Raw genomic sequence first — 72,089 nt, forward strand, 5'->3', positions numbered from 1 at the left:
TTATTAGTGGGGATTATAGTGTGGTCAACGTGATAGGATTTAAGGTCTACTGATAATGTGATTAAAATAAACATATCAAAATATACATTGAATAGAAAAACAAATTTAAGTTTAAAAAGTAAAAAATATATACATAAACAGACGAGAGTAGTTCCCTGTTATTATGTCTTAGTGGTTATACCGCTGACTCCGAGTCGGGTGCCAACACTGGTATGCAAGTTGAATGTACTGGAAATATATAAGCATTATAACAGTAACAAAGCTTGCATTCTTACGTTCAAACTCGTAGGTTCAGAATATGAAATCTGGAACGTTAACGGGTGAATAATAAACAATAATGTATACTATAATACAATGTACCAGTGTGTAACTACTAGGCGTGTTGTCCATCCGTTCTTTACAAAGGTGGCATTCCCCAGACAGGCAACTCAAATCTAATGTTGTACGTGTGTGTATACTCTGATTTGTATATTTCACCCCTTTTTTTTTGCAATCGACACGTAGTTCTGTGAGCCTACTGATACCAGTACAATACTTGTATCTCATATATCGTATGTTTAAATCTCACCTTATCACGTGCGTCACTAAGGTTGGGGAGGTCAAGTGACGCACGTTTGTGACGTTTTGTAAAATTGTGAATTGAGTTGACTTCAGTGTCAAAGTAATTAGATTGATTGCATTGGTATTCAACTTCTCGCGTCTGACGTGTGTGTGTGTGTGTGTGTGTGTGTGTGTGTGTGTGTGTGTGTGTGTATGTATGTATGTATGTATGTATGTATGTATGTATGTGTGTATTTATTTATTTATGTATGTATGTATGTATGTATGTATGTATGTATGTATGTATGTATGTATGTATGTATGTATGTATGTATGTATGTATGCACGTACCTACAACTTCACAGGTGTATGTTTACGTACTAACAAAAGGTAACTGTTCAATTTTTTATTGATTGATTGATTGATTGATTGATTGATTGATTGATTGGTTGATTGATTGATTATTTGTTTGTTTGTTTATCTGTCTGCCTTGTTATTTGTCCGCCCGCCCGTCTGTCTGTCTGTTTGTTTGTCTGTTGATAGGTCCTCGAACTCTAACTTGCATTAATTTGTTTTCGTATTTGGCTAGCAAATGACATGCAGTATATTGTATTTTATGGATGAATAACTTTAGTGGAACATAAGTCTGTCTATCATAGGTATTAGTTAATTTTATTTTAATAATGAGAGACACTTTAATACAGTAAGTCTTGTGAATAACAATTATTTCTAGTTTCTCGGTATATCATGATTTGTTTCTCCAAAGCATACATTATAGATGGACGATTGGCGACTGTGTTTGTCATGGTAAACGGCATATCAAAGATTATTTGAAAACTAAGCCTTGAACCCATCACTAGTACATTAAAAGTGGTTGAAATTGTTAATGTAGATTATAGAAATATATTGTAATTGCGGATATATTCACCGCTATTCAACGCATAATCTTCTCTCAAATTTCTATGGGTACTAAGTAGTCTAGAGACTATTAGTAACATCAAATCTCTCTGGTGAAGAGCGACCTTCAAAGCCACTAGACCATAAGATATACTACTAGTACATCGTGGGGATTTCAGATTCGTTGAAAATTTGGAGGGTACCGTATTTGATACAGGCAATACCACATGGTACCTATGCGCGTTTCCATGGATACACCACTTACATTTGAACAACCTACGTGCTTAATGAAAAACCCCGCTACTGAATGAACTTATTTGTCGGAATAAGTTTTACCCCGCCATGCTTGAATAGTATGTTCACTCAGTCGATAACATCGTACATACTTCTGGACCCGCTGGCGGGTTGCTAGGCTTCCTCTGCCGAGTGACTGTCCACTAAACACATCGCTAGGTTTTATGTCATTTACGAATAACTTTACTGAGTATCTTTATTACCAAAGTCGGTGAGTAATGTAAAGGAATTTAATTTGTTCAGGCAACGATTCTAGTTTTCAGTCATTTTAACGTCTGTAATTGCAATTGACAATTAATCACTTGACATTCTTAAGTCACCTGGGTTAATTTGAAAATCTCATTTTAATGTTGTTTACGTGTTTGATAACAAAAAGTAAAGTGTGAGTGTGTATTTTTTTTTAAAATTGCAACAGTGGTTTTAGGTCGTAAATCAAAGTTTAAAAGTCTACCTGGTCAAGAAACGACTTTGTTGTGTGAGTGATGTTCTCAGCCCGGGGTTCTCAGTGAACGTTAACGTAGATTTTAGATTTTGAAGTTTGGAGAGAACTATTCTTTGATTCAACACCTTGTGATTTGAAACACAGCAAATTAAACCAAATCATTGCGATGGTGAAAACACGTTGTACTTTGTACACGTGAATCTATGCAGCTGGGATACTGGTATTAGAAATGTCATGCACAGTTGAAACAATGTTGATTTTCATATAAGAATTTAAAACAACCATGCAGGTGACTCGAGATTTATATTTTTAATTTTAGAAGTGTTTTCAATCACCGAGTGGACGTGTGTTAAACCAGGAACACATTGGGGGCTCATAAATCAAGTCTAGTACCGTCACAATCAACAGGTGTTTTTAATCGACCGACGGCTATTATTTAATGAAATTGAGACTTTATCCCAAAGTGCGAGGGCTGTAGTGTTTAACAAACGTGGGGGGGGGGGGGGGTAGGGGGGGGGGGTAAAAACTATTCTTCAATATATAGCAAATATGTGGTGACTTGAAGCATACACCTTTTGTCTTGTCATACCCTACCGTGACTCTGGAAAGTTACTTCACACGTAGAGGGATGTACTTCACCCTCCTCAAAATACTATGTCAAGAGGGTACGTCGGGCTGTTACCGGGTTTCATTCGCGACGACCTAGGCCACGATGAATATTCTCAAGGCCGTGTATTGACGTGTTAATGTAAACTTTACGGCACTAAAACAGACAGCTATCAGATAAGTCTGAACGACGGCCGTAGTACCTTCAGTGTGACACCGGGAATATGTACGTTGCTATCGTCGAATTCTTACATCGGTATCTGTGTACTGTAGTATTTATAACAGGGATGTGACACTTTTCTCTGATTTCTCAATTCGGTCGTTTACTTTATTTTCCAGGATAGAAAACATAGAAAAATTACGCTTTTACTATTATTCAACATATCAAACTGCTTTAGAGACGCGGCAATGTACTATATTTAAAAAAATGACAATTAATGTACACTTCCCCTCCGGCACATAGTACATATGTTAACCAATTCCTCCAGGTGAAATGGTTTGGTCCACCTGCCTGCTTCGGTGCTGAGTAATGAGGAGTGTCTAAGGTTTACTGTAAGACTTTAGTTGAGAGTGTACACAGCGTGTTGAAGTGCTGTCTTGTTTTGAACTCGGCTACTACTGTTCCTGAAGACGACAAGTCGAATGGGACTAAGTATGAAGAGCCAAAAATGTGTTTATGGAATCGGATGGCTGAATAACCACTTTACGTTTTGAACTTATTAGTTGCATGAGCTAGGAGTAGCTAGACTGGAACGAATTGACCTAAAACAAACAGGTGGTCGTATATCATCGTGCGTAGTCTTAAAGTCCAAGGGGACGAATCTGACTCTGAGGTCGGCACAATGTTACGTATCAAGGTAGGAAGCAAAATGGTGGGTCTGAAGCAGCTCTCTCCTGACGATATTGCTGCAATGAGGCGAATGAAAAGCTCGGAGATGAGTACGTGGGTTCAGTGTAACAATCACGCTCATGCCATTCACACCAAGAAGAAAGTAGATCTTTGGTACAAGGAACAGAATATTAACGTTGGAAAGTTAGGCCGAAGACAACAGGGCATGTACCAGGCATTACTGAAGGTACATTTAGAGAAAAGACGGATACGAAAAAAGAAATACATCCATCAACAGGAACTTGTACAGCAAGAACTCCGAGAGAAAGCTGCCAAGGAGAAACACGAAACGACTTTGAAAATGAAGGGACTGAAAAAGAGTAAGGCTACTAAGAAAGATCTACCCGAGGTTCTGTCTGATATTGGGGAGGAGGAGGAAGAGGAAGGAAAGGGGGGTGATCCTGAGAGCAAGAAAATAGACGCTAAAGGAAATAATTCTATGGCTGAAAATACAGTCGGTTCTTCGGTAAAACAAGATAGCACCAAACAAGCTCAGAACGACGGAAAAGAACCGGTTTTCCTGGAAGTTTCACAAGAAAAACAAAGTTCTAAGAAACCTCTAAGGAAATTAGGCATCGCTGGACAACGTGATAATGAAACAAAGCCACTAACCGGGGTGAGTAAGGTGGAAAGTACGCCTTCGGACATTGATATATCGGAAAGCATAGACACTACTATCAGCACGTCTGAGAGCTCGAGGCAGAACGGCGAGGATAGCAAACCTGAAAGTAACGAAATACACGACAACATAATTGACGTAGTGTCAGAAGCGAACAAAGACCCAATAAGTCCCGACACAAAAGACACTGACAACAGACGACGAGAAAAGAAGGTGAAAGAACCTGTTGGCATGCTACCAAGAGTTTCTCTTACAACATCGTATCTGACACACGGTGCACCAAGAGAATCCGAAGTTCAGGTTGAAGATGAACCCGACCGTTCCCTAGATTCCCAAGACAAAGGCAGTGGGAAGACAAGGAAGAAATCTAGGAAGACGCTAGATAGTGACAATAAAAGTACTTCAAATACCCCAGACAAGTTACCAGAAATCACATCCAGACGTAGTTCTGAAGTTTCTAAAGGAAAACAATCCAGTATTGATGGCCCAATAACAAGAAAGTTGAAACCTGATACAATGATAGATATTACACGATTTACAAGATTCACACAGACTGTACGCATTCCGTCCAATGTTCACATCCCTCGCATTTCAAATGTGATCCGTTACCATAGAAACAGTCGTGGTAGTCTGGTACCGAGTGAAGTGAGTTTAAGACCAGTGGAAGAGGATTACAAACTCCCCTCGACGAGGCAGTCATACTTGATCAAGAAAGCATTGAAAGAGGAAAAGGAAAAAACTAAGGCAAGCGAAAAGAAATTACAAGACTTCTACACTAAGATGGAGACGGAAGGTGAGTAATGAGTCGCCTGCAAGTCATGGAGGTCGAGTTATGGGAGCCCTTTGGGGACAATTTAAAAATAGAGTATTATTCTTAGTTCAGTGTTTAATACTTTGTCATCCAGCCAACTGTAGCCGCTGAATAGAAAATAATTACATAAGGCTCCATGAGTATTTGTCTTTTTGCTCTACCTCTTTGCAACCTTTCATTTGAAAGGCGCCCACGTTATTTCGACAGTCAAGGAGGTGTCCAGTTTGCTTGCACGATCCACCAACTTACAACCCTGTAATCAATTCCTTACACACTCACAGAATGTTCAGCTGATACGAAAACAAAGTCGGAGCTGAACGCTGATGTACGAACTATATCCATCCACCTAAAAACACACAAAAAGTACCTTTAATATTTGAAGGCCACGTTTGTTTAGTGTCATTCTCAAACAGTTCCCAATTAAGACTTCTTTAAGTGTGTAAATAGTCTGGTGGAAAAACGTAAACGCCAAATGCAAAGACCACAAACAAGAAAGCCGTTGTCAGCTATCTCAAAAGTCAATAAATAACATATAGCAATGGCGGGGTCGGTAGGATATAACGGTACACCGTTAGCAAAGCACTCAACACTGTTATGTTGGTCCAATTTAACTTCAACAAAGACGCATATAGCCTACATGTTCGAGCATAATCAATTTGAACATATATTCATATAATATATATATATAATATGTATCATTGATTTTTTTGCACAGTAAAAACACATAATTATTGTAATTACCCGAACCCAAATTAGTCCAAAGATACATCGTACATACACTAAATTTATGTGTAACGCTGAATACATTGATATGTGAGTAGCAACAGTATAATTGAGTACTCCGTCTACAAGTAACCTAGGACTATACGTTAACGTAACATCTCACCAATGTGGTTTTTAAACTTGAAATAAAAGACAGAAATGTTAGAGTTAACCGTTGATAAGGCAGCATTAACTTCACATTGATGTATCTTTCTATATCATTATAAATGACGATAAAGGTCATTTCTAACTGATTACAACATATTGTATGGGCTAGATTGATTGCAGTCACTCTATCGCCACCGTGACAACCAGACATTTACAGTAGAACCAGTTCATTCAGTACCAGCACCATACCAGTACAACAACAACAACAACAACAACAACAACGACGACAACAACAACAACAACAACAACAACAACAACATACAAATATGTCTGACAAAAACAACGATGATATCAGCGAGATCAAGAACAAATAACAAATTGGCGACATATCACTTGACAATCGCATAGGTCCGATATAAGAGCGTCGACACCTTGGGATCACTGGCTGAATAAAGTGACTCTGACAGCTGCTATTATCGTGGTCCATTTGTTTCCATGGCAATTCCCTTTTTTTCAGGTTTTGTGAAATGTCATGTTGTAGAAACATTTCCATACAAAAAAGCCGATCAATTAGTATGTGTATGTGAAAAAAAGACTAGTGTATGTTACAATCAACATGATTCATTCCAACAACACGACGTAACTGTACACTAGTGAAGATTGACAGCATTGACTGCAGGGCGTCCTGGCCCTAGCAACCGCTTACGTTTACGTATGAGAGTGCGGGGTGACGGTACGAAATGTAGGGAATAGTTGGGTTTGTATCGTTCGAGTGGACGCTATATTATATTATACATGACAAGTATCGGTTTCAAGACAAATTCAAAATACCCAAGTTTACGTTTAGTACGTGTTACCCGACTTACATGTAACACTGTGATAAATACCGACAATTTTGATATCAACATGTGGAAGATATAAAGACATGGAAAATCACGTCGTGGGCTCTATATGTTTGGATATCGTCCGAGCATAAACTTCTTCCATCGTTTTAATTCCTCGAAACATGAAACGATGACATCACGTTTGAATGAGATTAAGATTTGATCTACTAAGCTGGTGGATATCTCTGGTCATTTAGTCTCGCACGTTTACGTTTGAGATATCTTTTCATTACATCACCAGCACAAACTAAATAAATTCCCCCGTCTACAGCTGTATGTACATTCAATAGTCTAGTACATATACAGTATCGTTACCATGTAAACCTTAGTTGGAAACCACGCTGGCATCCAGACTATAAATTGGACTCAATAACGCACCCCATTTATGCTAGCACTTGCAAAACACGTACGAGCTAGAATTGAACAACGACGACTTTTGATGTTATGTTATTTTTTACATCACCCTAATTGCAGTATCGATTTAAAAAACCGCACAATACGAGTTCTACACAAACAAGTCGAGGCTGTTAACGTGTTCTATTTATTGGTGGGAACACAATCGAATGTATTTGTACAAAGAGAAAACGTGTCTATGAGTACGAATATTTGTTATATTTTTTCATGGTCGATTTACCTGTCTAAATACCGCGCTGTATGTACTCACATCGGTCATGCATGTCCAATAGGCAATGTGATCAATGGATATCTCACCAATTAAGAGAAAAGCAAACATTTTATTTTCGATCAATTAAAAAGCTTCGATTTGTATTTCCTTACACATGGTACAATATCATAGAGAGGCTAACGCACGTGAGTGTTTAAACTTACGACATGCGACGCCTTACGAATATTTACCCCCTAGAACGAGGAATGCAATTGCCCGAAAGCATTCACTTTGCTTGCACGTTGAAGTGCGTCATCGAGGGGAGAAGTCATGGAACATGTGTGATCTACCCACAGCTACCTTCGTTATGTAGAAGGTTCTGTATACTGTTGCACACAATAACATATTAAACCTACAACTAAATAATCTTCGTCCCAAACTCGCGATTAATTGAAAAATCCAGACTTACGTCATATCGTCACTATGAACCTTTGTGATAGCAAATATCTACATACAACATGTATGTTATGTAGAGAATGAAGTGTTTACTATGTTTAGACGTACTACTAACTCTCTGTTGATTAAACTAAGTGAGGAATATCGTCACGTACATAACAAGAGACAGACGTTTCCAGTATGAAATGTCGTAGACAGTATTACGTTCTCACTAAGTCACTTCCACAAATGAATCAACAGGTGGTTTTGGTGTTGGCATGGAGATGATGGATTGGGTATTGTCATTTAACCTGAGATTTAAACATATCCCTTTCCGCTTCAACAAGAAAGGATACAGGCGTTAAAACGAACATAAACGTATAACTGAATAACTGCTTCTTCATACTTAGTACCACTAGACAAACTCAGTACCGAGGGCAGGGAGCCCATTACTTATCTAACAAACTCGGTACCAAGTACAGGGAGCCCATTTCTTGAACGTATGTTTTAGTACTGGTCGGTCTATTGGTTGGATCTCTGAATGTGTTACACTTGTCACAATGTTCAACAATTTATAAGACGTGTGTGACCACAGTCTTTCACTTGTCTATGTCGTATTTGAGTCAGTAGGCAGGTTAACTTGACGCACGCCTACGAGTGCACTTTCTCAGTTTGTACACGTTTCACTCGTAACCACAGTAGGGGCCTAATCAAGTCGCGTGTTCAGTGATCTCAGGGATATGTAGGGGTCTGAAGTGAAATATACTCGCCTATATCATAGAAACATATAGTATTTCTTAGATTGTTGTTTTCCTTGTCGACATGTTCAAAATATACTAATTTTGTAACTTGAATATATTTTTCCTACCTGTATCTGAAAAATGCATCTGAAAAAAGGCTCATAGAATAGTGTATTGATACATTTGTAGTGGCAGGATTCGTGTGATATTTTCTATAGGAAAATAACAATCTAAGCAATAATTCGTGTCCCTGTGGTCTATATTACAACTAGTCCTGTTTGCATACGGAGTTAGTCGGGAGTTTATTCTGACAACGTCCATTCCCCTTTCCTTTAGGGACAATGTCAGAATCGAGTCCCGTGAAGCGTTTGTAAGCAGGACTATATTACAACCCGGAATCCCGACTGTTCTGTACAGTTATATTTATTTGTCTTCTTTTCTTCTTTTCAGTACCCAACCGTCTTCCTGTAATGGATCATCCAATCCATTCACCTTCTAAGGAGATGTTCAGTGATGGACATGATGGACAACAGAAAGTGGCATTCTCTGCAAGTCTTCTAGCACAGTTGCGTCATAATACCGTAGAGGGCGATGTTAATGACATGAAAAACTGCAAATATATTCGTTTCTATGATATGATGACACCCGAACAACGTGAAGTCTTTCGTCGTAGGCGGGAGTCAAGTTGGGGTAAACATGGTCTTCCAGATCCTAACAGTTGGAAAGCGCGTACACCTGGTACGACAGGGAACCCCAAACTGCCCCCCGTTGATCTGAAATAGTAAATACATGTAGTTTACATATTCGTAACCATGACAGCATTTACTAGACAATGAAGTACACGTGATGTCAGACTAGTAATCTTTGTAAGACAGCATGTCATTACTGCTAATAATGTAAGGAATCGAAACGAGGCAACAACACACACCTTTTTTCAGTTACATGTATGTTTTTAATGTTATACATCTTAGAATATCAGTGTATTGCCAGGTCTACGATGACCCTTATAGCGAACAATACAAGTATGAACTCTCCGAATTTTCAAATTATAAAGACGTCAAAAAAGTGATTAAACTTACTTTAGAATACCCAGGTATTTCGGGCTTCTGTCAATTTAGAAATCACGCCTACGACGAAAATAAACACGAGTAACTGGTTGTCGACAGTCATGTCAGGAAACAAAGTACCACTATACAGATGGAGTGGTTTGTTCGAAAAAGAAAAACTATGTCACTACACGAGATTGCACGGCTCGTGATCGTAGCTTCAATTTTCTCTATATACAATATTTACACTGTACAGTATTCGAGACTTTTAAAACAGAAAGGACAGTCGAGTATAAGACAATCAATAGCAATTTATGTAAAGGTCATTTTGACTATATAATGGTAGGTCTAAATGTATTTCCATATTCTACAGTGAAATAGTCAATTTGGTTCGCACCAGATAATTTTGCAAAAAACGAAATATACCATAAGTATTGCCTTACTATATCTTGACTTTATTATAACTTTGTCCGTCCATATTTTATTTCCCGGATTTTCCGTCCAAGGTTTTTAACTATAGCAACAGCATCAATACAGGAATGTTATATTTGTGTATGAAATATACATAATTTTTAATACATGTCAATTCAAGGACCCCATGCAAATATCTCCGTGATACTTGATCAGAATGTAACGGGAAGACATGTCATAGTTGTATTGAATACAACTACTGGGTGTTAACTTGTTCTATATGTCACACGAGTTGTATTGCTCTGACTTAATCTGTGAGACGATATAATTTTATTCAATAAAATAAATTTACAAGTTTTCAAATGTCTACCTTTTGTCTTTTCATCATGCTTTCTATTGCAAAGTAACGAGGATTAATTATATGTTACAAAAACATACCATTTAACTAATTAAGAGTCTAATTGCATACCGCAATCGTAATGTTAGACTATTTAAATAATACTAGTAGTCATTAGAGGCGCTTTAATAATTAACTGTCATTACAGAAGAGAAACCAACAATTGCCGTGACACCTTTTTTATGTGTACGGCATCACGTAACTTCTCCTTACCATAAGGGAGCAATCAGAATCTTCTGGGAAGGGGGGGGGGCTAAGAAAATATTCTAGTCAAATTTTTTTCACAGCCCACCCTCTTAAAAAATTATGCCCCCCCCCCGAAATGAAACCAAGAATTTTCGTAGCCCCTCAAACGCTACATATATTTATATGCAAGTATACGGTACCCCTCCACATACCCAACTTACATGTGCTACTGTATGGTAGAGTACCTTAAAATGACACTTTCAATCGACTTCATTGTCCATACATAAGTTATTTCTTTATATATATGTATATTATATTATATTATATTGATGTGGATTCTGCTATACTTGGAGATACTTAGCCAGCACAATTTCATCTTCAATGTTTATTTCGGGCAGAAATAGCATGGCCATGATCGCCAGTGGGAAGAGGTGCGAGGGGTGTCTTTTTTTGAAAATATGGATATCAGAGAGAGGAAGAGAGAGAGAGAGAGAGAGAGAGAGAGAGAGAGAGAGAGAGAGAGAGAGAGAGAGAGAGAGAGAGAGAGAGAGAGAGAGAGAGAGAGAGAGAGAGAGAGAGAGAGAGAGAGAGAGAGAGAGAGAGAGAGAGAGAGAGAGAGAGAGAGAGAGAGAGAGAGAGAGAGAGAGGCTACACATTTTTTGCATGTGTTGCTGATTGCATTGTAGGCATCGTCGAGATTTGATCGTGCAAAAAATACAAAACGATCGATATGATTGATGCTGAAAACAATCAATATGGAAGTCTCACTGAATTCTGCATGCTCTGTAGGATTACAAGACGTTTTCATAGCAGGTCTACACATATTGGGCACATAACTTCTTTGACACTAGAGGGCGCGATTCCTGAGTGATTTTCCACGAGTTAATAAAGCTACGACTTCACTACTGAGCGATTTTCCACCCATTCCCTTCACGGGATGGAATGTCTATTTATCTTAAATATTTAAATCTTGATACTTGTGTTCTCCAATATTAGCTGGTTGGCCATGAAACCAGATCTTTGTAATACTATTTTCATCGTAAATTTGTATGGTTGTTTGTTTCTATGGTTTGATTTTCATAACCAGTAAGATATGTCGTGTTGTTCCGTTCTCACCGTTCTCCTCTCTTCCGACTGTATCAATTTGAACCAGATTTAAACTGAATGCCTTCCATAAGGGTATAGTCTTGCATGGTTTCTCCACGTCAGAGATATACGGGTACATAAAGTGGATGTGCAGTCTTGAAAAGACTTGAAAGTCGTGAAAGCGTAGAAACTCATGTTCGCAAAGTTCTTCCATTGTTAGATTGACAAGATTCGTGAGAAATTGTTATCTGTGCTACCATCTGATCCATTTGTAAACTCGGGTTTTCGTCTGGGCTCTTTTGAACCAGTTTCTATCGAGTTTGTTGAGAAACTTATTAGTTTGTTACCCGCTAAATCTTCGAATCAGGACCCCATACCAACAGTATTGATAAACAGTGTTTACAACAAGTGTCCCCAGCAATTACACATATCATTCTGGTCTTGACAAAAATACTTTGGGAAATTATATAGACCTGTTTCGAATATACCTTTCATCTCTAAGTTGATCGAAAAATCTGCTTTAATTCAAATTAATTTTTACCTCCCGTAAGGGTACGGAAGGTATTAAAAGGGGAAGGTGTGTCTGTGTGTGCGTATGTCTGTGTGTCTGTGTGTGTGTGTGTGTGTGTGTGTGTGTGTGTGTCTGTCTGTCTGTCTGTCTGTCTGTCTGTCTGTCTGTGTCATCATTTTCTAAAAATCGGCTGACTCAATTGTAATGAAATTTGGGATATATAATCTTTAGGGTAATAGCTAGACCTGATTAGGTTTTGAGCCAGATCTGTTAATGTTTAATTAGAGAAATTTGCATATTAATGAAATCAACTAATTACGCAATATCTTAAGACTGCAATTTCAATATAATTTAGTATATTCGTTCAACATAACAACATATATTTGTCCTATAAAATTCGTTGATGTTTCTTACGGCGTTAATGAATAATTTGCATAATTAATTATTTTTGGTAATTAGGATATATCTTAAGAATACATACTTCAAATTCAACATAATTTAGTACATACGTTAACCATAAGAAAACACATATGTCCTATCAAGTTTGTTGATGCACCGTACAGTGTTAATGAATAATTTGCATAATTAATGATTTCGGTAGGCTATATCTTAAGAATACATACTTCAATTCCAATATAATTCAGTACACACGTTAACCATAACAACCACATATGTCCTGTAAAGCTTGTTGGTGTACCTTTCAGTCTTAATGAATAATTTGCATAATTAATGATTCTTGGTAATTAGGCTATATCTTACGACTGCATACTTCAATGTCAATACAATTCAATACATACATTAACCATAACAAATTGTGTATATCCTATAAAGTTAGTTGATGTACCTTACATTGTTAATGAATAATTTTTCTTTTATATAGCTTAGTTTCAATGAAAATTTTGCATAACTAATGATTTTAGGTAACTAGGTTGTATCTTAAAAATGCAAGCTTCAAATTTCGTATAATATGATACGTACATCATAATAATACGCACCTGTCCTATGAAGTTTGTTGCTACAACTTTTTCCTTTAATGAGTATTTTGAATAATGAATGATATTTAGTAATTAAGCAGTATCATAGACTCTTACATACATTAACCTAAGAAAGCACGCTTGTCCAAAAAACAAAGCCTGTTACCACAGTGTTTTAGTTTAATGAGTTATTTACATAATTAGTGATTCCCTTACGGGAGGCATTCAGTTTAAATCTGGTTATATATGTTGTAATGATCTGTACGCTAAATGTCAGTCGGCCTACCGAGAAGACCACAGTACTGAAACTGCGCTCATTCTGAAAGACGCTAGTTAATTTTGAAATCTGTGTGACTGGGGACTGGCAAATAGCAATAACAGAGCCAATCAGTGGCCAGTGGCCAGTCCCCATTCAATGAGGTTACATGTTAAATAGTCAAATGAAAATCATACCTACTTGTAGTGATGATGTTGAATGGGATGAATCACCGACTTTCTATGGTGAGTTAACAACATTCCTTCTAAGAGCATTCTTAAAGGAAAAATAATCTGTGAAACTATGTGCTAAATTTCCTAAAAATAAAATCATGTATAAATAACCCAACTTGGTTGTCACATTGTTCATATATGTTCAAAATATTTAGAAGTTTAAACAGAGGTTCACTTGGTGTCTGAAACAGACTAAAAGTTACAACTCTAACCATTTTTTTCAAAAGCTTGTGAACAGGTAGTAAAGCCGTGGGGTAGGTGCTGCCCCATACTTCTAGACAGTATGAGATTTGGGGAAGAATAAGTGATTTGTACAGTAAAACCAAGATGTGTTTTGGAACAAAGTGGCGAAGTTTAGCAATAAGACCAATTTTTTGGATTATCTAGCACACACGTTTGTTCCATGTTAAGTGACTGTCAATCTTAATTCCTAAATGTGTAACATGATCTACCTCATTTATATTTTTAGTGTTGATTTGAATTGTCCAACACCTCTTGAAAGACTTTTGATGGTTTTAGCTTGACTAATATACTAAACTTATTAGCAGAACATTAGAATTTCCTTCTTCAATGTTCATATTATCTGCACTTGAAAACTGTGGAAAAAGTTAGAAACAGTCAAATTTTCAACATAAACTTTTAATAACACATTCTAAATCTTTCCTAAAATTAGCATATTGGCAATGTCTGCTACATGTGAAACAGAAGACAATATTAACAGTTAACAGAGAAAAATTAAATAAGTTTTTTGCACATACTTTTCAACTTTGCATGAATATACTATTACTTGTAAATATAAAGATAAATAAATAAACTTTGACATAACTCTCAATATAAAGTTACCCGAAAGATATATGGCAGGAATGAGGTAGTGAACTGAAAGAATATAGTCTTAATAAACATTTTCATAAAGTAGTGTTTGCACAAACTGTGGAATTTTTTCGGAATGCTTAAAACATATTTCTGTAAAACATATCTGAATATATAAATATTTGAAGCAGCACATAATAATAATAATAATAATAATAATAATAATAATAATAATAATAATAATAATAATAATAATAATAATAATAATAATAATAATAATAATAATACACAAACATACTCATTAAAAAAATTAACAAATAAATTATTAATTAATAGACAAAGTTGAGACTGTAAGATGCCACTATTATCAATCTAAAGAAAGTGAGAGTGATTTGTCATCTTATGACAGTGACAGTGAGAATGATGATACAGCTAGTTCCAACTCTGATGAAGTTGAAGGAGAAATTGGGTCTGATGATGATGATGATGATGACAATGCCATGTTTATATACACAAGATCTGGAAGGAGAGCTACCACTTGGAACTCAAAAATTTAAATAAACACATTCTGAGACTTTGTTTAAAATCCTGCATTCACCTTTGTAATCTAACATCAAAACCAGTCCAATAATCAGGCTCTTACAAGGTAAATGTATTAACGGGTTCATTAAGATATACAATTACTATGATAATAGGGCCATCTTAATTATCATTACCACTAATATATATCACTTGATTCCTATTCTGTTAGATGAAATGTGGCTGGCATTTTTGAATCATACATTTATTTTCTTTTGACATTATATTGAACTGATTTACATCAAACAAGAACGGGATACATGGCAATGCATTTTATTAAGAGTTTTTTCAGTGTTATTTAGACCAATTTGATTTCTTTTAGCACACATTTAGGAAACTGAACTGGAACAATACAGTATAAAACTCTCTTTAGATAACATGTACATCACAATATTTGCAAATACCACTAAAATGACATTCAACTGTAACACTACTAGTATAATGTACTAATACAATATTGAACAGAACACAAAGACCCAGTTGGTCTGCTTATCATTTTTACAAGAGTTATTCAAAGTGTAATTCATTTACAAGTATATGTTGTTTTTTGGAAAGGCAATGCACTGGTTAACATAATATTTTGTTTTAACTGGTGTTTGTGTATATGATATATATATATACACACACAATATACTAATTGATTATATATATAATGGACAAAGTTGGTATTAAGTGTATTATGTACAGTTTTGTACTTAGTATGGAATGTTAACGCACAGGAAGAGTATTCCAAAAAAAATTTAATCGGGTGGGGGGTACTTGAAAATTTATTCGGGTGGGGGGGGGGGTACTTGAAATATTTGGGCCTTTGGCAGGGGGTACTTGAAAAATTTTGGAATATGGCAGGGGGTACGGTACTTGAAAATAAATTAGGGTTTTACAAAAAATCTCCCCTCCCCCAACAAGTTTTTGTGAAAGCAGCCTTGGTTAAATAACTTTTGAACCGTTTGAGAGGGGTACCCCTAAGGCCATATTGACTAAGATTTTCTAAAAGGATGGTGTGATCGATTTTATCAAAAGCCTTAGATGTCAAGATAAATGCCTAACACCACATTACCTTCATCAACTCTTTGTAATATTTCTAGTTTTGTGCTATAATTTTTCCCTGAAACCATATCGGTGAGAATAAATCAGTGAATTTTGTCTAAAAAAGAAATAAGCTGTCTGTAAACCACTTTTTCGAAAATCTTATTAAGTATGAAAATAGGCCGATAATTACCTGCATCATAAGGAGAACCATTTAAAAAAACAACAACAAAAAAAACCCCGGGAATTACTCTAGCTATAGTGAATGGGTCTGGAAAAATACCTTCTTGAAACTGCATAGCATTGCTCTGGTTCAAGAGCTCATTGATAACTTTCCAGGATTTGGTAGTATCGTTATGACAATCTCTAATTTTCTAACGATAATATAATTTTTTTTGACTCTCTGAGCAATCTTGTCAGAATGATTCTGTATGTCAAAATTTTTGGTCACTAATTTGCGATAAAGCCTGTGTTTAGCATAATACAAGGGAGGAAAGACATTTTTTTTCTTAAGGCAAGCGTTGATATAGGCATATTATAATCCGATATATATTTCGTTATTTTAGTAATTGTCATAACCATGTAATGGCTAATGCTATATAAACTTCTTACAAACCGGAAGTGTCGGAGTCGAGTAGTCACATGAGTCATCCATGAAAGCCGTGTGCGCAACAATGAGCATGCGCATCATATGAAGGAAAGTATGGCGAGTGCTCCGGCGCGGTGTTGACCGAAGATGGCTGAGTAAAACTTTGTTTGACGAATCAGGACAAGCCGCGAACCGGTCAGGACATACTTTAGTTCCTGACGGATCGTATACTCCTACGTTATTTCCATACAATTCGTCAGGACGAAGAAGTAAACATAGCGAAGACGTGTCGGAGTCCTCGTTAGTCGTAGCGCAGGTTTTGATAACATTGGGAGGATCATACATGATCATAGTCCTGCTTGCATACGGAGGAATTCGGGACTCGATTCTGACAATTGTCCCTCCCCTCCTTAGAGTCAAGTCAGTAATACAGACTCGTGTACCGTCATGTAAGCAGGACTAACATGATCATAGGAACTTCACGAGCGTCTGTGCTGTGGTATTGGTAAGGTGAAGTGACTGTGTTCTTATACAGTTGTTCCAAGGAGATATATACAATACAAACGGACGCGTAAGATGTTATAAACATGTATTCCACAGAAATGTGTCAGTGTGTTGTACAGTAGCAGTGTCGTATTTAAAGAGACTATTGTGATGAAGGTAGAACAACGGCAGCAGCCTAATCAGGTAAGTTACTGTAGCTAAAGTCAAAGCCAATGTCACAAATTCACAATGTCCACATACCAACATTCACAAGTACTACACAATTTACATGTACAACCATTAATTTACCAGTACACGACCAACTTACTTGCTAATCATATGGAGTCCACAAATTTTAGGGCCCATTCTATTTCTGTTCATTGTATATAAATGATATTGTACACTCAACAAACTGTCTTGATTTGTAGACTTTTTGCTGATGACACAAACTTGTTTAAATTTCTTGACTATACAGTTAAACTTGATTCTATTGATATTGACTTCCAGAGGGTGTGTAAATGGTGCAATGCAAATAAGTTAACTATACACTCCAATAAGACAAATTACATTGTACATGCTAATTAAGTCATCCAGGAAAGTTGTGCATATTATGGGTAAGCTGAGTGTAGAGGGATCTCCGGTAGAAGGCGTTCTATCAACTATAGACTACTATTTAGGAGTCTCCATAGACCAACACATGAATTGGAAAACTCATATTGAAAATTTAAACAAATCAATCGCTCCATTAGTAGGCATTATTTCCAAATTTGCCATTTTGTTCCAAGATCAATTCTCGTCCTCCATTTCAATTCTATGATACTACCACATATTTGCTACTGCTTTGAGATTTGGGGAATACATATTTATCTTTTCTACTACCCATATTCAAAATACAAAAAAAGATAGTGCACCTGATCATGTTTTTGGGTCTCCATTGCATCACCACTCCCCTTTCACATTTTAGACATCTACAAGCAATGTAAATTAAACACATATTTACTTATTTTTGACTTAAAGAATAATGACTTTGTACATGATAATTAATCACTACCTTGATGAATTGCCCCACAACTACCCAACGCAGCCTGCCATGATCGACAGTTTCTATATTCCAAAAGTAAACCTCTCTATAATACGCCACAATGAATCATTGGAACTCTGTGCCTGACTCTTTGAAAAAAACTAGTAATAGAGCCGACTTTAAACTGCATTTGAACTGACATTTTTTTTTTTCAAATTGATTTGTCTATTGTTTCTATTCTCACTTTATTTTTATTTTTCTCAAATGAATTCTTATTAATTATCACAAATTTATGTACCAAATTATATTGAATTTTGAACCATTAATTGCATAAATAGCTCATTAATATTCATGTTATGTTTACCAAAACCTAATCAGTTCTAGCCATTACCCAAAAGACTATCTGCACCCAAGTTCATTTGAATTGAGCCAGTCATTTTTGAGAAAATGATGATACAGACACAGCTACTTTTCATCACTATGAAATAACCTTCCTTATCGAAGGTAAAAATGGTACATCATTTACATATTGGTTGTCCTACTGCACACTTGTATGCACTATTTTTGTCAATAATGTTTGCATGCAAAATGAGTCTTAAAAGTATGTTGTTTTATTTTCATCTTTAAAGCACTCGTCAATCCTCCAAGGAGACGATGTAGAGTCTATTCTGTCTAGGATACCTGAAGATGGTAAATCCCATTGTGAGCTGTGTCTTCCAAAATTTTATAAACCAGCCTACAGATGTAAAATAAAAGGACATCTTCAAAAATACCATATACGCAATGGCATTAAAATAGCAGGACCTACACCAGATGGCTTTAGTAAGTACCTAAATGTATATTGTCTTTGTCTCTGTGTGCATATATTTTTCAAAGCACAACTCCAACAAGTAAACTTGGTAAAATTTCAAACCAGAGCCCAATTGTTTTTTTAAATTCACCATATTACTCCAGTACCACACTGACCTATGTGTGTGATAACTGCAAGACGTTTTCCACAGTACCCAGCAGTAGGAGAAGTAGCCTTGCTAGGTGTGTACAGTATACCCACTTATCGTATATCATAGACCTTACACGATTAGGGTCTATGGGTATATATATCCATGTAAGTCCATGATGTCACTTATTAGTTGTCTATGAATAAATTATATTTAGACATCAACAACATTCTATACTATTATGGTTCCAATGAACCTTTTTGCATGTTTATTACATGGCGGGGGGGGGGGGGGGTTAATAAGACAGGGCATAAATGAAAATGTTAACATTCATTACCACAAGAAAAGGTTTTCTTATAATTCTCTCAATGCAATAACAGCAAATACCCCAGTAATCACATTGCTATAGTCATATTAAAAGTGTGGGTCTGTCAATCAGGAGGGTGTGTGTGTGTGTGTGTGTGTGTGTGTGTGTGTGTGTGTGTGTGTGTGTGTGTGTGTGTGTGTGATGTAATGTAATGTAAAAACTTCAGACATTTGCAATTGTTTTTGATGAGGACATTTTACAATTATTGTCAAATATGTACTGTGAAGTATGCATGATACTTATATCATGGTATAAGTATTTCATCATGGGATTTTAAAGTTATTACCAATACCAAAATTAATCTAACACCTTCTCTCCCCCCCCCCCACACACACACACACTTTGATTCTTGTATATGACACACTGAAAACTTAATTTTCTTTTTCGATAGGGTTTGAATATTCAGTACTTCCATGTCGTCTGGCATGTATCAGTTCACAAGACAGATGTCACTGGCATTGTCCCTACTGTGATACAACAATATGCAGGACAAGGGACTTCAAGAAACATATTGAAAAGATTCATAAGAAGAAAATCTTGTCAAAGCAGGATTACACTGGAGGTAAAACTTCAATCTTTTTATTTTACACAAAATGTACTTAAAGCGGCACATGCTGAGTTTATAAGCATTTTACTCAAGTTAAAATACTTACATAAGACCTTACATTAAACTATTTTAAAATACTTTTAATATCAATGCATGCCTTCTATAACATTACAATTGTCTTCTAACATTGTTAAAGCAGTTCCTGGTATAGTAGGGAGTTCTTGAACATTTTTGATACATATGATAAATTATGTCATCAGATCATAAATTATATCTTGATACTAGGTTTGAGTTCAGTTAATTGAAAGTGGTGGCTAAGTTTGGTTCAGTAAGAACAATACTTCAAGTAACTCATAAATTAGTCTTGCTGCTAGACGTTCAAGCTTTCTTGCGATACTATAAGCGAATGAAGTTCGCAGTGAGGGCTTGCCCAAACAGTCTAGCAAATGTCATTTTCAGACCGGACATTCCACTGAGATTACATTGAGCGGTGGGTTGGGCCATCTATGCATATATATACTTTAATATATTCAATCTCTGCATGCAGGTGTTGACAAACACATTTACGTCATTACTATGTCTTATCGGTTTATGGTAATTGTGTTTGATGAGTGTGTAGACGTTGTCATTCACACATTTTAGTTAACGCATTGGTGGTTATTTTTACAAGCCCCTCCTTAAGATGAATATGCATGAAAAATTAGCTATTGTCCTCAGTTTGTGCTTGTCGCTAATACGGTTCTCTGATTGGCAGTTATTTATATCCTGATGACATTTGCTAGACCTTGGATGTTCCATCCTCGATAGCGATGTTCGGTCGTGTGTCATATTCTATCGGAAGAACATCCGAGGTCTAGCAGATAGACTACTTATAAATATGCAGCATAAACTATGCTTACAAATGTGTAAACTCAGCTTGTGCCACTTTATGGATATATTCTGTTATATGATATAGTGATGTACAGTAGAGGAACACATCATAGATTAATCATTATGTTGAACATTATATACATGTTGACAGATCACCAGGGTAACAGCATACATCTGTTTCCTTTAGGGACTATGGGTCACCCCAACACAGACTGTTTCCTGAGGGTAAAGCCCCAAGGGAAACAGTCTGTGTTGGGGTGATCCACAGGCATGAGGGAAACTGATGTATGTTGCACGAGCACAATCAGTCAACATGTGTTTTGTAACACACCTACTTCATTCTCACTCTCTCAGCACACTGTTCCATACATATAGTTAACACATGGTGGCAGTGACAATAGTTCAGAAAACAACACAGGAACTTGGAACACTGAACTTCTTTAATAATTACCAAATGTGTTCATTCCAAATCTGTTTTGTAAATTTGTAAAAAAAACATGAAGTTTCTATGCCCGTGTGACTCTTAGAGCCAACAGAAGATGCCATGTTCATTTGTTTTGAAAACATGTACACATGTACGTATGACATCATCAGTCAACAGTTGCTAGAATTGTTGACCAGTAAATGTCATTTGCAGTCAACAGTGCAAAAGTTTTACATACCATGTGACCATGTATTAACAAATCACAACCCAGAAAATGTAGTAGGTGTGTTACAATGTGGGATATAATTAATCATGTTATATCATTGCAGTGCCATGTACAACACCCGAAGAGGAATGTCCTCAAGCAGATGTAAAAATATCTGAAAATGTAAGTTGAATTGTTCATCTCTCCCTTCAATACTTGATATTCAACATAACATGATTCCCATTGTAAGGTAATGGGCACTCAATGATGTCAGACCCGAGGTATAAACCACTAAATTTTAGACATGGAGACTGATAGCAGCTAGATGATAAAATGAGGAGCCAATTAACATTGGCTGTTGATCCAGCACACATCAATATTTGCATCACTGAATTCTAAAGTGAAAGCATATGGTATGATTGTGTATTTTCTTAGCATATTCATACTACCTGTAGTTGATTTATGAAATAAACACATACACTTAGTGACACTCATCCAGAGTTTGGTCATTTTGGCCCAAATTCAACTTGTCTCATTCAGTTATGGCATGGATTTTAGTAACACCTTCAGGGCTAGAGTATTTCTGGCAATAGGGAACTTGCAAACCTGCCAAATGTGATAATAAATACTAATTCAATTAGCATTGTAAACAATAATGTTACATTTTTTGTAACCACAAATAATCAATTCATAGTCACCCTGACCATTGTAGGAGGTTTATTTTATCAGTAGCTCCAGATTAGGTATTGCGATAACCACAGATAATCCCATAGTCCTTTGCATCTGAGCATGCTCAGTCTGGATTGCAAGTTCCCTATTAATGCATGTGTATGTAATGTACTATTATTTAGGTGAAGCTGAGTGAACAACATTATCATGAAGATTATCAGAAACTTGAGCATGGTATCAAATTTGAGGACTTTATGGGGTATATTGAAGAAGGTATGTAGATGACATGATAATATGCCTAAATACAATTTACCTAAAATACAATGTACTAGTATGATAGATTCCCATGATGCATGAGTGCAAATTCAACATACTTACAGTATTTACACAAGTACTTACAGCCAAACTTTCATGAGCGTAATGCGTGAAAGTGCAACAGAAAACAGTACAATCGTGCACTTTCATAGATAGATATGAGTGTACAATTATTTGCATGTAGGTATGCAGTAATGTTTTCAATATTACACTTTAGTGTAAGTACTTATAGTATGTGATTGTGTACTTGTGCAAATCATCACTGCTATATATATATAATTATGATAAAGTAAACGTTTGATAGTGTCCCTCAAATTTACTATATTCTCTTTGCAATACAAGAGATAATTAGACATCAGAAGCGTCTTTTAGCATTTTCAAGAAAAGAAAATGTGTCATATTTTAATCTTTGTAGCTATAGTAACTGTTATGCTATCAACTTTTTAGTTTGCATCCATTTGAAATCATTAACTTGTAGTATTTGTGTAATCATATTCATGATAAATCATTTTGGTCACCAGGAATTTGACACAAGTCATTAGATGTAATCAAAGTATAAATGATATTTTTAAAGGCTGAAAACAATGTTGTTATGTGACTAGTTAGATCTGCCAATGTGACTTTTTGGAAAAAATCTTTAAATCCAAAACTAATATACAGATTCATCTGAAATTTTGATGGAAATTTTGATGGGATGTTTCTGCAAATGAGTAGATGAAGAGTTTTTCGTAATATAATGATCCCAGTAGTTGAAAAATGAAATTCATTCAAAATTGTGTAACTTCAAAACTATTAGGCACATTGTCCTGATGATTTATGGGGTGTTTCTAGGGATGTTTTCAAGGTCTAAAAATATGAATTTTAGTAAAGAAAATCTTGCACTTGGAAACTAGATAGATACGTCTGAAACTTGTCAAAGATATTTCGTGGATTGTTTAGAGGAAGATTTATTCATGACATGTTGATATGCTAATAATATTAATTTTTTTTACTCAAAAGATGAGAAAGAAGAGTATGCTCCGGACATAGTTGGAAATGTAAGTACAGTGTATATCCTAGTTAGGCCTAAAAAAAATTGTTTGGTTCTGGTTACCCGCCCCTACCTAGTTTTTCACTGCAGACACTAAACTTTTTTTTACATATTTTAGAAAAAAATAATAAAATCGCGAAAATTGTGAAGTCTCGTGAGAAATAGTGTATGTGGAAACTGACATCAACTTAAAAAGACAATATAAAACTATTCCTACAATCTGTAATGGCTGTACACCTAATGGGAAGAAACCAATAATACAGAGACCATTTGGAAAACAACGGAAAACATTACCTGAACTGGACACTCACACATGAAAAAAAAACCCTACCTACCCCACCTATTCTAAAATTAAGCGTAATTGTAACCACACTATTTTCTTTAGGCATTATTAAATACTGAAATCCTGTTACTGTTGAACAAGCACAGTTTAGGACTTGACAGTGTTTTTATTGTTCAACCATTTTGCCACATGTTACATATTCATGTATAGGATGATTCCTGCAAATGATGAAGCTTGTCAAGATGGTCAATTTTTAGAGTGGCCAGCTTCAAATCTGCAGGTTGCAGGTTTGAACCCCACCTCTGCCATTTGTTTCTGAGTGGCTAACGTCCAGATTTCAACCACGACTGGGCCTCAGTCAACCCAGCTGAACCTTGGGTAATAATTGTAAGCTCTTGATGCACAGTATGGGAACTATAGAAAAACTATAGAAAAACTAACATTATTATTATTATTATTATTATTATTATTATATTAATTATTAAATCAATTAGTATATTGAGAATATGCCTGTCATTTTGTGTATGCAATTGTATTAAATATGATGATGGCTATACTAAAAAAATCTAAATCCATGGAATAGCTCAGGAATTACAAAACGTTGCTTGTCACTCATATTATCAGATATGAGTTCTCTTTATTATCATTGAATTAAACTTACCGTAACTTCAGTGTCAAACATCAAAATCTACACATTTTTTTCCATATCATGGATATCCTGTAGTATTTATGATAGTGCTTGTATGGATATTTATGACTGAGTGACACAAAGTACTAAGGCCAAAAAATAATTTTTTTTGGTTCCGGTAACTGCTACTATCAAACAAATCAAGCAAGTAGGCCAGGAAATAAAAAATCCAACATCTTTTCAAAATTTCCCAGCAAGCATTAATCATGGTACAGGCTGTAAACATTTGCTAATACCAAAGTATGATATAAGGTTGGCCAACATTTAGAAATTGGCACAAAAAAAATTTGCAACCAATGCCAAACCTAGAAACAATAGATGTTTATGTCAAAAGTGAATGTTCACCTTGGTTGGCTATACCATGTTTGTATCTGAAAGTTATGCATCTGTTAATTATTAGAATGGATCTGAGAATATATCAGACAGAGTTGCTGCAGCTGGTAAGGGTATGGAGATGGACAAGACACCATCAGATGCAAGTATAGAGATAGACAAGAGACCATCAGATGCAAGTATGGAGATAGACAAGACACCATCAGATGCAGCTGGTAAGTGTATGGAAATGAACTTGTGTATTGTATGTGAAACTTCTCTGAACAAATTTGGTTCATTTCAGAAGGGTCATTATGAAGGAGGTGACAGGATTAGTCACGGTCATCCAATAAAGATAATAAGTTTAGCCAAAGCAGAGTCTCATGCAAATAGTAAAGATCACGTTAAGTTTTGTAAATGTGATGCACAGTCTAATAATTTCTTGCTAATTTTATTAAAATGTTGAAATAAAAATGCTTTATGCATACATTAGACTTGCTCAAATTTTCAAGAACTTTTCATTCTTTTTTTGACCAAATCTTTTTAAAACACAGGTTTTTTGTGTGTTTGTGAGTGATTGCAAAACAGCCAAGTGAACACCTATGCTCCGAGAGATTACTAGTAGTAGTAACTTGGAAAAATGTAAAAACTTGAGGACAACAATATCCTTTACAATACTAAAAATGAATAACAAACTTAAAACATTTGAAGATTATGAGATTTAATGCCAAGGAGCTGGTGCCAGTCTATTCATACATCTGTTAAACTTAATTTCTGTCAGTTGATAAAACATACAGGTTGAGATGGGGAGGGGGGTTTCTGTCTGTTGATAAAATGTTATCATAGGTTGAGATAATAGGGGGAGGGGGGGGGGGATTTCTGTCAGTTGATAAAACATACAGGTTGAGATGGGGAAGGGGGTTTCTGTCGATAAAACATGTTATTGTAGGTTGAAATGGGGTATTTCAGTCAGTTGATAAAACATACAGGTTGAGATGGGGGAGGGGGTCCTGTCGATAAAGATAAAACATGTTATTATAGGGTGAGATGGGGTATTTCTGTCAGTGGATAAAACATACAGGTTGAGATAATGGGGGGAGGAGGTATAGCTTCATTACATTTTCAAGAATTTATCATGCAAAATCTTTAAATTAGTTTTCATGGAATGTTTTCATACAACTTGGCATGCATTAGTGACAGGTTGATATTCTGTGAGTAGGAGTCAAATCCAAACTTTATTGCATGGTTTTATCATATTCAAAGATATATCAGAATTAGGTTAATGTTTCTGGAAGGCACAGCTACTGTACATTTTGTGAAATTTAATATAATACATGTATTTTTTTATTTAAGATTTGAAGCATTTGAATAGTCACCCAGCAGCTGAGTCTTTCAGTGACAAAAAGGTAAGTTATTCTTAATATTAATTTATTCGTTTATTTATTTTTACCCCACGTTTATTCAGGATGTGCCGAACAGTATTTTGAACTTCATCCTCTTTTTGTGACTTCCTTGGTAACTTGATCTGGCCCCCAATATCTAGGCAATATTTCAACATGTTCATTTTTCAATTTACCCAAGCATGTTGCTGAAAACACAGGTTGTTTCTAGTGATGTCTGCACTTATGATTTTTATACAAATGTATATTTTGTAATGGTTTTAAAATGTAACACCACTTCACTTACCAAGAATACTGGTAGTTATAGTAGTCCATGGCACTTGCTATGAATTTACATGTATTATAGTGATATGGATACATTGCATATCATATTTGGGTACATTTTATGTCACATGTATTTACAGTAAAATACAATTATATGTTTTTAAAAATTATTTTGCATTTATGATTGATTTCACAGCGGCCATATTCCAATATTGGTGATCAAGAAGGTACTTACACTTCATCATCAGTAAATGAAAGAAGTAAGTCATAATACTAGATAGTTTGGTCCATAGTCCACTTACATGGCAAACTAGGAGATACCCTTGGTGTTTCACTCATCATCATGGGACATGTGTTTACATAAAGATGAGCAGTAAGAATACAATGTACATATATTTTCTTCTTTCATATCCAAAACTTTATGACAGGCATTCAGCTTGTATGTAGTTTTGTATCAAAGTGATACTTTTATGGAAACAAACCCAAGCTAACTGGAAATGAAAGAAGAATGCAATCTCCTTCAAAACCAAAGATGAAGTTGTGTTTCTATAAAGGTAGTTAGTTGACAAAGCAATAGATAATCATATGTATTGTAACATCCCTAACCCTAATGTTACAGTCTCCTTCATTTTATCAAAATTATAACACAAACTATGGTAAACAAACTAGGACTTGAGGCCCTATGTTATTCAGCCTTGCAATGCAATAACATTATGTTATCTCAGTTTACCTATCAGAATATAAACCATGCAATTACATGTTTGAACTAAATTCATATTTTTTTCTTATCAAATACTCAAGGTCCTGCCCATGGTTTAACCATTCAGTTAAAGGTGAGTTCCTTTGAAAGATCAGTTCATGAGATGTACATGTACATACCAGTATGTATATGCCTAGTCTGGTTTAACATTTTGAATGGGTTGGTAGAAACACATTTGTAAAACTGTTAACAACCAGTTCACCTGCTATAGTAAGACCTAAGATTAGATTACAACATATAAAGTTGTGATGTCCTTGGACATCCAATCCACCTTCGTTGTTATTTGCAAATTGCAATTTGAATTTATGTGGTTAGGAAGTGTATGTCCAGGGATGGATGATTTAAATTCATGTGGTTACCATTATGTGAATTTTACTAACTTTTATAACCTGTGTCATCCTTAGATGTTGGAGAATGTAAAGAAATTTAAAAGAGAAGGGGATGAACAGGCTGTTGAAAATGAGAGTAAATTCAAGGATCAGCTGCACTCGGGAGAAGTAGGAAGTACAAATTGCAGTGAATCAAGGTAAATTGTGGTTGTGTTTTAGTTTATTTTCAGGAGGATATAGTTTTTTTCCAAGATATGATTAATCAAACATCATATAATTATATGAATTATAGTTACTAAATTAATATTCTTTTGTTATTTTTATAGTTCCAATATAACATCAGAACAAGAAAACTTAATTATGAAACAACTCAAATCTCGTACGGAATGGATTAGTGATGTAACTATTGATGAAGCTCAAGCCCTACTGCGCAAGAAGTTTCCACACATAGGTGGTTTGTACAATGCATCTGTCATGAAGGTTCCACACCAAATAAGACCAGTAGATGAACCAAAATTTGTACAGATAGTGAACATGAATGGCAACCATTGGATAACAGTGTCCAACATTAAAGGTAGTGAAGGCACTGTTCAAGTGTACGACTCCATTGGTGGAAGAGAAGAAGAAGAAGATCCAAATGTGTTACGAGCAATTGATCGATTAATGTCGACACATGGAAGAGATTACACCATTCAGTGGATGAATGCAGACAAGCAAAGCAATGGATATGATTGTGGTTTACATGCCATAGCCAACGCAACAGCCCTCTGCCATGGAGTTGACCCTACAACTTGTAAGTGGAACCAATCTGAGATGAGAAACCACTTGAAATCATGCATCCAGAAGGATATTCTACAATTTCCTTTTGAGAAGGATAGAAGGGCTAGAAGACCACAGAAAACACAGCATGTTCCTTATGTGCAGACCTAGTGGCTGATGTAGAGTTTGGGAAGTTGTCAAACTGTCCATTGTCACTAGGTCTAATCACATTAAAGAATGACAGTCCATGACCACTGAAATCACTGCTAAACACACATTGGACTTTAAAAGACATACACTGTACAAGGACATACAGAAACATTTATGTGAGTTCAAGTGATACATGGCTGGGTCATACAGCTTACCCAATGAGTCTGTAGAACACTCACCCTGGGTTTGGGTTGGTCACAGTAAAATCCCCCCGTCTCCATTCGATTCCAACCCATAACCTACCAATGACAAATCCATAGCTACCGATATAACCACTACGTGACAAGGAGCCAGTACATCGCGAAAACTTAATGGTACAGTACCTCAGGATACTCTATGTGAAAAGCATAGAGTGCAGACGATGATGTTATCTTTATTGTTTTGGTGCATCTGTTTGTTTTCAACTTCAATCTTGGAATATTAACTGTAACTTGTAAGGCAGATTTTGATTTTCTGTACATACATGTGAAATTTGAACATGAACTATAGTAATTGGTCAGATGTAAGAAGGAAACACTCACTCTCGGAATGACAAAATTGAAAACAAACAAAAATAAAAGATGGAAATAGAAGTCGAACAGTATTCACTACATCAGATTTGAATGACTTGTATTATTAAGTTACTAGCTATAAATCTGGATAGTTTGTAGTGTAACATGAAAACACATCTAGTCAAGCAATCAGTCATGGTGGATTGACCCTTCAAGTTCAGTTACATCGAATATAACAATGTTTTTTGGAGTCTATTACTGTAGAAATTCTTTTGCTTGACTGATTGATTGATTAAAATTGTCTCTAACGAAACATAATGCTGCATAGATGTACTTAAACTGAAATAATTCAATGAATTAGATGATTGGTGATTTCAATGAAATATCATCCAGGTGTACTGAGACAGTATGTAAATATAAATTCTTTCTCTCTGAAAGGGGACCAATGGTGAGGCTGATTTTTATGTAAGCTGCATTTTTAGGGAATCTAGAAATATTAGCCAAGTTTAAAAGTTAGGAGTTGCTAATCTCTCTAAACAATAGCCTAGCTTTGTATTTGCAAAGGTTAAATAGCTTAGAAGTTATGAGTTGCTAATCTCTCTAAACAATAGCCTCACTTTGTATTTGCAAGGGTAAAATAGCTTAAAAGTTATGAGTTGCTAATCTCTCTAAACAATAGCCTAGCTTTGTATTAGCAAAGGTTAAATAGCTTAGAAGTTATGAGTTGCTAATCTCTCTAAACAATAGCCTAGCTTTGTATTGGCAAGGGTTAAATAGCTTAAAAGTTATGAGTTGCTAATCTCTCTAAACAATAGCCTAGCTTTGTATTTGCAAAGGTTAAATAGCTTAAAAGTTATGAGTTGCTAATCTCTCTAAACAATAGCCTCACTTTGTATTTGCAAGGGTAAAATAGCTTAGAAGTTATGAGTTGCTAATCTCTCTAAACAATAGCCTAGCTTTGTATTAGCAAAGGTTAAATAGCTTAAAAGTTATGAGTTGCTAATCTCTCTAAACAATAGCCTAGCTTTGTATTTGCAAAGGTTAAATAGCTTAGAAGTTATGAGTTGCTAATCTCTCTAAACAATAGCCTAGCTTTGTATTAGCAAAGGTTAAATAGCTTAAAAGTTATGAGTTGCTAATCTCTCTAAACAATAGCCTAGCTTTGTATTAGCAAGGGTAAAATAGCTTAAAAGTTATGAGTTGCTAATCTCTCTAAACAATAGCCTCACTTTGTATTTGCAAGGGTAAAATAGCTTAAAAGTTATGAGTTGCTAATCTCTCTAAACAATAGCCTAGCTTTATATTAGCAAAGGTTAAATAGCTTAAAAGTTATGAGTTGCTAATCTCTCTAAACAATAGCCTAGCTTTGTATTAGCAAAGGTTAAATAGCTTAAAAGTTATGAGTTGCTAATCTCTCTAAACAATAGCCTAGCTTTGTATTAGCAAAGGTTAAATAGCTTAAAAGTTATGAGTTGCTAATCTCTCTAAACAATAGCCTACCTTTATATTAGCAAGGGTTAAATAGCTTAGAAGTTATGAGTTGCTAATCTCTCTAAACAATAGCCTAGCCTTGTATTTGCAAAGGTTAAATAGCTTAGAAGTTATGAGTTGCTAATCTCTCTAAACAATAGCCTACCTTTGTATTAGCAAGGGTTAAATAGCTTAGAAGTTATGAGTTGCTAATCTCTCTAAACAATAGCCTAGCTTTGTATTGGCAAGGGTTAAATAGCTTAGAATTTATGAGTTGCTAATCTCTCTATACAATAGCCTACCTTTGTATTGGCAAAGGTTAAATAGCTTAAAAGTTATGAGTTGCTAATCTCTCTAAACAATAGCCTACCTTTATATTAGCAAGGGTTAAATAGCTTAGAAGTTATGAGTTGCTAATCTCTCTAAACAATAGCCTAGCCTTGTATTTGCAAAGGTTAAATAGCTTAGAAGTTATGAGTTGCTAATCTCTCTAAACAATAGCCTACCTTTGTATTAGCAAGGGTTAAATAGCTTAGAAGTTATGAGTTGCTAATCTCTCTAAACAATAGCCTAGCTTTGTATTGGCAAGGGTTAAATAGCTTAGAATTTATGAGTTGCTAATCTCTCTATACAATAGCCTACCTTTGTATTGGCAAAGGTTAAATAGCTTAAAAGTTATGAGTTGCTAATCTCTCTAAACAATAGCCTAGCTTTGTATTAGCAAAGGTTAAATAGCTTAAAAGTTATGAGTTGCTAATCTCTCTAAACAATAGCGTCACTTTGTATTAGCAAAGGTTAAATAGCTTAAAAGTTAAGAGTTGCTAATCTCTCTAAATCTCTCTAATACATTTACAGATGTATGTTTTGTTATTCTGACAAGCCCTTATTCTTGTCTTGTCATTTACCTTTTTACTCAAATTTATACTCATGTCAAATGTTAATATTTTCTCTAATTTACGTACACACTGAAAGATTCAGTTGTTGATCTGTTTATGTAACCACTTAATACTAGTCACACAAGTCATTTATCTACGGTGTAAACAATGACTGGATCTATTGAGTTATTAAACTTATGTCAGATGTTTTTATTTTCTCTATTTGAACTTAGGTAAAAAAAAAAATGATTGTTTGGTTCCGGTAACCCAACCCAATCTAGTTTTTCAAAGTCGACCCTATACTGTTTTTGAGATAATTCAAACAAATTATTGAAAAATCAATTTTTTTTTTTTGCAAAGTTGTGAGAGAAATAGTGAGATTTGATGACATTATCATCTTGTGATCAAAACAACATGGCAGAATACAGTGTAGCACACAATGTTGTCGGCATATCACATGGAAAGTATGAACACATCAATGAGAATTCTCTTTTGACCTCTATGTACAATATAACAACCTGAACCAGACAAAAAAAAACCTACCTAGCCTCCCTGTTTTGAAATTGGGCGTTATTTGAACCACACAATTTTTTTTCCATTGGCCTAATCCATGTCATATGTTTTACTTGTACCTTTTTGAAGCCATTGTTCAGTGACCATCTCATTTGCATTGTATTGCATTGTAGTGTAGTGTAGTGTAGTGTAGTGTAGTGTAGTGTAGTGTATTGCATTGCATTGTACTACATTGTATTGCATAGCTGCCTTTCCAGCCAGCATGTTGATGAAGTTAACAATTGCAGGTTACTAAACCAAGGCTTTGATTTACACAATGTAACTTCTTGAAGTCATATTGTGTAGGTACTTTCTTTGTGTTGGTTGACAGCAGCCATGAGCAGACCCTGCAAATGTAACTGAACCAAAGTTGAAATTATTGTGATGTAGACCTTTTTAGCCATGCTATGCAACTGTTTTGTTGTAATTGTAGTATAGTTATTTACAGATGAATGTACACAAATTTGTCAGACTAAAGTACACTTTGTTTGTGCCAAAGGCCACAAAACCCTATTAAACTTGACTTGGAGTCAACTCAGCAATAATTCAGAATGATTTACCTGTGTGTGTTTCCTGGTGGTAGATACTGTAAACCTGTAAAGTTTTGCCAAAGACTTATTTTCATTTATTTTGCTGGACAATAAAAACATGAAAATAAGTAGTGACTGAAGTGCCTTCTTTTACATGAACACGGTGTACCAGTCTGATAATTTGTAAAAATTTAGTCTTTGAGAACTAGCTGAAGACAGTATTGAAAATCAAAACATGAAGATGAGTGTATGAATTTCTTTCCGGGTAGAATATGACACCATAAATTAAGTAGCAGGGAGTACAAGATAAATGCCATCCGGGCAATACACGCCTCCTACACTCGGCGTGTACATACATACACACACACACACACGTATACATACATACATACATACATACATCCATCCCCCCCCCCCCTACACACATACATTATTTCTCTGTAATGGCTTGTAACGTTCAAACCATCATTTGTTATTTAAAACAAATGCTAGGACCAAACTCTGCTGTGAATGGTTTCCATGACATCAAACATACAAAGCTCAGTCAAATGTTTTACTTTTCCAATACATGACATGGTGTTTATTCAATAAAAATCTTTTAATCACATTCACTACATAGTACAATATTTTACTCAACTCTCTCTCTCTCTCTCTCTCTCTCTCTCTCTCTCTCTCTCTCTCTCTCTCTCTCTCTCTCTCTCTCTCTCTCTCTCTCTCTCTCTCTCTCTCTCTCTCTCTCTCTCTCTCTCTCTCTCTCTCTCTCTCTCTCTCTCTCTCTCTCTCTCTCTCTCTCTCTCTCTCTCTCTCTCTCTCTCTCTCTCTCTCTCTCTCTCTGATTTATATGCTTGGATATTCATCATTATACTGTGCACAAGCAAAGTTGTAGGTGTTCAAACAGAAAATACAGGATTTATACCCTAGTCATACTGTGCATCTATATCATGGTGTTGTGGTTCTCAAAAAAAAATTAAAAAAATTAAATTTGTACATGTAAAATTATACTATCCTCCAATATTTTTTTGCGCCCTCACACATTGTTCAACCCCTCTGGAGTTGGCCTGTGAGGGAAGAGCAACATTATGTATCGTACAGTCTAAACTGAGGAAAATGGTTATTTAAGTTGCACGAGCTGCAATTGGAAGATTTTTTGAAGCACTTGCGTGTAATGTCATACACCCTGCACAGTATTAAATCACCTGTGGGTAAACACCTGTACACATAGTATGATACAATAGATATTGATTTTTTGGTCTGCACCCAAAAATCACAATTTCAACTTTGCTATACTACTTACAGATGGAATAGACCTCTAATTAACATATACAATGTCTAATTATTGGTATTTCAACAATTTTTAGTGAATATATTGTTGGTTGTCTGATCTAAAAAATTATACCCCAGTTACAGCCAGTGCAGCTTTAAACAACTCATTAGTGGCAATTCTACATATTGAAAATATCCAAAGATTTCATGAAATCCTATACTAGGTTGCCTTAATTCAACAAAATAACGTCAGAATATAAATCAGAGAGTTGTAAGTAAAATATTGTACTCTGCGCTGTCTATATATTTTGATTAGTATATTTTATAACTGACTGATTCACTCCTAAAATTGAAATTCTGTTTTTTTTTTCTCATAAAAATGTTGCCCAAAATTAACTCTTACACAGCTGTTTCTAAGTTGTCATAAATACGCAAGATTGGTAGCGAAATAAAATGTGACAACATTGATGTAAACAATTTGTCTAGCACACTTGAGATGTTTACTAAATGTATATGGCACTACAATATCAAAACTTTGTAAATCTTTAGCATATTTTTTGCACATGTATGCTGTAAAAAAACCCAACAACTTCAGTTACTGCACTAATACAACTTAGCACAAATAAAATGCAGAATGTAAAATGAATGCCAAGGGTTGTACGCCAGGTTTGTTTTGTGTACAGCAACTCTGAAGTCAATTTAGATAATGTAATATATTGTAACAAGTTGAAAGTCTTCATGTAAAAGAATTCCTTTTTGCACAATGTCAGTACCTTCCTGGCATCATTTGGTGGAGTTTTTCTTCCTTGCCTTTCCTCACATGACTTAACTGCAAAGAGAACAAAATAACAAATTATCTAATACTGAATAAACTCTGACAAAACCAAGTCGATGGCCCTAAACAATTCTTGTGCAGAGGCAGAGGCTTGTATTACATTTCATGGTTTGATAAGAACAGTTTTATGGCCTCTTTATGTCTGCATGAAATGCCAGAGGAACTTCTAATTTGTATGTGAACATGAACTATTATGTACAGAGGCCATACAACTATTCTTATCAAATGATGAAATGTAATATAAGTCTCTGTACTTCCAACATGCTGTGACAAATGTTATTAATCCAATTTAGTTATTTACTAGTGTTATTAATCCGTTTACTTTTATACCAGTTTATATCAGGTTCCATTCATCTACAATCTGATGTCGGTAGTTGTGCATCTGTTATGTTCTGGGTCATCAAAGTGTGAATCATCATGAGTATGCACAATGTCCTTAAGTATCATTATAACGCAAATATACTTTACCTACTTACTGTCTACACACTGTCTACACTCTACTTACTGTCTACACACTGTCTACACACTACTTACCTATTTACTGTCTATACACTGTCTACTTACCTTTCTCTTATCCATGAACTGTTGTACAAATGTTTCTATGTCTAATTTTTTATCTAAAAACAAGTCTGCAATTTTATCAGATTCTTCTTCTGCTTCCATTGAGGCAACTTTTAAATTGGCCAGAATGACACCTGCACTGAACCTCTGATAAAGGGAGATAATGAGAGAAGATTAGAATTGTAAATTGATTATTTTTTGTAGTGTGTGTGTGTGTGTGTGTGTGTGTGTGTGTGTGTGTGTGTGTGTGTGTGTGTGTGTGTGTGTGTGTATGTGTGTGTGTGTGTGTGTGTGTGTGTCTGTCTGTCTGTCTGTCTATATGTATGTATGTATGTATGTATGTATGTATGTATGTATGTATGCATGTATGTATGTATGTATGTATGTATGTATGTATGTATGTATGTATGCATGTATGTATGTATGTATGTATGTATGTATGTATGTATGTATGTATGTATGCATGTATGTATGTATGTATGTATGTATGTATGTATGTATGTATGTATAAAGAAATGCATAAGGAACGAGTTATACAGTCCGAATAAACAAATACAATCCGACATTTCCCATCAAAATTCTTTATCATGGATATCAAGGCACAATATATAGCAGGTAACAACCCGACTACACATTTGAATGTTATGGAATAGAACGTCTACCACACGAGTATTCAACAGTTAGGTAAGCGCAATACTGTAAAGCCACATTTGGGAAGACAAGATGCACCAGCTACATCCATTTCCTAGGTAATTATCTGTTCCATATATCTATCAAACTCAAAACAACTTTATCTCCAGTCCTGTCTCACAAACCTTCATCAATATTGTACACGTTTTCCTAAAATTCAAATCTCAATATATATCAGAGATTTTCAAATAACTTATTACTAAAGCTGAGACTTCACTGACTGTCAATGTAACGGTACTGATGTACGGTGTCTGTCAGAAACCAATTGGGAAAGTTACCAAGAATTCTAAAACAGTTTAATAAACCAATGAGTGTACTAGTTTACAAAGTATTATGTACTACTACTATAGTACTACGCCATCTAAAGACTTCAGCAATAAATGTGAGTTTTTACTGTGTTGATTTTGTTTTAAACACCTTACCTACTTATCATCGAGTAATGAAATTGCAAAACCCAAAATTTTACAGAAAGGATTTCATTCATATTTACCTCATTCAACTTTTGTTGTTTCTGACAATCTTCATCAAACTTCCGTCTTAATTTTGTCAATTCATTACATTTTTCAAGCAGTTTTGATTTACGGGCTTCTAATTCTGGCTTCTTTCTTATATTACTTTCTGAAACACAAAGACAATATTTGTTAAATGATTTGAGGATTGGAGGTTATTTTCTCTGCTGAAGCATTTTTATCCATTCAATAACATAACTACCTTTTAGTATTTTTGTTAAAAACCTTCGAGGTGTGAAACGAGTTTCTGTGTTTTTATTTATTTATTATTAATACATTATTTAGTGTCTGTCATTTATAATGAAATATTTGGAGAGATTATAAGGAGGATAATTACACAAAGGAGTTACGTTCATTTCTTTCAAAAATGTGTGAATTACAAATTGAAATGGGATATGTCTTCTGTCAAGACGTTTTTTTGTGTTCAGTATTTGCACACAACTTTTCATCCTGAAATGAACACAATACAATATGAATACATGTGATGAACTTATAACAAACCTGGGGGGGGGGGGGGGGGGGGGAACCAGTAGGGGTCTATGTTTTCTGTGAAGACTTGTTTTTGTATTCAGTATTTGCACACAACTTTTCATCAGAAAAAGAGCACAATATGAAATACATGTAGTGAACTTTGAACAAACCAGTGGGGGGGGGGGGACCAGTGGGAGATATGTCTTCTGTGAAGACTTGTTTTTATGGTCAGTATTTGCACACAACTTTTCATTATGAAATGAACACAATATGAAATACATATAGTTAACTTACTGGCTAAATCTTCATTAGCATTGCACAAATCTTGTCTGTCTGTCTGTAATTGTTTCACTTGTGGTAAATCTCTAAAATATTGTATGATTTGATATTCATCCGACTCATCGTTCAGCAACTGAAGCTCAGCTGTGGTCTTTCCTTTCAGGTCTGGAAAGCTAGCAGGCACAGTCGGCATTACGTAGGTACAGGAAAGCTAGAATAGCAACACAAACATTAATTCTTTATTCAATTCTTTATTCTTGTCTACATACATTAACATACATTACACAGGAAATTTGTAAAAAAAAAATTGGCACAAGTATATTTTTTTTAATAAAGTTCCATTTTCAAGATTATTTTGAGAGCAACAAATCATCAGATAAATCAATTGGAGCCTTGAAAAACTGGTGCAAAAGCTATTTTTTTTATTCCTTCATTTAATTTATAAAAGGAGGAATTTTCCATCTGAACCTAATAAATGTAGTCATCTTTGATGTAGCTTGCAGTAAACATTAACTTTTCTAATATGAAGACTGACTGATTCCTACACTTAACTTACAGGTATAGGGCTTGATGTTGTTGGAAATGTTGGCATAGGAACCTGTGGGAGATAACTTGGTATGTTTCCGGTTCCCATATGTGATGGAGTTGTTGAAGCCACTGGATTGGCAGGATATGCCGGATAGGGCATATGTCCCTGTGGTGGTTGTGCTGGGTATGGCAACTGACTACTTGGTGACCTGTTTAGAGAGGAGAGATATCCACTTTTCATACTTGATCTATTTTTCAAAAAATTCTTACATCTTGAAAATACTTTGCAAGTTTACCATCAACTTTTTACTGAGAATACATGTGTATATCAAGTTGGGTGCCGTATTGAATACATTCATGGATAACTTTCATATAACTTTGCTATTTCTATATGTTTATAATTTCTTTGTTAAAACTGTTAATTTCAAATGAATTATGATAGCAAATTCATAATATACTCAACATGTTCTGTAACTTTCACATGAAGACACTGAAAGTTAAATATTGCCATATTTATTAACGTTGTGTGTCCTATGAAATGAAAGAATTCTGCATGTACATGAATGTTTTTTCCCAAAATATAAGTTGTTTGGAAAGTCAAAATTGAATTCTTTCCATGAATGTGTATGTACACACACTACATATAACGATGAAGGCCAAAATGCACAAGCAGTAATACAACATACACAGAGTTTTAGAATGAAACGTATAGAGTAACTGATAAAATGGGATTACATTTGCATTACACACAGACACACACACATGATACACACAGACACACGGAGACAGACACACGGAGACAGACACATACACACACACACACACACACACACACACACACACACACAGACTAACTGTAAACATGCACTCACTGCATTGTTGCATCGGCTCCATATACCATTGGTGGATTGTTTGTAAATTCTAAAATAATTGAACGGATTGTACTTCCAAGATCTGTATGGACAGCAAACTGCAAAGATAATGGAATAAATTGACATTTGTCAGTCATGGCTATATTACCCAGTCCTTACTGTACTTTCAAGGTCTATGGTACAATTTTTAAATTCAGAAAGAAAACATTGAAATCTTCCATTCACTGATAACACAGATACATCTTTACAATGTCGACTCAGAGTCTGAACAGTTTTTTTAAAAAAACTAATTAATTAGCATGTAAGAGATGTACTGTTCTCAGCACTGATGTCATGTGTCTTGAGTGAGATAAGTGAAACAAGCTGGAGAGATATAGCAGTAACACCCCCTGATGATACGTGAGTAAAAAATTTGGCTCTCAGTTTCCTATAAACTCTGTCAAAAATCTTATCCATAGCTTTGGACCAAGAGTCCATAAATGTTCATTCTCATAAAATTGTTCATGTTACTTGAGTTTTAATGTAAATTTGATCGATTTCAGAATCAAAATGTTTGTTTGTTTGCATTATGTGTTCGTTTGTTTGTAACTCTGTACAAGAAAGATTCTTACGTTATTAATCCCTGAACATCCTGTTACTACCATCTGTTCGTTGACCCATGGATGTCTGACAGGGGGTGTCACTTTCACAGTTGGTTTCTCTTGTGGGAAAAGTGGAGGTAGGGTTCTGCAAAACAATGAGATAAATGCATAACATGAAAAAAAAGTGTTCTGTTACTAAACAAAATGCAATTGTTTATGTTGTTGATAGGCCACACTTTGTATCTCATTAAATTAAAAGTATGCCCCAAACTTACAGTCACTACACAAAACTTAGATGAACATTTCAGGTTGTTTACTATTCCATTTGTTCAGAGACACTGGGTATTACATTTTGGGATTTCTGTAATCTAAGGTCACACCGCTTTGATTGATTGAAGTAAATTGTACATGTTTACAGGACTAGAAAGACCTTAACAATTGCTGAGTCCATTTTTTTCAAAATGTGATGCAGATTGTGTGTATATGATTTGACAACTTTAATCTCTTGAGATCATGAACCTCACAAAGGGATTCTTCCAGTGTGTGCATATTTAGTTCAAATGTCTCTGTGAATTGACACATTAGCAGCCAATAGATACAATGTAAAGTTTGTTGGGGAACTCGCACTTTATCCACAAAGTAAAAACACTGTAAATATTGTTAAACCACACATACCAAATTTATTACAAAAATCACCAGCTGCTCATTATTATCAAGGTTTTTCAGAGAGGAATTAAAACGTTGTTAACTGTATGCATTCAAATTTGACAATAACCCCCATGAAGTTAGGGGGTCTTTTAATTAACCACCATTCCAGTTTTAACATAACTCAGTTCAGTATGTGAAAATAAAACATTTGCTTTTTACTTCAGACATAGTCTTGGTTACCCAGACTCTGGTCGCTGGGGGCTTTGCCAATGAGACCTCCCCAAACAAGAGTCTGGGAAAACCACATTCCAACTACCCCATGACATTCCAACTACCCCAAGAAGCCACACAGTACATTTCTTCCAAGCGTAAAAAATGGGCTTATGAGGCTTGTTTGTTGTAATTAATATACATCAGTCGTTTGAGAAGTGATAATCTGTAGCGAAGGTACCCAAATCGTTCAGCCTGCAATGTTGGACGTGAAGTACTCCCCATGATGCACTGCTTCAGAAGCTACTTCCTGCATGGGTGAGTTGATATCTCATTTTCCCAGACTCTCATTTGGGGAGGTCATGTAGACAGAGCCCCCAGCAGTGAGAGTCTGGGTAACAGAGACTACACAGTACATTATCCCTTCTATTCTTCTGCTGCTTACTAATGTCACTCTTTCAGGTATCAACGGTAAGTTGAATGACCTCTGACAGTCCCTTCCCTGAAGTACAAAAATGTCCGGAATCCATGTTTCAGGATTGTTCCAAAATATCTCCATTGCATCTATCCAAAACCATAGATGTTGGAAAGAGAGCACGCTCTAACACCTATGCCAAAGACACTATCAGACTGTGTCTAATTCAAGTCTAGTAAATAACAATTATATTGCTATAAATATTTACTCAATACTTTTGCCAAAGGATTCCACAACTTGTACTACACACAAAAATCATATACTTACATATTTAATGATACTGTTGATGCACCTGTTGTCGTTGTTACCCTATATTCTACATCACGTTGAATTTCTGTAACACTAAGACAGAGAGAGAGAAAATATATTGAGGTCATTACGGAATAAAAAATAAATGAAATACCTATAAAACGCACCACAAAAAATTATCCGTGTATGTGTTTGCAATTTAGATTCTCGTGAAGGAGATTTGTAAATTTTCCATTTGTGTAAGACAGAATGAGTAATGGTCACCACCATTAAGGGTGATTGGGCACAGGCACTTATTTCCCAAAATCTGTATCAGAATGTTTCTATCAGAATACAATAAAATGTCGATGACGTGTTTAGCCAACTATATATGAAAGGGGTAAAATTACACTTGTTTCTGTGACCGAGCAAGTTCACAGCCAACTATATATGTAAAATTACACTTGTTTCTCTGATATATCGTCTATATTTCGCGGTGAACTTGCGTGATCACAGAAAAAAGTGTAATTTTACCCCCATATATAGTTCAGTTCAGTTCACAGTTTAGTTGGCTAAATACGTCAATATTATCGATATTATGGACATTTTATTGGATTCTGATAGAAACATTCTGATACATATGTCGGGAAACAAGTGCCTGTGTGATCGGGTGACTCATTGCCAATAAACAATGTATTATTGTGTAAAGGGTGACTATTACAATGTATGTTCATACTCACTTATGGTTGAATCGTTTCAAAGACTCTATCTGTTTACTTCTCTGTTGTTGTAGGTGTGTGGCTGCTGGGAGATTGCTTTTCTTGTTTCCAAAAAGCCACTCCATTCTCCTACACGTTATAGATATCAACTTTGACAGAGCAAACACAAAAACAATAATTTATGTCTTAAAAGATGCGGAAGTGCACTGTATGAAAGCGCATTTTTACAACGACGATGACTCGACTCCGCAGTCAATATAATGAGCGCCCTCGGTGGTAAATCCCCGAAACCTATCCCGTGAGTCTTTTAACCGCATGCGCAGTAGCTGCTATGTAGTTTTTCAGGGTCCAAGGATTTTGCAAGTTCTGCTTTAAAAAAAGTACAAAATACACCATCAAGGAGACATAGAGTAGCCACCATTCCCACTTCAACAAGGTATTTAATATCACAACCTTCTGTTTTTGTTGTTTTTAGGGTAGGATCAGGAGTATGATCGTCTCACGAGACGACTGACCTTCTGGCGATCATCTGAGAATCAAGTTTGGCACGATGATGCTTGTATTTTGTGTGCAGCTTTGTTCGCCTTCCCGTAAACAAAACATCGCTTGTAAACAAATCGGTGCATCGTTTGTACCAAGTAACGTTATTCGAGGGAAAATCATTGTTGTTTTAGTTGAAGTGTGTAATTTTGTAAGTGCAAAAGCCTTTCCAAACGTAGTTAATTCGGAAAATGCTAACTGCTGTAGCTGTCAATGTGTGCCAGGTATTCCCCGCCTCGATCTGGTGCTGGCAATTGAGTATTCGTGACATCACGTTTGGTTTTGATTACCTGCCAATCGATCCAACAAACTTAGCTACATAATTCCTTCGTGTTTCAAAACGTTGACGTTTCATTCAACATTTTGTCGCAAGTGGTACAGAGTAATTAACTGTAGGTAAACGACGTGAAGAGAAGTATATTTTAATATTTGTGCTCACAGCTGTCTTGAATACTCTAAACTTACTTGTCTTTTACTATACACAAGGAAGTATAAACCCACCTTTAAATTAATCACTACATGTATAAGCATGGAGGTAGGAAGGACTTCCTTCCTACCTCCATGGTATGATTACTCTGAAAGCATTCACTTTGATCATGAATAACTCATTACAAGAATTAAATGGCTTTGGAAAGGGATGTTAATAAGATGCCTGTAGAGCCCATACACTGTTGTGTTGCAGTGATACTTTTAAACTGTCCAATAAAAACAGAGTCTTCAGAGAAACTGTCTGAAACAAAACACACAGACTTATTTTTACCACTTTATGATAGCGCCACACTATGGTAGCCATCTTTAATTGCATGGAGAAATGTTAAATAATATCGTGTTGCTTGCTTTGTAGCCATCCAATCAGTATGTTGATTTGACAATCAATATAATATATGTCAGCATGAGTGGCGGATAAGTCACATAGGTACACATATTATTTTCTGTGTTTCCTTGGGACAGAAAATGAAGAGACAGTAGTCAAAGTTATATCTACATTCTGTGCAAGCTAAATCAGTTTAGTAAGGTTGTGAGTCCAGTTACGAAATGAATGCTTTTTTTGAGGGAGAACCTGGTGTGTGTATTTGTCACATACATGTATGGCTAAACAAAAACAATTATACTTTCAATATTGTAAGATAAGACCGGTCATGGTTTGGAGAAAGAGGAACCACTGCATTCAACAGTCAACTCAACATAACATTATTATGGGAATATTATAATGTGTTTCCGATGTAAATGATGACAGATGGTTATCTACTTATGTTATATCATATGCCTGATGTTGTAACAAGATACACTGGTGGGTCAAGGAAAACCATTTCACAAAAAGTAACCATGTGTAAATGTCGTAAACTAATTCACTAATTATGTAATATAACAAAGTATTATTGAAATTTGAAAGATAGTTTTTGTGTATGATGTCTGTCCATAAATCTATAGTAACCAAAATAATTGTACATCATCTCGTTGTTCTTGTATCAGCTGTGTTATTATTACATGACATTTTATGCAAAGGTTGACAGTGAAACTAGTCCATATGTGATTAACTAACAAAACTCTTTTCATTTCTGTTGCAGTTCAACCATTTCCAGAATAATTAAGAACTCCTGACATAAAGCCTGGGGAGGTCCCCGTTTTTTTTTTATACCTAAACTATGAACTAGCATATGGTGTCCATGATTTGCTGATTTAGTATAGAGCCCAAACCATTGCAGTACCATCATGCCGTCTCAAGTCAATGAACCAGTTATTATAGATGTCTGGCAATCAAACATGGAGGAAGTTTTCAAAAAAATGATCCATCTTGTACCAAACTACAACCACGTAGCAATGGTAAGTAGCCATCTTGTATGTGTGTTTGTGACAGAAAGGAACACTCAAATGTTTGTTCTCTGAGAGCCAAGTATTTGAGAGTTTGATAATTATACTTCAGTTTCTTGCATATTTTTCTTCTTCTTTAAAAGTACAGTCCTCAGAATGAGTAATGTCATACTGGCGGCGTAGCAGCAGAGGGAAGTTGAAACAAAATATATACAGTTAAAATATGTATATGGTAGCAAGTATGGTCAGACTCCATCACTCTAAATAATAGGAGAAATAGTACACTCCTATCATGACTGTCGGTTGGCCCATGAGGTGCACATCTGGGAGTAAATTTGTGTTTTGTGCAACAAGAGAGGTACTAGTACATGTGTTGTGGCATTTGGAAGAGTTGAAAAGCATGTGAAAAATATTCAATGGAAATAAATGTATTCAAAGATGGCACCTGACATACTATTTTGATGTCCCACAGGAGTCATGAAAATCAACCCGTGCATACATTTATGTGTATGTTCAGTCAGTGTATAGCTGTGAAATCTACACCTACATTGTGTTAGCTATGTTGTGAAATCTACATCTGCATTATGTTATGAAATCAAAATCAACCATTAGACAGTTAATTGTGGTGCGTTGGTTGGTTGGTTGACTGTTTTTGGAAATATTGGAAATCCCTCCTTCTGAATTAGGAGCAACTTCATTCAAAGTCAGTGTTCTTCAAATTATAAATTGAAAATAGGACAAAAAACACACCACAGACAGACTCACGATTACAAACACATTAAAAAGAAGATTTTAGCCAAACTCTAGATCTATTAAAATACATCAGCAGTCAGTGCCCACAACTTTCATTCCTCAATCATTTTTATCACGTGAATTAGTTTGCTGTGAATAACTTTTATAATTTTGTATACTTTCAGGACACTGAATTTCCAGGTGTGGTTGCCAGGCCGATAGGTGAATTTCGCAGCACTGCCGACTACCAATATCAACTTCTTCGATGTAATGTTGATCTTTTAAAAATCATCCAACTAGGTCTTACATTCTCGGATGACAATGGGCAGTATCCACCGGGTGCATCAACATTCCAATTCAACTTCAAATTCAATCTCACGTAAGCAAGTTATGATTTGTATATATTTGGCAAGTAAATTTTCCATGAAACCCATCTATTACAAGGCTTGATATAATGAAAAAAGTTCATTTGCCCCCTGGACAAGTAGAAAATAAAAAGTATCTTTCCAAATAAAAAAGTACTGGAAGGTTATAACCCACAAGCAGTTCCACATTTTTTAGCATTGAGCTTTCAATCTGTCTTGGTAGAAAGTACTTGTCTACAAAATGGATATTGTTTTGTAAATTTAATTTACATGTTGTCTCTTTTGATCAATCTTTGTCATTACGTGAGATGCCATATTGTTATTTCCAGTTTGAATTTCACTTTGAGTTTGGGATTTTATTCTTGGCATAAACTGTAAACTTAGGAAGTCCAAGTAGACTCATTGTTCATATGCTTGCCTTCTATTCAGATGCTAAAATATCACTTCGAAAATTACTGTAACTACAGAAAAGTTATACATGTACTTATATTGTACTTCAGTATTTATATTTCACTTTTTCAAAACTTACTGTTTTAAATTTCAAAGATGAAAACTGTGCCAACTTCCTTTAGTGGTTTTAAGTGACAATGAATGGAGATAACTGATAATGAGACACACATTGTTGTTTTTATTCTACAGGGAAGATATGTATGCTCAAGATTCAATAGACCTGCTTACAAATTCTGGAATTCAGTTTAAGAAACACGAAGAGGAAGGCATAGATGTCACAGACTTTGCAGAGCTGCTTATGACATCAGGAGTCGTCCTTTGTGACAAAGTCAAGTGGCTTTCCTTTCATAGGTGAGTTATCGATTGTGTCTTGTCTTGTCTTGGCTTCGTTCTACTTTACAAAACATCTCATGTGGCTGTAAACAGTCCATCATATATGTGACATATCTTAGATGAAAAAAATACACATCTTTCTTTTTTACTCTGATATTTTTCAAAGAGCTTGAAAAGCTGTAGTGCATACATGTAAATATACTTTGCTTCACTCCTACGTAAGTAATCGTATGTTGAATCATGGTTATTGCTATCAGATATGTAGTATTGCAGTACTGTAGTGTTCTCCTCAGAGGTCTTTGTTTATAATTTGCATAACAAAAGGAACATGTTAATTAGCATGCAATTTGTCATGACAAGTTTTGAATCATGATTCACTCCAGACACCAGGAGAAACCTGTCTCTTCTCCATACTCAATATTCTATGTTGTTGTCTTTTCTTCATGATAATTTGGTCAACAATTTGTAGACTTTCAGTCAGTATCCTCAGTGTTTTTGCTACGGTTTGGGATCCCAGGTAACAGCAGGGTGTAAAAGTTACACAGTTTCTCATACAATCTATCATAATTTTGTTTGGAAACCCTGGTAAAATTACCCAGTAGATTTGACCTGCTTATTGCCCTTATTAAAAATACTGATCCTACTGTATACCAATGATGTACATAGTTTTAAGGTTCATTTCTCAAATGTCAAAGTGAGCCTTTGAATTCTTAAAAATAGCAATGAGTAATTTGACCTTCAAATTCTTATAGGATGTCATGGGATATTGTGTGTGTGAAATAAATAAATATGTACTAGATATCACTGTTAGAGAACTTATCAACATTGTCAAATTGTGTCAGTTTAAAGTATGTGGTATTGAACTTTTAGTACATGATGATTTAGAAACTTCACTTGAATACTGTATTGCCAAATTGTGGCTTTTGAAAGTTTGTGATATTGAACTTTCAGTACACACTGCTTAAAAAATTTCACTTTTAGTACAGTGGTTTAGAAAACTTCACACGGAGGATATTGTAAAATTGAGGCTGTTTTAAAGTACTGGGTATTGAACTTTTAGTCCACACTAGTTTAGGAATCCTCCCATGCAAATCTGAATTATTTAGTTTCATGGTCCCTGGTGTAGTTTATGTTTTGTATGAAGAAGGTTAGTGTAGTTACATGGTTATGAAAGTAATCTGTGGCGAACACCAAAGTTGTTTTGATTTGTGAAGTCATTCTGATGTGTTATAAAGTGTGTCACTTTATTAGGTGTCATAGTATACAGCTATATAATATCTTTACTTGATCCAACTAACCGAGTGTAGATGTCACATATCTCATATTTCAATATAATCACAGTTTAAATACCAAATGTTACAAATACACATACATCATTGGTTCCTGTTATATGATAACAACAGCACTTGTATCTCTGTACAATTAATTTCAGCAATATCTGTGATGGGAAAGTGACATATGGGGGGGGGGGGGGGGGGGGTGTTTTCATGTTTTTGTCAAAGAACTTGACAAATGCTCTCAGAGTTCTTGTGCAGGCTGATTTAGTACAAGGGTCATTCCAAGAGGGTGAAGTGATTATATTATGTAGAGTTTGTACTCCAAGAATAATTTTAGAAAGTTATGTAATGTACATCATCCATGTATAATTCATCTCTTTTGGGCATATGTCCAATATCAAATTAAAATCTTTTTTTGGGCATATGTCCAACATCAAATTAAAAAAAGTGTTCTTGAAGAATACTTGCAGTAAATAACTGTATATCAAAATTACTATCCTGAAGAAGACAAAGTGACACATTGCTAGATATATCACCAACCTAATAAAGAAAGTATTCACTGAGAGTAATAAACCATCCAACACATCTTATTTCAAAGTACAATTGTCAATGTCATTACGACACTGGTAACCGAGCCTTCAGTTTACTAAGATAGATGCAAAGTAAATCAATATGGTAAAGTACACAAGTGAGTCAAGCGATAGCAGTTCCTCAATTGTGCAATTCTAATCACCATGTGATCAGCGTAGTGTAAACATTGGAAGTCCCAAAACAGCACTGCAAGTTCATGGAACGCTAAATAAACTGTTGACAGTTATAACATACCCAAATAAACTAGTTTTCAGAGACACCTCCCTACTGAGACTATAATTAAACCAACGTCCATTCAATAGCTTATCACTGTTGTATCAAAATGTTGCGACAATAGATTTAGTTTGTGTCTATTTTAGTAAATGAAAGCTCAATTATCATCGTAATATTTCCTTTTAAAAACCCACCTAAGCAGATTTGTTATTTTTTTCCACAGTGGTTATGATTTTGGATATCTTCTGAAATTACTCACAAGTTGTAACTTGCCAGCAGAAGAAGCAGAATTCTTTGATCTTCTCAGGACCTATTTCCCCAGCATATATGATATCAAGTACTTGATGAAGAGTTGTAAGAACTTGAAAGGTGGTCTTCAAGAGGTTTCAGAACAACTAGAGGTAAGTTATAAAGCAGAACTCTTGATTTCCCATAAACCCTTGCCTGAACACATGTCAAGTGCAGCAGGACTTTTTTTTTCAAAGTTGACAAATATACTGAGGTGCTATTTTATCACCCAAAACCTCAGTAAAGTGATAGCAGTAATCAGTACAAGCGTACTAAAGGTAGAAATAAGTCTGACGACTTCTCCTTTAAGTTGATAGCAGTAATCAGTACAAGTGTAGTGGAAATAAGTCTGACTGTACTTCTCCTTTAAGTTGATAGCAGTAATCAGTACACGTGCACTAAAGGTAGAAACAAGTCTGACTGGACTTTTCCTTTAAATTAACTACATAATCTGTGTGTCTATTTCAATGTCCTGTATTCTTCCTTCTACAGCTCAAGAGGATAGGTCCTCAACATCAAGCAGGAAGTGATAGTCTTCTCACGAGTATGTCTTTCTTTAAAATGAGAGAAGTAAGTTTATTTCCATTTACCGAATTCTGTCCTTCATCTAGGAATCAACACTATGTACATGAACAAAAGTTAAGATAGAATTTGTGAAACGAGGTGGTAACATACAGTTTGCTTTTCTTGTTTTGTTTTCAAACCATTTTCGGAATCAACCGTACAAGTGCACACTCCATAAATGTTATTGTTATATATATGGTAGACAGATCTGTACTCTGTATTTTGATTAGATGACATTGTGTAGACAATTAGATGTCATTCAGCCAAGGGAAATATGAGTGACCTAAGGGGCCTTTGTCACTATGAGACCCTTAGGTTACAAGTATTTTTTTGCTGAATGAAGACTGTATTGGAGAATAGCGTAATTATACCAGTGCCAGTAATATCAAAGAAAAATCGGGGAAAGTAATGGCAATTTTGAATGTTTTGAATGTTTTCAAACACAGCAGAACCAGTGACGTAGACACATGTTGTGGCATAGACACATGTTGTGTCGTAGAGTATATATTCTATATTTTTGTTCTAAATGGTCTGTGCATGGTATAATTAATAGAAATCAGTCAATGGTGACATGTTATCTTTAGTTTTTCTGTGCCAGAGATATTTTCCGTTCACTGAGATTGATTTTTGTCTTTTCAAAATTTTGATATTGACCTTCATAGCAACTTCAGATAAGATTGCAGTAATTTTTAATATGAACAAAAATAATAACATGCCTCTATTCTCTATTCTGAAATCATTGGATTGAATCCACCAAGATTTGAGATTTTCATAAACGACATGGTGTTCTTATTTTCCCCATAGATTTATTTTGAAGACTTTGTGGACGATGTGAAGTATTCTGGGCATCTCTACGGTCTTGGTTCATCATATGTTCAGAATGGATCAGCCCTCTCAGATGAAAATTCAACGACCAATATGACTACATAGCAAACGGGATCCTGTTTTTTTGTTTCCTTTCTTTGTCAGCACAGATTAGGTGCCATAATTTGATAGTTTTATTTCTTCTGGTCAATTAATACAATTGTGATAATTCTGTGAACATTGTGTATTACACTACAAGGGGCACCTTATTATGGTCTCTAATTATCAATTACAATCAGTCAACCTTTTCAGACACCCTAGGCCATTAGAAAATTTGTGTAGGCTAAATGATGCCATTTTTATCAGAGTACAATTCTCACTGCAGATCTACATCATAGATGACATCACTTGCCAAAATGCGTATTTGTTGATCAGTATGATCAAATATTGGGATTTGATTTCTGGTAAATACAGTGCAGAATCATCATTAGTAAGTTAGGAAACGTCATTCACAGGTCAGTAACATCACAAACAGTTACTTGAGAGGCTCGCCACATCTGTGATATTGAATTATAATCAGTAAGTTAGGGAGCTTTTCCACATAGCCATACTACAGAGTACAACTATCCAAATAACTGTTTTGCATATATAATTAACTGTTTAACATGCTGTGGAATATTTTCTTTGCAAAAAAATGTATTTCTTGCTGAAAACAAGTGGGAGCAATATTGCTTGCTCAGGTACTTTTAATTGAATCAGATATTGAAAAAGTCTCTTTGGCGAGGCATCTACAACTTAGCGATATGAAGTGCAATTATCAACAATAATTTTTATCATGCATCTGTGTGGGGATTTTGCATACATAATTAGTTGTTTTACATATTAGGCATCTGAACATCAACAAATGCGTGTGGTCAAGATATTGCTGTAGATACAACTTGTCACTGGTTGCAGATGACATTATATATTTGAATGAACAGTACTACTATGTTCCTATTTGTTATACGTGTTTCGAATAAAAAAAATTATGAGGTTTTTTGCTTATAAAGTTTTAGTTAAGCCACAAAATGGAAATTTACATAGCTGTGATGGTCTTGATGAGTTTGTTCACAAAACTGTATTTCAGCCAGGAAGAGAAACCCCTATCACCACAACCTGCCGAATGAATGCATTACTCCTGGAAATTTTAATTATTTGACAGTATTTGTTGAACCAAATTGCTTGGGAATAAGAGACAGTGTTGTAACCGGATTGTCTTAAGTTGTTTCATACATGATAGAGTTTCAGGTCATTTATTTTCGTCACCGTGAAGTGATAAAGTCTGTAACCGAATACCGAATGGTGGACTATGGTAAATATGTAATGAGCACTAAAACATGTGTAGAGCAAATTGGTAGTGTTACAGCATCAGCATGGTGACACAATGACTTGAATGAGGCCAAGCAACCAGATTGGCATTTTATGTCCTAAATAGCTAACAACTAGTGAGACCTCTACCAGTTGCAAGACTGAATACAACAGGTTTTATTAAATGGACTAACATACAGATATTGCAGTATCCAACAGAAGTAACCACCAAGAACTGAAAGTTACCGAATGCGTCGTCCCTTTACATGTAAATTATTGTTGCTCAATATTTTTCGTGATGTAGCAACGGGATAATCTGTTAAATATGATGCAGAAATAAATAATGATGCCAATCCATATTTTGCAGATTTCCGTTGCTGAAAATAATATTGCGCAATAATCCAGTTTTTTGTGGTAAGACCAATTGAAGGAAAATGTATACTAATTTTAATGATTTTATGTGCAGTTCAAGCACTGATTACAGAGACATGGTTTATAAGGATTTCAAAGAACTAGTGAATTCATTGTATTAGTTCAGATGTTGCAACTTGGTTTGCTGTGGTATTACTGCATTTTAATTGTCCATTCTTGTGTGACATTGTTATCCCTGGTGAACAGAATTTCTAGAGAAAAAAAATGGCAAAATTCAACAAGCCTTGAAAAGGTGTCATGAAATAAGTAACAGTCAATGGGAATGGGTGTAAGAAAATGTAAAATTGGCGAACAGTGTTGCACTTTGTGCAAGAAGTTTGTTAATACTGTGAACAATGCTGATTTCAACTTTGATTTTTTTTCCATTTTCGTCCCAACTGTTTATTCTGTTATTTTTGATTTAATAGTGCTTTGTGAGCAGTCTTTACAAATTGTTTACATGTGAAACAGAGTTGCCGTAGAAAGATGCCATTTGTGACACTGTTCATAAGGACCAACTCTATTTGAAAAGAACCCAGCCATTGATTATTTAACATGATATTACGACATTTTTGTGAGAATGGTCAGTGTATACATGACCATACTCAGTGACTATGGGCATGCTCAGTGACTACTTGATACTTAGTAACTCTGGGCATGCTCAGTGACTACTTGACGATACCTGGTTACTCTGGGGCATGCTCAGTGACTACTTGATACTTAGTAACTCTGGGCATGCTCAGTGACTACTTGACGATACCTGGTTACTCTGGGGCATGCTTAGTGACTACTTGATACTTAGTAACTCTGGGCATGCTCAGTGACAACTTGACGATACCTGGTAACGCTGGGCATGCTCAGTGACTACCTGACGATACTTAGTAACTCTGGGCATGCTCAGTGACTGACAATATTTAGTAACTCTGGGGCATGCTCAGTGACTATTTGACGATACCTGTTATCTCTGGGCATGCTCAGTGACTACTTGACTGTACTTTGTGACTCTGGGGCATGCTCAGTATCTGTACGAGTATACCTTGACTGTGAGCACACTCAGAGACACTACACTTTGTAGCAAATCAACCTTTACATATTTGAACTGCAATGTTTGTGTGACTTTTTTTCACCACACAAGTGCCTTGTGCACTGTGTAAATCAATGCAACATATGAAATCTATCCAAGAACATGATCACGAGAGACCGTAAGTAGAGGGTGCCCCAAGTAGTGTTAGTTTTTAGTCTTCTCTCTATCTAGTCATGTAATGCTTTCAGTTGTCTTTTGTGTTTATGCTTGTAAATACACATTACTACTTATATGATCATTGTGAACCTTTTCTGTCTTTATTGTTTTGTCTCAGTGAATGAGTCTAAATATGATGGAGCGAGTCAGTGTTTAATATTGATTTTGTGTGCAACTCTGTAGATTTTTTTTTTTTTTTTGTCAGAATGGATGACATGAATTCCCAGGTATATGTGTTTTGATGTGAAAGGTGTATTTGTGCAGATTGGTTGATCTCATCTCGTGGGCATGGATTTCTCAGTGTGCGTCTTGTGTGTAGCACAGTGATGTGGTGGCATGTTGCGTATTAGCACCCCCACCCCCCCCCCCCCCCCCCCACCCCCACCGTTGGTGAAGGCTGCAGGGGAGTACTATGTTGGGTCCCGTCTGTCCATCTGCAGTAATATGGACATCAATTTATTTCGTAACCATATTTTAACTGATGGCTGCTGTATTTGTCGTAAAATTCTGCATAGGAATTAGAAAATTGAAATGTGTTGACAATGAAGACTTGTATATATTATGTATTTAGAGATAGATAGTGGGGAGTCAAGTCTGTGTCCATAGATTACTGGTCTATGGTTTGTATATCAAAGCATTTATATGTGTCTGACATGTTGATTTTGTGTTGTAACAAAGCATTGATGTATGTAATGGTGACAAATATTCATATGTATGGATGGATGAACTTCAGGTTTGACAACCTTTGTACTAAACAGAGACTTGGCTGAACTCGCATAATTTCCTTATATGTATATCTATAATTACTATGTTGAGTGTTGTAGGTTTTACCGTGTACTTTATTACCAACCACTACAAAGGCAGCCATACTTGGAGTGTGTACAGAATTGTAAGGATATTGAAATAAAAAGTATTATTCGGACAAAATTTCATGGGTTAAAAATGTTTTTAAAAAATTTATTGGTCACTTTTCAGCTAGATTTGACCTACTTCACAGTGGATTGTCGGAAATGTATACAATGTTGTGGATAGGTAAGGTTGTACAAAAATATTCAAATTTCATTTATTTGCATACAATTTGACCAACTCTAGACAGAAATGATGTAATGGAAAACCAACGACATTGAAATAGTCGCCTCTAATGCCTTGAACTAGGGTTCCTCCTAGTGCCTGTATTCCATAGCCGCCTGCTTTGTCCCTGGGATGGAGAAAGGAAGAGAACAATATCCTGAATTAGCATTTCATTCCCTCTTACACCTATCTCAGTATAACTACAGATACATTGAAATCTCCTGGGTAAGTGTTTCCATATACGTGAATGTGCTATGTCTGTAAAACAAATTCTTTAGTATTATTTCATTAATTTTCTAAGTTGTTGGGTGTGAAGATGTTGTATTCCAGTTACTAAAGATCCAGCCATTTCTCAGGTAACCACCACAAGAGGGTGCACCAGATTTGGCAAAGTGATGGCTAAAATTTGTGTCATGGCCACTGGTTGCATGAAGTAGTGAATGAAATGTGTGTGAAAGAACTCTGAATGTCCATAACAGAGTATTACAGTAGTGGTTAGGCATGTTTTGATTATTGGTAGTCACTACTAAAATAGTATTATGGGAACAATATAGAGAATGTGTGGTAACTTAGTGTTTGCTGTCTTTATGCTACAATACTCTAAGAATCTGGCCCTCACTGCCTGCCAACAAATGGTGTGTGAACAGCACTCCTAGTGGCCAAACTATGAAATCTTTTATCTTTCCTGTAACTGGCATTGTACTTATGATAACCAGATCTAATCTACCAGTTGTTTTGACATACATTTGTACTATTATGGGTGTTGTACATTTAGCCCACAACTAATCATGTCAAATAGAGATAGATAGTCTAATATATGTTGGTTTTGTTTATCATAATTTTGAACAACTTGCTTTCTCAAAACTTATTTTGGTAATTTTGACTCCTGGTATAATTAGATGTTACTTATAATTATGCTTTAAAATTATTTAAATTGTGTAATTTATTTTTAATAGCGTAATAATATAATAGTGATGCAAGTTTTTTACATAATGCTTGACCACAGGTGAAATGTACTAAAGTGCTGTTCAATCATTTGTACTTTATATCAGCGTCCTGGGTAGCATACAATCCATGCTGCCTCTGAGGAATCATCACTAAATCCTTCACAGAACAATCTCTATCCTACCAGGTCCCCATTATATAGAGTTGGGTTGATTTCATCACATTTATGGCTCAAATCTAACCCAATAGGACTTCAACCAACCATAAACATAATGGTAGTAGTGATTTATCACTGACAATGTACAGGTTACCCCTCTAACCATCCCCCATCATCTTGACTCAGCATCTGACCTACTTTCAACATCTGACCTACTTTCAACATTTGACCTACTTTCAACATCTGACCTACTTTCAACAACTGACCTACTTTCACAATTGCATCATAATACTCCATAACAGATAAGACATCAATGACCCGACTTACATTGGTTCTCCAGTATCTATATAGGCTTCAATAACTTCTGGAGATAGAGGACAGAGCTCAACTTCAGTAGTTTCCGAAAACTGAACAATTTTGAAAGGATCTTTTGATTCACTTTCTGTTGGTGAAGAATGAAATTATCAAATCTTTAGATTAGATCAGATTAACCAAGAAGAAGAAGAAACAAAAGTTTTACATCACCACATAAATCAGTCAATTGACATAAGTTTTATGTTACTACAAAAATTAATCATTCAAATGATCAGTCAATCAATTACATGCTCGCTGCCCCCTGTGGTACAAGTCGATGATCTAAAATCACTGAACAAACATTGTCACCTCTCCATTAGTGGGTGCTACACATATATTTGACTGTCTCTTACACACATATTACAATGGAAGGCAGGCCAAATGTTTTCTGTTTTGATTTTGCTATCAGTTCAAGTCAGTTGTATTATCTAAATGAAAGCTATAGAGTACCTGATTTGGAAACCAGTACCATTCCAGTGTGTACTCTGTGACTTCTTCCACTCAATGACGACAACATCTTGAAAGCATGGTCTTTATTCTCAGGTTTCTCCAAGATTTTATCATCAAGAGACTATCAAGAAAGATATAAATGTATATTTACTACTAACATATATCCAGAGTACCAGAAATGTTGATGGGTGGGGGTGGGGGTGGGGGGTTGGGGGGTGGGGGGTGGGTGACAGGAAAATAATGGGTGCTTATACTTACACATTTTTTGTCAATTAATACTGACAGTCAATATGATTGAATAGGAATTATACCTAAACTTGATTTAAGATGTATTTTAATATTTTCCATAAATACCATGGTTTGATTTGTCTGTGTTGTCTAGCATTTCTTACTTACATGTAACGTTATGACTATAAGGATACTATCAGAACTTCAGGCACATGAAAGAAGAAAGTCAATAATGACAGGAAATCCGAAGGGTTTTTTGTTTAGCAGTAATATACACAAATAATGATATAGTAGAATAGAAATTGATACTTGAAAATAATGATATCTTTAGTTTTATCTGACACAAAACTTGTGTCATTTCTCAGTTTATCATTATATTGGGCTCGGTTAGTTTGGTTGCATTGTATTGTATTGTATTGTATTGCATTGTATTGTATTGTATTGTATTGTATCGTATTGTATTGTATTGTATTGTATTGTATTGTATTGTATTGTATTGTATTGTATTGTATTGCCCTGTACTGCACTACACTGGGCTAGCTGGGTTGAGTTGGGTTAAGTTGTATTTGCATTGTAACCCACTGCATTGTAAACTAATGTGTTGGGTTGTATAAATTGTACTGGGCTCAGGGTTAGTTTGGTTGGATTGAGCCATACTGCTTTATACTGCACTACATTGAGTTGGCTGAGTTGGGTTGAGTTGGGTTAGGTTGTATTGCATAATGTAACCCACTGCATTGTAATCTACCATGTTAGGCTGTATAAATCATGTTATACCTAAACTTAAATTTACATACCACCACAGTATCGGCTCCAATGATAACATCAGGACATCCAGGCTGTAATATACAGAAACAAAATATAGTAATAAGTAATCAAATCAATCAAATCAATGTCATAATAACAACATCTGAAGAAACTAGCGTTCCAACAACCACTGCAGGAAACCATGAAACCACTTGCTGAACAGCTCATTCACGTGTTCACTACCCCATCATGATGCACAAGTGTCAGTGTGGTGCATTCTGGGTATTTGCATTAGTGTTTGCACTGAGTACGCTACACACCAAGTGAAAGTGCAGGAGAAAACACCACAAGTAAAAATGTAAAAACTGTAGCACCCACACTGGTACTCGTGTGTCAAGTTATTATATATGACACTAATTACGTGTGCTTATCCAAATGAGTAAACTTCTTTCAAACATATGTGTACATTCGCCAAACCTTAGTAAAAATCAATTAATTACTTACACCTTTAAGTCTGTTTGCAACGTCCATAGTTTTATGTCGTGCTGTTTCATTCACATAATCAACTGGTGATGCAAAAGATGATTTATCTAAATTTTCTTCAAAACGTGACTTTATCACTTCAAATTTTAGTCCCTGCATGTAAAAAGAAAACGACACAGAAATGTTACGTGAGTCAGAACACTATTTCATAATCAAAAAAATGAACTTGGATTCTATCCGATCATGATGATGATGATGATGATGATGATGATGATGATGATGATGATGATGATGATGATGATGATGATGATGATGATGATGATGATGATCATCATCATCATCATCATCACCACCATCATCACACCACCACCATCATCACTGTTGTTGTTGTCATAATCATCACCACACCACCATCACCACCATCACCACCACCACCACCATCACCACCACCACCACCACCATCATCATCAGGTACATTATTATTGTCACATTTCAACTCACAATATTCCTAAGAATATCCCTTCTCCTTGGTGAACCACTTGCCAACACGATCCGCTGACTTTCAAGTTTGTGGAGAATGGGTTGCAGCATATCTGCTTGATTTCCAACAGCTATAAAGGGTCTCTTAGTAACAACTAAACTTGCATGCTTCAACAACACTGACTTGGTCACGATGATGATCCCTCTAATTGACCTGCAAAATATCATGTATAGCTTATTTAAGCGACTGTTGGATCAAATATCTTGTGCCATAGTTTACAGATTTCAATTTCGTTAAGCACTTACAGTACAGCTGCTCACTTCCGGTTTCATCCATGCATGTCCTGACGTCATGAATACTTACGAGGGTTTCCCTGGAATGGGCATGCCTGAAACATCGACATGCGATACAGATGTATACTGAATGGTCAGATAATGTGTTTTTGTGAAGGTGGCAGTTTAGTGTCTTAAACTTTAGACTGTAAACTACTAGTCAGAACAAGTTTAGTTTTATTGTATCTCACTTTATCGAATTATCTGACATGTGACATGTCTTAAAGTTGACCTTTGATACGCATGCGCGGTTGTTAGATGCTTGGCAGACGACCTCTTGCCCATGAAACGTGGGGTGCATGCCTCTGTCACGTTTGAGGTGAATACTCTCACTTTCTTGCCCCAACCAATACTTGATTATGAGATGGAATGTTCGCGTAGGTATCATTTATAAATAAATGTATCTCGTCAGATCGCGTCGGTGTATGAAGGACGAGTTGACTGGATTATATTGACCTCATCTTGGACCCAGCTGTCTGCACGTACACGTACATACGTGTGGTTAAAACAAATTGTTTTTATCCCATATTGTAATTATATTCAAAATGAGTAGACTCGATGTTCTCTACAGAAGTCTGGTTCTTACCAAATTCTTTACTCGTGGTTGGGGGAAACCAGATAGCTTAAAACGGTGAGTAACGAATTAGTACCATCTTTGAAATGCTGTGTTTATCAAATTTTAGCACATTTAATATTCTGCTACAACAATATAGAAAATACAACTGTCCGCAGTTATGTTATATTTTGAAATTTATTTGTCTAAAAACATACGCTGTGCTCTAGATAGACTCATTTCTTTACGATTTTCATAGAAAAGTAAACCTTACAATGTGTAAATGTAATTTAGATCAGTTCACTGAAATTGAAAATTGAAAGAAAATATTTTTTTTTTTAAAATGCACATTTGAAGAAAAAACATTCAATAATCTGCACGCAAGTTGGAAAATGGTTGTTTTAGGTTTTAAAGAGTGGAAATTATTAGAATAAATAAGATTTACAACCATAATATGCTTCAAAACATTGATTTGGTGCATAATTTATTTATATGTTTATAGTAAAGTAAGAGCTTGACCTCAGGTAACCTTACAGGGATTGTTCATATGCTGTATTCATAGACTCTATGATAACGTATCTAGAAGAGCAAGCTCTAGAAATATAAATGCTATGAGGTTCCGACACATCTTCAACCTCATTGACTATGGTTCCCCATATCTACAACCCCAAGATTGCGAACAGGTTTCATGTACACTTATTTTGGGAATAAAAACCACCCATACCCTTGCTAATTACTATATGAAATACAGAAATAAACCTAAAATCACTAATTAATTCAAGCTTCATCTTGTCTATTCTATCAATTCATGTCTTACATTCACTCGAGCCACAAAAAGGACAGCGCTTAGTCATACAAATAGATTAGCTTAATATCGCACATGCGCACAGCCTTGTACAATTTTTAAGCAGCTGCCATATCATACGTTTTGCGGCTTGAGCGAACATTACGCGAGAAATGACAGAATAGACAAGACATAGCTTGAATTTAGTGATTTAAAAGTTTATTTCCGTATGTTATATACTCATTAGCAAGGGCATGGCTGGTTTTTATTCCTAAAATCCATGCACATGAAATCTGTGCATAATATCGTTGTTTTAGATAGGGAGAGGTACCATTGCTGAGTGGGTGAAGACGTGTCAGAACCTCATGGTGTATATATTTCCAGAGCTAATCTAGAATTAGTTTGATAATTGTAGCAGACATTGTTTTCAATATCACAAGGCATCAGTGTGAGCTTTGAAAGATGGAGTGTTTAGTAATCAGCCAAAGGAAATTATCATTAAAAAATAGTACACATGACATGCTAAAGTTGGGAATACAATAAGATATTTGTTACATGTTATAATAAACTAGACCAAGGACATTCAGTCTCATAGGGGATAACACTCATCTAATATTTAAAAAAAAATATTTTTGTTGTTTTGATTTTACAGGATATTTGAATTTCAGAAAACTTTAACTAATAGAGAAACAGGTAAACACCTAGTAGACAGGAATTATCCAATCTATGTGGATAAGGTAATTATGTTTCACATTTTGTGTTTTATCTCATGCCACAGATGTGTGTGTGTGTGTATGTATGTATGTATGTATGTATGTATGTATGTATGTATGTATGTATGTATGTATGTGTGTGTGTGTGTGTGTATATTTGTGTGTGTGTGTGTATGTGTGTGTCGATGTGTGTGTGTATCTGTGTTTGTGTGTATTTGAGTGTGTGTGTGTGTGTGTGTGTGTGTGTGTGTGTGTGTGTGTGTGTCTGTGTGTGTGTGTGCATATGTGTACTGTGTGTGCATTTTGGACTCGTGAAGATGTCTGTGTGTATGGATGTCACAACATTAAAAACAAATGAAAAGGGGAGGTTGGAAAATGTTATCAATGATACATCAAAAGAGAGTGGTAGTCCGTCACCTGTGATTGGTGGTTCCTAGCTTTGAGTATGGGAACCATGTTTGTATGTTGTAAAAAGGATAGATTGTAAACTGTGCAGATGGGTGGATCATTAAAATAGCCTCAAAGACTAAAAAAAATGCTCAATCAAATGACAACAATGCATTCAAAGTTGAAATAGTTATTTACCACAGATTGTAATTGTTAGTTGACTGCAAGGATACTGATACACTTAATCAATCAATCAGTCAGTCAATCAATCTGTCTGTCTGTCTGTCTGTCTGTCTGTCTGTCTGTCTGTCTGTCTGTCTGTCTGTCTGTCTGTCTGTCTGTCATTGAATCGGCCAGTAATATGAATCATCATGTAATAAAGCATGTGGTTGATAGCTGTGGGTGACAAATTTAAGAATGAAGTGAATGACAATTTGGCTTGGGCAATTGTGTTCTATTCCTGAAAATAATCTACAGGAATGTAGCACTTTAAAGGAGGAAAATTGTCGTTTATAAGCATTGAACAATCAAATATGTATAATTTGGAATATGTTACTACATTCATTCAGAGTTGATAAACTGATCAAGACTAGAAGTGTCAGTATACTGTATTCAATCTGACTCAAATTATTGGACAATTTGTTGCTGTTGACAACATTAATATGAGACATCTATGAAATCTGAGCTTTGACCAAGTGAACTTTCACCTCAAAAATAGTCAAAGAGAGGTCACTTGGGCAGTCAGGGTATAAGTTAACATAGTAGATGTGCAAACATGAATGGTTTCCGTGCTAATAGTTATCTTCTACTGTATTCTAAAAAGTGAATCACATATTTGTAGTAGGGATTTTCCCAAGTTATGCCCAAGGTTTGTGGAATTTCCCTAAAATATGTCTGTGTTAATGAGTTTTTATGAAGTAGTTAATGAGAAGTATGTACATACCGCTACACAATGCTATGGCCAATAAAGCAATACATTGAGCTCAACATACATACCTGTATCAACTATTTCTTTTACTTCCTGTATTTTGAAAAGGAACAGTTACACTTACCTAGTCAACTGATCAACATGATGTAGTGAATTTCTGTATAAATTTGAGTTTGTGTCATAGAATGTTTTGGTTTTTAGATTTATGTAGGTAGTGAAAAAATAGATTCAGTTTGTCTTTTTATTCCATGAACTTGGACATCACTTTGCTGTAGTCAGTGTTTAGTTGTAATATCATTATTATTATATTAAAACTATATAGCAATATGGTATGACATGTTTTATAACATAATCTGTATTGTTAATATATTTACAGGATGAAGTGAAGGGAGAGTGTAGGCTTATAGATGGCCATTTTTTATCACCATTACAAGTTCATTTACCTGGCATTATGCCTAAAGAAATAGAGACAGCAAGGTAGGTGCTGCTATCAAACACTGTTTTTGAAGGAAGGCGACTGGGAACAACTTAAAAAAGATGAGTTGGCACACGTCACACTTGTACTGACCCCTAACTAACCCTAACATCTAGTACCGATATAACCTAATGCATTAATATATGTATTACTAATAGTTTTTAATTTAGTAAGAGAAGATTTGCAAACACATGTGGCATGAGAAACTGATTTTTGCTCCATTGTCATTGTTAATCCAGGCAATAAGTAGTCTCAATTACCCAGAGTCACACTCCTAGAATAGTCCCGATAAATACCATAGAAAAACCATTCTGCTGACAATGACAAAAAATGATGCATCTTGGGAAAAATCATTAGAGTCTATGATACATAGGAAGCCATCCAGATATGAGAAACATGATTTTACTTTCACATTTTCCCAAATTCTTCAGGGGATGATTTGAAAGTGGCCCCTAGTGGCAGAGTTTGGGTAATCAAGACTTCTAGGATAGTATTTCAAAAAGATTGTTAATATGTGGAGTTGCTCACGTTTTGATGAGATCTACAAATTTGTGAAGTGTTGCAAGCCAGTCTACCAAGAAACCCTCATTTTATGTTTTTAAATGTTGATTGTTTTTTTCCATATAGATTTCAAATGATTCTTCCAAAGAAATGGAAAACTGACCACAAACCAATTTGCATTCATCTTGCTGGCACAGGAGATCATGTAAGTTATCCTTTAGGCTTTTAAGCTACAATATATATCCAAGGAATTATTGTAAACCTTCAGAGGTTTCAAGCTGCATTTGTTGCCATGGTAATCATGTCAGTCATGATAAATCACTTTTAATATGATAATCTCATGTGACAGCAGGTTGATTTGGTGGCATTGACTTGGAGTAAAGTAACTTTTACAATAATAATAACAAAATATTTTTCGTTTTTGTTTGGTCCAAACATTGAGTATCACATGATATAACAGCAAAAAATTTGATCATTTGTAGTACTGCACCAAGCTTGAATCAGGACAGTACCATTATATAAAAGGGGTAGCCCACCTCACATTGAGGGACAATGGCAATGATTGTTCACATAATTTACTACGATCACACTCTGTACGTACGATCGCACTCTGTCACACAAGCTCAATAAACAAACTTCGTTCATTTAGGACAAACCTCTTTTCCCCTAAATGAACATTCACAATTATATATGATGTAACCTTGATGAAAATTGTAACTGGTCACACCACTACACAATGTTGATACAGAGTAAACACTTAGAAAACACATTAAAATACTACCAGAAACCCAGCTCTGTATATTTTAATTAACTTCTCAACAGGTCAGTATAGTTGTTAATACATAACCTGTTATCAATGAAGGCTTGATAGTGTAAATTTGGTAAGAAGTTCAGAACGAAATTCAGCAATTGCATTGACCCCCCCCCCCCCCCCCCCCCCCCCTAACAAAGTTTATTTATTGAGCTTTCATGACATTGTGCGATTGTACATAAATATGCTTTTCTTTACATAGTACTTCTGGAGGAGAAGGACGATGATGGCAAGGCCGTTACTGAAAGAATATGGTATTGCATCAATACTGTTAGAGAATCCTTACTATGGCTCAAGAAAACCAAAGGAACAGATGTAAGAAAGAAATTAAGAAATAAATAGGAAAATTGTCAGAGACTTTTGAAACCAAAATGTAAAATAGTATAGTATTTTCACAGTTTAGTATTACTTTGATGAATGTATGTGTCAGTATTTAGGATACTTGATACAACTATTTTCTGTTTAGTACAAATAGAATACAAATCACCTTCAAATGAAAATTCATCTGTGTTTGTAAACTTAGTAGTAGTGAATTTTACACCATGTCTGAGTGCGTTGAATGTTGGTAGTATGCCTGCAGGATGTACCAGTATGTTTGAATGAAGATTCAATTGATGTGGCAATATGAATTATGGTATGGGGGGAGGGGGGGGGGGGGGGGACCTGTGATGGAAGATCTAAAACAATTTCCTGAAACATGTAAACTGATTGTTGAATGTTTTACTAGGTGTTGCTGCATATTCTTGTCACCACATTCACTATACCCATTTTTTTTGTGAAGTATGTTAGATAAGTTGAATCATATGGCCGATGCCACAATTCTATCCTTAACCCTCACATTACTTCATATACAATATTTTCTTTATGTAGTCGTTCCAGTCTACATAATGTAAGTGATCTGTTTGTAATGGGTGGTGCCTTGATATTGGAATCTGCTGCATTACTTCACTGGTGTGAAAGGCAAGGATTTGGACCTCTTGGACTTACCGGTATATCAATGGGAGGACATGTAAGTATTTTCAATGTGTAACGTAACACCAACTATATTGTGTTGTCAAAGACAGTAAGCTGGTAAACTCTACCCTGTATTCTGCTCTAAAATTAATCTTGCCATTCTGAGGTCCCTATTCATAAAAGTAAATGTAAATTCAATTCTGAGTCACAGTACGTGAGATAGAATATTACTGCCTAGGCGCATCATACAAATAATGAACATTCAATTTCTTGGTTGACACTATAACGTCTGCTCCACGCCCTTCACATGCATTACTACAAGCACGCATGGGAATAAGTTGATCTTCTTGTGCTATTTTGACCCTCTAGCATGAGGTAAATTACTACTGCAGGTACCGAGAATTTGAAGGAAAAAAAATTCTCTTTAAAACTAGTATCAGTATTAATATATGACAGCATATTCAGGAACATCACAGTTTTATGACAGAGTTCTTTAAACTTGCATTTTACTGTTTTAGTACTTCCGATGTTTACACTATCTTGATTACATGGTAATTAGAATCACACAACAGAGGAACCACTATCACCCACTTGTGCAATCTACCATGCTGAAGAACAATATATTTACTTTGCGCCTATCTGTAGTAAATCGAAGGCTTGAGTACCAGAGTAATATGTACTTTTTAATGTGTCACCTTTCTGAAGCATCAAGTCGGTTTTCATTAAAAACAAAGCTCACAGAAACCAGTTTGAATACTCAGTATATTTTGATGTATACTATTTGATTTTATTTGATGTGTGTTTTAGATGGCTACCCTTGCAGCTAGCTGTTGGCATAAACCTATAGCTTTGGTGCCATGTCTTTCATGGAGTTCTGCTACACCAGTGTTCACTGAAGGCGTCTTGTCTCATTCTATACCATGGAAATTATTACAAACACAGTATGAATGTCACCAGGAATATGAAGAAGAGATCATGTCACTTCTCAATGACCCTGGGGTCAGTATAAAGATAATATACTTGTAAATGTATATAAAACATACACATGCATGTACACATGCACACACACATGCACACACACACACACACACACACACACACACACACACACACACACACACACACACATGGAGAGAGAGGGGGAGAGCTCACAACTTTGGATTTTGGAAGAAGACGAGCATGAATCATCCCTTATTGTTAGTAAGAGTGAACACTGACAGTATTTGACCATGTTGTAAATTGCACAAGTTTTGACAACATGGTTAGCAGATGTACTATGGAACAGCTCAGTATATCGTTAAATGAATGAAAACTACTAACAGTGAAATCTGCAGACATTTATTGAAGGTTCTTACCCAAATAATACTTATATGTGTAGGTAGCATAGCAGGTGATTTGAGTTTCATGTGTGTTTCTAGGAGTTTAGTTAAAGATCAAGCAATTCCACTTTTGGAAATAAAGTGTGCAATAGATTATAGGAATATGAATTATCATATAAATTTGTAATATTTATTTTTACTGAACTATAACACAGTTAATTTTACAAATTCATTATTTATTTTCCACAGAAAACAGCCTTTGATCTTGGGCAAGAATATGTAAGGAACTACCCAGAAAGAGTGACTAAACTCAAGAAACTATTAAATGAGGAATCACAGAGTTCAAATATAGCTGAAAATCACACCCAGAAAGATAAAATTAGTCCGAGTCCATCTATTCATGACTGTCCTGAAATGTTTGATATCACCATCAATGCAGAGACAGAAGCATGTCAGAAAGAAGTATCCGTTTCCAGTGGTGTTCTCCATGGCGTACAAATGAAGGACACACAGCAGCAGTATAGTAGCAGTAGTAATAATAATAGTGTAAATGATGCCAGTACACTTGGAAAGTCCAAGGAAAACTCTGAAAGTGTTGATACAAAACAAACCAAAAAAGGAAAAACAAAAAACATAATGGAAAAAATACTACCAGTAGTAGACTTGAGGCGTAAGAAGTCACCTGACTCTAATTTAAAGGTGACAAAAGAATTTTTGAGATTGGAAACAATGAAATTTATGCGTGGTGTCATGGATGAGACAACCTATTTAGGAAATTTCCCAGTACCTGTCGATCCTAGCCTTGTAGTTGTTGTTTCTGCTATCAGGGATGCATACATCCCAACAAATGATGTACCTACCATTCAAGAACTTTGGCCTGGTAGTCATGTACGATACTTAGACTGTGGACACATCCATGCTGCATTGCTGAAAACTCATGAATTCAGGTATGTGACCATCTCTACTGTATGTATGAACATGTATTTTATCATATACCAAGTATCAATTCCAATGCAATTCATTGGAGAGCACGCGCATCGAACCCCGGCCAATAATTTTCTTTATCACAGCCCAGCACATTTTGCACAAATATGGCAAGTGGCACGCTTATCGATATTTGTTTGCTCAGTGGTTTGGCTTTGTTTATTTGTTCACTATTTGACATTTCTGCAAATAAAATATTATTTCACTGCCAATTTATGTGATTATGTGATTCAAGTGATGTTTCTGTGACACTACTTGGGGTATGTGATAAAACCTTTATGGCCCGGATATGGATCTTGCGGACCTCGGTAGTAGTACTTCTCCTAAAGTTGGGCCCTTCCACTGTACAACTTTGGTATGCAAAACCCATATCCGGGCCGTAAAGATAAGTATTTAACCAAAAACGTTATTTCCTTGCTCCTGAATCATAGCAGTGGTTTCTGAATGTAGTAGTTCAGAATTTAAGAGCATACATAATTAACCTAGAGTATATTTCAGCTGAATTACACTCGGCCTTCTTCAGCTGTTATTATATACAATTCAATGATATAGACTTGTCATATGACCACATGCACACAACACCTGTACAAGACATGGCACAGATACACACACTCATACAGAGACATAGACCCCCCCCCCACACACACACACACACACATTTCATGGATACATACATGTATGCTACACAAATGCACATACAACACTCATACAACATGTGCATTTACATGACACACACACACACACACACACACACACACACATTTCATGGATACATACATGTATGCTACACAAATGCAAATACAACACTCATACAACATGTGCATTTACATGACACACACACACACACACACACATTTCATGGATACATACATGTATGCTACACAAATGCACATACAACACTCATACAACATGTGCATTTACATGACACACACACACACACACACACACACACACACATTTCATGGATACATACATGTATGCTACACAAATGCAAATACAACACTCATACAACATGTGCATTTACATGACACACACACACACACACACACACACACACACACATTTCATGGACACATACATGTATGCTACACAAATGCACATACAACACTCATACAACATGTGCATGTACATGACATACACACACACACCAAATATAAACTACACATATCTCTTTATATCTGAGTAGCTATGCATGAGTGATACAGTACATGTACCTGTCTATCATAGTATCATCACCCTAACCTCGAATTGGTGTTACATTGGACATAGTCATGCTAGTAGTTTTCCAAAAACAAACCTTTAGTTGTATGTTGTGACAGCACAAAACACATTGTGCCTGGAAAGTAGAGGTGAAACTTAATAGTATTCTGTGTTTGAAATGCAGAAAGTCGATAGAATGATTTTCAGCGATGACAGTCACACACTGGTCATTTAATGTTAATTTTGTTTGTTTTGTTTTATTCCAGGAGGGCAATACATGATGCTTTCCAGATGGGCATGTTGAAATATAGTTCCTGAAGCTGCCTTGGAATCTATGGATCAAATCAATGTAAAACATATCATGAAATGACAATGAGATACATGTATAGTAATTTAATATTTTGCATTTTGAGTCAGTTATATCCAGTATCATATACCTAGACTGGACAAGAATGTGCCCGCAGTTCTGCAATAATTGTTTCCCCTTCAGGCACATATTGTCCATATATGGAATAATGCTTGACTAAAATTGGCACACTGTCCAAATATGAAATATGGCATGTCCGAAAATGGCACATTGTCCAAATATGGAATATGGCATTACTAATATGGGCACACTGTCCAAACATAAAATATGGAATGGCACACAGTCCAGCATGTTCAACTATGGCACATTGTCCAAATATGGAATGTGGCATGTCCAAAAATGACACATTGTCCAAATATGGAATGTGGCATGTCCAAAATGACACATTGTCCAAATATGGAATATGGCATGTCCAAAAATGACACATTGTCCAAATATGGAATATGGCATGTTCAAAAATGACAAATTGTCCAAATATGGAATATGACATGACAAACATTGCACAGTCCAAACATATGGAATGTCCCAATTTGGCGCACGGTCCGTTTTAAGAGATTGAATGAGAAATGGGTCCTCTTAGCATATTTCCAAGAGGCCGGCCCCTTGTCTTATTCCATTGCTCAAATTCAACGTGCCGTGTTCAGATATGGTATATGGCATTTTTTTTGAAAATATGAATCCACTTACAGCTGGATGGTTTTCTTCTTTAGAGTACAAGATACATCTTTAAATTCATAAAGTGTTTGCTATATCATATTCCAAACTCTGTGATAAAACCTCTGGCTCAAACAAGGATTTTGCAGACTTTGTTACAGGGCTGTCATATACACCCTCCTTACAGGGCTGTCATATACACCCTCCTTACTTGGCTGTCATATACACCCTCCTAAATTGACTGAAAGGTCCGCCGTTGTTTCCACATAATATGTAATATGTGGGGTGGCAATTGGTTACATAAGCACATCAACGACCGATCTTTCAGTCTACCTCCGCTCCCAAACAGAAGTGTATTTTGCACAATATGGTCCACAAAACTCAAATTATTTCTGTAAGAATCATTATTACGCACACAATAATTGATGGTTTTGATGTCATGTTTTTAAAAAAAGCTATTCAGAATCAAGTACTGATGGTCTGCTGGTATTAGCTTCTTTTTTCTTTCATATTGAAAGATTACAGGCATGTTACCTATTAAAAAGACCAATATTTGTCGCACAATTAGATACATGATAACAGCCATTTATTATTCATAGAATATTATTGCGGTTATTGTAGTTTGCCTACAACTACCAGAACAGGATAGTTTATTTAATCTAAATTGTCCAGTCTCCAAATGCAATACAGTAAGACATGGAGAGAGACTCTACAGTAGAGTTGAATTTCAAACACACGTTAACAGCTGCCAGAAATGAAACTTTCTTGTCATAAAGATGAAAATACTTGTAAAAATATGTATAATGTATTTTGCAGAATATGCTGTGGTGAACTTGTTGAATGCAAATTTGAAGTTTGAATTCTGCTTTAATACATTGCATGAAATTAAAAAATGTTGTGTAACCATAAAGTTTGCAAGTATGACATTACAGTTGTAAGATTAATGTTACAGCACAACATTAATAACATGAATGCAATAGTTTTAAAATGAGAAAACATACAATTATGATATACTACCAAACTAGAGAGACTATAGAGTTTCTATTAGGCGGCGCAATGTTTTATTACGTCTCACGCGTGTTTTGTTACAAATTACTTAAAACAAAATAGACTGATAGCGTGCAAGCATATCAATAGTACATTTTATTTCACTGAACGCAAATCGACATCGCTGTTGGATGAAACAAGGACGATTCATACACACAATTGTTTATTTGTGTTCACTGTGAGATAACATGTAACATTTTATGTGCGTGTGAGCTATCAGTGCCTGTATTTTGTTAGTGTAATTCGTAACAAATAACGCTGTGTGAGATGTACAAAATTTTGTGCCAAGTTCAAACTCTATAGTCACTCTAGTTTGGTAGTATCAATCATCCATAATTTTATTTATTACAGTTCACTAAGTATTGCAGCTGATTTTATTGTGTGGTATTAATTTATTTGTTTGTATGATAACACATTTTCAGTTTGATTTTATGATTTGTTTACATCAGTAATCCTCATTAGATGTTTGTTTTGATTTTACAAGTTGTAAAACAAGAAATATTCCTGCGTGTATTTAGATTTTAATTCTATCTTCAAATCTACCATCAAATTGCATGGTTTGAAATTAACTTTTTATTTTGGTGGTCTAATGAGGAACTTGCAAACCCGCCAGCTTGAATATTCGAAATGTTGCATCATGGGAAATATGATGATAAATATGAATCAATCAATATTGTAAACAATATTGTTACATTGTTTGTAAACACAAATAAATGAGTCATGGTTACCCTGACCATTGTATGAGTTTTATTCTATCAATAGCTCCAGATTATGTATTATGATAACTACAGATAATCCCATAGTCCTTTGCACCTGAGCATGCTCAGTCTGGATTTCAAGTTCCCTTTTGGGGTACCACTTTCTAAAATTAGTAGCCCAAGAGTGATGAACAGTAGTCCCATATTCCTCAACTGAAGAGGATACCTCGTTGGAAATATGTGTGCTATTAAAATACTTTAATGTCCCCAAATTCGTGTTCTAAATCTGTGCGCAATCAAGGGTAACCAAAGTGGGCTACCAGCTGCATTTTATGGTAGTCCTATGACAAGGTTTGGTAGTCTTCGGATGTAGAACTACCATTAATGTCGACCCTTGCAATGCATGCTTCGCTTTTGAACTTGAAAACAAAGTATATTGACCAATGAGATTTGTCCTTTTCAATGATTCACTGTATTTTGATACATGGACCAAGAGTTATTGGCAAAAACTTGTAGAGCAAAACAATGCAATACAAATTAATTCATTAACAGGTAATAAATTATGGATATACCATGAAAGTACAAGTAAACAATATGAAATGGACAAATAATTGTGAATAAAATAATTTAATGTTTTAAAGTTGAATTTCAGTTTGTCTTCGTATTTTATTTATACAATGATGATGACTCACGTTGCTACATGTTCCAATAGATTGTCAACTCTTATCAGTAATTGTCGTTATTATGTACCAGAGATCACTTGCACTGGTGCGTGCATACATGTGGTATTTGCACTGCAGTGCAATACTGTAAACATTGCATACCTCCATGCAAAATGAGGATGTGATCGTTCGTTCTTCAGGAAAGTGTGTGATTGCATAATGTTATTTGTGTGGAAATTTGTTGTTTCAGATAAACATATGTAATAATAACATACATACACACACGTACGTACATACATACTTGTATACATACATACATACATACATACATACATACTTGTATACATACATACATACATACATACATACATACATACATACATACATACATACTTGTATACATACATACATACATACATACATACATACATACACACGTGCGTACATACGTACGTACGTACGTACGTACATACATACATACATACATACATACATACATACATACATACATACATACATGTATACATACATACATACATACATACATGCATACATACACACGTGCGTACATACGTACATACATACATACATACATACATACATACATACATACACTCATGCATGCATACATACATATATATATATGTATACATACATACACGCATGCATGCATGCATACGTACATACATACATACATACATACATACATACATACATACATACATACATACACATAATTGCACTATATTGAAAATGTACATACATTTATTTTTTTCTGCATAGCATGTAAACAAATACCCATAGTTTCCAACAAAGGAAATAATTATTCACTTGACACGTTGTACATCTGTGCCCCCCCCCCCCCCCCACTTCAGGAGAAGCATTTTATTATACAATTCCTTATTACTAGTATAGCAACTATTTTCTATAAAAATATTCTACAATATCCTTACATATACTCTATAATATAACATAATTTTATAATATTGATAATGCTGTACATTCTATTTACATATTTAATTGGAGTTGTTAACATTTGTTTAAAAAGGTAAATCCGATACACAACTGAAATGAGTGAAAAAAATATTTACATCCAAAAATACATAACATATTATTTTTTTCTTGTAGAGGTCTTTGATGTGTCTTAACTTTCCTAGAGTGGTTTTTAGATAATTAATATCTTATCTTCACTCATATGTATATGTAATAAAAGTTGTTATATTCAAATTGCATAGACATGATGGGTTAAGAACATGGAGTAAAACATAATTGTAAAATTTGTAGTGGTTAAAAATTGTCTAGGACTTCTTGTAAATTGTTGATCAGAAGAAGATTGCCATCTTACCACAGGGTAAAGGACAAATAATCAATTTTGTACTCGCGATTTTCCGGATTTCTAATATTATTTTCTGTATATTTCAAATAAAGTTTTAAATACTGT

General features: G+C 35.3%; 7 protein-coding genes across 8 annotated transcripts in view; 4 read left to right on the forward strand and 3 right to left on the reverse strand.

Annotated features, from left to right (window-relative positions):
• The first annotated feature begins 3,308 nt into the window (after window positions 1-3,308).
• Window positions 3,309-10,405, forward strand: LOC144438541 (uncharacterized). The gene is made up of 2 exons (XM_078127615.1): window positions 3,309-5,080; window positions 9,082-10,405. Exons 1-2 carry the CDS (start codon window positions 3,622-3,624, stop codon window positions 9,411-9,413), a joined length of 1,791 nt encoding a protein of 596 aa, XP_077983741.1. The 5' UTR covers window positions 3,309-3,621; the 3' UTR covers window positions 9,414-10,405.
• A 6,469-nt stretch (window positions 10,406-16,874) lies between these two features.
• LOC144438855 (uncharacterized) lies at window positions 16,875-30,006 on the forward strand. The gene is made up of 12 exons (XM_078128053.1): window positions 16,875-17,422; window positions 18,869-19,061; window positions 19,936-20,106; window positions 21,715-21,773; window positions 22,442-22,532; window positions 23,574-23,611; window positions 24,976-25,123; window positions 26,241-26,293; window positions 26,748-26,811; window positions 27,353-27,384; window positions 27,716-27,837; window positions 27,967-30,006. The coding sequence occupies exons 1-12, from the start codon at window positions 17,390-17,392 to the stop codon at window positions 28,568-28,570; spliced, it is 1,608 nt and encodes a 535-aa protein (XP_077984179.1). The 5' UTR covers window positions 16,875-17,389; the 3' UTR covers window positions 28,571-30,006.
• Window positions 30,007-33,346: 3,340 nt separating this feature from the next.
• LOC144438833 (vacuolar protein sorting-associated protein 37A-like) lies at window positions 33,347-41,631 on the reverse strand. The gene is made up of 9 exons (XM_078128018.1): window positions 41,418-41,631; window positions 40,717-40,791; window positions 39,147-39,261; window positions 38,536-38,633; window positions 37,692-37,872; window positions 37,151-37,346; window positions 36,367-36,494; window positions 35,190-35,333; window positions 33,347-34,619 (listed from the first exon to the last, which is right to left on the reverse strand). Exons 1-9 carry the CDS (start codon window positions 41,519-41,521, stop codon window positions 34,557-34,559), a joined length of 1,104 nt encoding a protein of 367 aa, XP_077984144.1. The 5' UTR covers window positions 41,522-41,631; the 3' UTR covers window positions 33,347-34,556.
• A 91-nt stretch (window positions 41,632-41,722) lies between these two features.
• LOC144438570 (CCR4-NOT transcription complex subunit 7-like) lies at window positions 41,723-52,442 on the forward strand. The gene is made up of 7 exons (XM_078127655.1): window positions 41,723-41,832; window positions 43,505-43,760; window positions 44,666-44,859; window positions 45,485-45,646; window positions 47,933-48,110; window positions 48,490-48,567; window positions 49,366-52,442. The coding sequence occupies exons 2-7, from the start codon at window positions 43,650-43,652 to the stop codon at window positions 49,489-49,491; spliced, it is 849 nt and encodes a 282-aa protein (XP_077983781.1). The 5' UTR covers window positions 41,723-41,832; window positions 43,505-43,649; the 3' UTR covers window positions 49,492-52,442.
• An 861-nt stretch (window positions 52,443-53,303) lies between these two features.
• On the reverse strand, window positions 53,304-57,665 carry LOC144439499 (putative bifunctional dTTP/UTP pyrophosphatase/methyltransferase protein). The gene is made up of 7 exons (XM_078128794.1): window positions 57,643-57,665; window positions 57,300-57,492; window positions 56,820-56,951; window positions 56,366-56,407; window positions 55,341-55,461; window positions 54,864-54,978; window positions 53,304-53,561 (listed from the first exon to the last, which is right to left on the reverse strand). Exons 1-7 carry the CDS (start codon window positions 57,663-57,665, stop codon window positions 53,423-53,425), a joined length of 765 nt encoding a protein of 254 aa, XP_077984920.1. The 3' UTR covers window positions 53,304-53,422.
• A 284-nt stretch (window positions 57,666-57,949) lies between these two features.
• Window positions 57,950-70,593, forward strand: LOC144438540 (protein ABHD18-like). Its single transcript, XM_078127614.1, has 9 exons — window positions 57,950-58,242; window positions 59,601-59,685; window positions 61,353-61,453; window positions 62,079-62,157; window positions 62,966-63,078; window positions 63,634-63,772; window positions 64,525-64,716; window positions 65,286-65,983; window positions 67,487-70,593. Exons 1-9 carry the CDS (start codon window positions 58,157-58,159, stop codon window positions 67,536-67,538), a joined length of 1,545 nt encoding a protein of 514 aa, XP_077983740.1. The 5' UTR covers window positions 57,950-58,156; the 3' UTR covers window positions 67,539-70,593.
• Window positions 70,594-72,040: 1,447 nt separating this feature from the next.
• The window catches only part of LOC144439064 (uncharacterized), a 6,624-nt gene continuing 6,575 nt past the window's right edge, over window positions 72,041-72,089 (reverse strand). For both annotated transcript variants that reach the window (XM_078128315.1, XM_078128314.1), the window contains exon 7: window positions 72,041-72,089. This exon is cut by the window's right edge. The gene's annotated coding sequence lies outside the window, so the exon portion shown is untranslated.

This window comes from Glandiceps talaboti, chromosome 8, assembly GCF_964340395.1.
Source record: "Glandiceps talaboti chromosome 8, keGlaTala1.1, whole genome shotgun sequence".
Lineage (NCBI taxonomy): Eukaryota > Metazoa > Hemichordata > Enteropneusta > Spengelidae > Glandiceps > Glandiceps talaboti.

What these genes read in the sequence shown, in the direction of transcription:
- LOC144438541 (XM_078127615.1), top strand. Translation starts at nt 3,622, where the DNA reads ATGTTACGTATCAAGGTAGGAAGCAAAATGGTGGGTCTGAAGCAGCTC. An exon ending in CACTAAGATGGAGACGGAAG is followed by an intron (nt 5,081 to 9,081) that starts GTGAGTAATGAG and finishes TCTTCTTTTCAG; the next exon opens with TACCCAACCGTCTTCCTGTA.
- LOC144438855 (XM_078128053.1), top strand. Translation starts at nt 17,390, where the DNA reads ATGAAGGTAGAACAACGGCAGCAGCCTAATCAG. An exon ending in ATGTAAAAATATCTGAAAAT is followed by an intron (nt 21,774 to 22,441) that starts GTAAGTTGAATT and finishes ACTATTATTTAG; the next exon opens with GTGAAGCTGAGTGAACAACA. An exon ending in ACAAATTGCAGTGAATCAAG is followed by an intron (nt 27,838 to 27,966) that starts GTAAATTGTGGT and finishes TTATTTTTATAG; the next exon opens with TTCCAATATAACATCAGAAC.
- LOC144438833 (XM_078128018.1), bottom strand. Translation starts at nt 41,521, where the DNA reads ATGGAGTGGCTTTTTGGAAACAAGAAAAGCAATCTCCCAGCAGCCACA. An exon ending in CAACATCAAGCCCTATACCT is followed by an intron (nt 37,347 to 37,691) that starts GTAAGTTAAGTG and finishes TTGCTATTCTAG; the next exon opens with CTTTCCTGTACCTACGTAAT. An exon ending in TGCTAATGAAGATTTAGCCA is followed by an intron (nt 36,495 to 37,150) that starts GTAAGTTAACTA and finishes TTTGTGTTTCAG; the next exon opens with AAAGTAATATAAGAAAGAAG.
- LOC144438570 (XM_078127655.1), top strand. Translation starts at nt 43,650, where the DNA reads ATGCCGTCTCAAGTCAATGAACCAGTTATTATAGATGTCTGGCAATCA. An exon ending in AACTTCAAATTCAATCTCAC is followed by an intron (nt 44,860 to 45,484) that starts GTAAGCAAGTTA and finishes TTTATTCTACAG; the next exon opens with GGAAGATATGTATGCTCAAG. An exon ending in AAGTGGCTTTCCTTTCATAG is followed by an intron (nt 45,647 to 47,932) that starts GTGAGTTATCGA and finishes TTTTTTCCACAG; the next exon opens with TGGTTATGATTTTGGATATC.
- LOC144439499 (XM_078128794.1), bottom strand. Translation starts at nt 57,665, where the DNA reads ATGCCCATTCCAGGGAAACCCTC. An exon ending in TTGGAGCCGATACTGTGGTG is followed by an intron (nt 55,462 to 56,365) that starts GTATGTAAATTT and finishes CTTTCTTGATAG; the next exon opens with TCTCTTGATGATAAAATCTT. An exon ending in ATAGATACTGGAGAACCAAT is followed by an intron (nt 53,562 to 54,863) that starts GTAAGTCGGGTC and finishes TCTCCATCCCAG; the next exon opens with GGACAAAGCAGGCGGCTATG.
- LOC144438540 (XM_078127614.1), top strand. Translation starts at nt 58,157, where the DNA reads ATGAGTAGACTCGATGTTCTCTACAGAAGTCTGGTTCTTACCAAATTC. An exon ending in ATCCAATCTATGTGGATAAG is followed by an intron (nt 59,686 to 61,352) that starts GTAATTATGTTT and finishes ATATATTTACAG; the next exon opens with GATGAAGTGAAGGGAGAGTG. An exon ending in AGAAAACCAAAGGAACAGAT is followed by an intron (nt 63,079 to 63,633) that starts GTAAGAAAGAAA and finishes TTCTTTATGTAG; the next exon opens with TCGTTCCAGTCTACATAATG.